At 44.4% G+C, this 72,089-nt stretch overlaps 1 protein-coding gene across 1 annotated transcript; it reads right to left on the minus strand.

Annotated features, from left to right (window-relative positions):
- Positions 1-34,126: 34,126 nt before the first annotated feature.
- LOC144827564 (uncharacterized) lies at positions 34,127-39,659 on the minus strand. The gene is made up of 2 exons (XM_078685822.1): positions 39,025-39,659; positions 34,127-35,462 (listed from the first exon to the last, which is right to left on the minus strand). Exons 1-2 carry the CDS (start codon positions 39,293-39,295, stop codon positions 34,813-34,815), a joined length of 921 nt encoding a protein of 306 aa, XP_078541948.1. The 5' UTR covers positions 39,296-39,659; the 3' UTR covers positions 34,127-34,812.
- Between the last annotated feature and the right edge of the window lie 32,430 nt (positions 39,660-72,089).

A 72,089-nucleotide genomic window follows, 5' to 3' on the forward strand; every position in this document is an offset into this window, starting at 1 on the left:
GGACCAGAATAAAAGATTCCCCTATAATTCCTAATTTCTAAAATGACCCTCGGGCCTTCTTATATTTCTTGTTACCTCTGACCCCATGGAACTACTGATGCCTTCTTATTGATAACTCTAGGGTTGGGGAGTTACCGTGGAAGATAACGTGGAACCCATAAAGTAGCCCTTTGTGTCTTAATATCTTAATTTAAAAGAAAGACATGTCTACAAAGCAAGGAAGGGATCCAGGGAAGTTCACGTGAGAACATGTAGAAGTAGCCTGAACTATACAACTATGTATATAAGAACACATAGGTACTTCTCTAGCATCAGCACAGCTTCAGAGAAATGAAGTACTCTTCATTGGGAAAAGGGGATAAAGGACAAGGTGGGACGCGGGGGAAGGGAGCATTCTGCGATTGTGTACAACAGGAAGGGAAAGAGAAGAAGGGGCGTTTGCCCGAGGCGCTGGGAGTGCTCTTATCAAAAAAGTGTGGGGTCGATTTACACACATTTTGTGCTGGTTTTGGGTCACAAAAGTGATGCAAACCAGCACAAATGTGTTTTTTTCTTGTTTTGCACTAGAAAATAGCCTAAATATAGTGCAAAGCAGTTTGAAGCACTGGTTTGCGTAACTTAGCACCAAGGGGGCAATACTTGGGTGGTGCACGGATGTTGCAACACCCTATCTACTAACAACAGGGGTTTGCACCAAAAATTAATGCCATTTGAAAGGAGGTGTTAAAAGAGGAAATGTTTTTATTTCTACTTTCTTTTCTGACTTTGTATTTGTGCTGCACTGTACAGCCAGCACACATACAAAGAAGGGAACGTTTTAAATTAAGTCTAAGTGTAGTATTTTGTACTAGATTGGTACCCTTCCTTTACAAAACCAAAACCACACACCTTTGCACTATAGCGCAAATGTGTGTGTGAGGCCCTTGGCAGTAAAATTCTGCGACGGCACTAGGGAGGAGGGAGTAGAGTGTCATATATCTCTAGCATTTATGCCTGCTGCTCTGTTTTGCTTGACAGTTTCGTAAATCTAGGCCTGTGTGTTTTGCTCCTTCCTGAATTGTAGGAGAGGGGTTGCAAGCCTGATATGTACATAGTTGTTACTTGAGATACTGCAGTGCACAGCATTGACTGAGCCCCTGCACAGACGAGCTCTAGTTTATAACCATCCAGCCTAATGAGCTAAGCGCCGATGACCATAAAACTGAAATATAATTATGGCATTAAAATGCCTATATTTGACTTTAATTATTAATTAATATAATGGGGTAGGTGTTGTAAAAGTACTAATTAAATGGACCTGTAAAAGTGCAGACGGCAGAGGATTTACCAAATGATAAATCCCACAACAGTATTTGGGTTATATCAATATTCTATTAATATACAGTGTGCCAGAGGTAGTGGCTAGCTCGCTCCTCACAATTAAGCTGATGTGGCAGGCATACAAAGTGAAGCAAAACGAAGGGCATAAAACTGCAGATGACAGCAACCTTGAACACGGAGTCCCCTCATCAGTACAAGTCATTGAAATCAGCCCATAAACCCAGAAAAGCATGAATAAATCTAACCTAATGTTCTAAATGTGAACAATTAAAGAATACCGTACTCTAATGACCTTTCTTAAAATTAATATATGGAAATATCACTTCCCTTTGATGGAAGACAGAATTAACATTGGATTGCATAATTCCGGAAAGCCACCATGCGCAGAAGTAAATATTATTACACATGTTGTGGCATATTTACAAGCCCCTTTGCGTCGCTCTTGCACCACGCAACATAGTGCAAGAGTGATGCAACTTCAAAATGAGATTTATGAAGCCACAAGGCCATCTTGTGTGGCCCAAGTGGCTTAATAAATCTTGAGTAATGCCATGCAGTGCAAATCTCTGTGCTGCATTACTGTGTGCAAGGAGGTGTTGCATGGGTGTTCCCAGTCAACTCCCATGGTTTTTGACGCATTCCCAGATTTACCAGAAGTGGTAAACATGGGAACGCGCCAAAAAGATACGCCTTCCGAGGTAGGAGACAAATATCTTTATTTCTCTTTCTTTTTCCTCTTACAATGTGTGCTGTATTCAGCAGCTCACATAAAAAGAGGAAAAAGCCTCAAGTGATTTTTTTTGTGCGGGAAGATGCCCCTCCCTGCAGAAAAGTGTAGGAAGTTGACAGGCATTAACGCTATTTGGTAGTGCTGTTGAAATGTAGTTTATTGAAAATTATCAAGAGAGAACTCTAACAACAGCACAATAAATGCAACAATAACTCATAATAAATAGTTGTGTTAGCCCAACAGACTGAATTCGAAATATGCCATGCATTTTCCCATGTCTATTTGACTGTTTGTTTATCACACTCTACAGAGAATATAGAGGGTAAGGGCCTTATGTACTAAAAATGCATTCAGTAAAACTGTTTGCAATTTGCACACAGACTTTTACTAACTTCATTTGTACTTTGCAAACTGCCCTATGTATTAATATGTCAATTTAAAAAATACAGAATCGAGGCAAGTCACCCTTAACACGCCCCTTCCAAATACTAATTCGTAATGCTTTACAAAACCCATTGATTCAGAAAAACTGTTCCAAACTGTTAAATGGGCTTTGTACATTTGAAAAAGAGGTTAAGCATTAGCTAACCATCTGGTTTACCGAATCAGAGGGTTTGCGAATGCTAAGTCGTTTAGTACATGAGGCCTTAAATTTAGTACTCTCCCCATTTGCCCTATGTTCCACAACTTTGATACATTAAAGGACAATATAACAGGCACCACTTATGTTTGGACACACTTGATAGTGTATCATGAGACACTAGACAGACAGCGACTGCTAGACTCTGTTTTATCCGCGTTACTTTCCGCAACTATGGGGCCAATTAGGATGGCGGTGAATCCGCATCCTACGGGCCGGCGGAAGCCACCGCCGGCCTGGAGGATGCGGATTCACCACCGCGGCCACAGAAAAGACCCACCGCCAGATTAGGATGGCGGTGGGTTTGCAGTGGGACCAGTGGCGGACGGCAGGTCCGTCCGCCGCTGATCCGCATGGTGTGGAGGGCTATTTGGTGGTGGTGTCTGCAAGACACCCTCAGCCAAATTACGATGTGCAGTGCAACATGCTTTTCCACGGCGGCTTTTCCGCCGTGGAAAAGCATGTGGTCTTTGGTGTTTGGGGGCCCGTTGCGGGCCCCCAGGGTGACGGGGGTGGGGGGTGCACATTGGGGTACCTATGGTACCCCCCAGCATTTACATGCACAAAGCCGTAGGCACCGCGCGGTGACTGCCGCTTTGTGCATGTAAATGTAAAACATGCATTTTTAAGCTTGTGGCGGGTGCTGCTTCAAGCAGCACCCGCCGCAAGGTTAAAGATACGGGATGTGACCGCCAGGGTGGCGGTCACATCCTAATTACACCGGAGGGACCGCCGCTGCCCCTGCGGACGGTCCCTCCACCTCGGGGGTGGCAGACGGACGCAGGTCCGTACACCATCTTAATAGGCCCCTTTGTTGGGTCCTTATCTGCCATTAAAGGGTGGAGAGGCAGAAGCGCATCAGATATGCTAAATGTGAGCACTATCTCTGAGTGCACAACAAATGTGACAAGATAAAAACAAAATGTAAAGGCCTCTTTATTGCTCATTCACCTTCTGAACTTTGGCATGGTTAATTTTGGGGTGCTGCAGCACCCCCCACTAATCTACTTCCAGTGTCTATGCTTCTGCTGCTGGAGATAGGGTGGGGTTGTGAATCTTACAGTCTGATCGCATTGTCCTCCCCCCAATGAGTTCAGTGGATATTCCCAACCTAAGAAAAAGAAAGAGAGCCAACCTATGTCTTCAGTTCAACTCAGGAGGCCACTTTGCGCAGTTTGAGGGGGGGAAAGAGGTCTGATGGGGTGAGGAGTACCACAGCAGAGCTGATCATGTTGGAAAATTCAACCATCTTTAAATACTTGCAATAGAATTTTCACAGATAGGACAGTCAACTGATTGAACCTTGAACTTGTAAGTGGAAGGATGAGGATATATACTAAAATGGGTGGTTCACACTATTGATAGAATTGTCCGCTTACCATTATAACCTTCTGTGCAGGCACGATGAGACAAGAAGATTTGAAAGACAGAAGAAGGATACGTTTTGCTGTTTGACCCTTGCCAGGAGGCCTTATGGCATGTGAACTCTTGAAGTGTACCTCTGGACTTCCTTGGACACACTTCAGCGATAGTGATACCAGATCCATGATTTTACCCTCATATATTATACCCATAGGACAGCTCTCTTGGATTGATCCTGGGAGAAATGGACACAGTGAGCTTCTATCCCTATACACTGCCACCCGAGAAGGGTTTGCAGACCTGTGTGACTGGAGAGTGCTGGCAATGAATGTAGTCTTTTATTGAGGATCTGTAGGGCACTACTGTGGAGCTTGCACCACCTCTATTTAGTCGGACACCAGGGTTCGGGAGATGGGCAGGAATCTCTGGTCCTGCCGTTCTCCCCAATACAGGAGCCCCACCGTAGGAGCTTTAGAAGCCAGGAGGAAGAAGCAGAAGAGTAGGGGCTGGGGACCTGAGGGCGAGAAACAGCAGTGCTTGCTTTGACTAAGATGAACTCCCCCTCTGTCCCTGGTACAGTGGGTCTTTAACTGTTCTCCCATGTAGGTTGGGGAGATTTTCCCCATCAAACCTTTCTAAATACTACAAAAATTATCCCAGCAGTAGCATGTATTCATGCCTCAAGCACCACTTTACCTGAGCCTTTCTCCACCAAACATGTCCCATATCTATGGACGGATCAGTGACTTAATATCTAGGGTCAAAATATCAACTTGACAAATATAGATGCCAAATTATCGAAAACAACAATATCGACCACCAATACCTAATAAACAAAACACTATCGGACCCTCTACATCGGCTACAAGAAATATTGTTTCAGACTTAATCAAACTACAAAAAATCGGAATAAAATATATTGAAAAACATTCAAAGAACTAACAGAGAGCCATTATATCGATTCTCAAAATATAGACAACAAATATTATCTTTTTTCTAATAAACTCGAATAAGTGAAAAACAATTTATTTTATATCTCTTCATATAAAACAGACCTTTTCACAATATAAACATATACAACACAATTAATAAATATAAAAATATATTTTATAAACACATTAACACCCAAATAAATGATGTTTGAAAATATCACTCGAGTCCTAAAAAAATAAATACTTTACACATATAATTCACTAAATATATAACATTTTATTCATTATAAAACACATTTCAACTACAGAATATAGTAAAACTAAAAACAGAATTACAACTTCTTAATTAGCATCTTCCATATAAGTAAACAAACTGATAAAAAAATTCAAAACTAGTACAACAACATATAGAATGCTAGCACTTTCAAAAATAACCAATCACATAAACTAACTAATTAATTAAACAGAATAAAAGCCCCCCAAAATGTGTTCATTTCCACTTCAACACTACAAAAAAAAGAAGAGGAAACTCTACCAGATTGCTTCCTTATCACAAAATGTATTTTCAAAACAAAGCTTTGAAACTACATTAAGTAAGTAAATTATCTTTTTTAATAGTCCAATACTGCTAACATTCTCTAAAATATATATCTTAATAAACTAAAATATATTTTTATTTATTTATATCTCCTCTACAGAATTTACCAGCAGCCTCTTGCTAGCCCTTATCAAGGAGGCCCATGCAGCCACACTGTTTACTCTTACTCTTACTATAGACGCTACACTACTTTATGCCCTGAAGAAACTCACTGTTATGAAAGAAACACGCTGGCTGACAATTTCCTGAATTTGGATTTTTTGCAATAAATGACTGTTTAAGGCAACTTAACAAAGGCTATAAGACTTATTTCACACAACGGGTGGTGCACCACTCCATATTTTGTGTTCAGCATTTCTCTGCCGTGCAGCTAGCACCAAACAATGGTAGGTGCTGGAGTGATTAGTGCACAACCAACCTAATTGACTATTAATCTTTACACAAAGGTAACACAGCAGGGGAGTGCGGTCATTTTGTCCGCCATTGTCTGTAACTGTACTTTGCTTTAAATCGAACATACACCTAAAACACACCAAAAACACAACTACCTAACACTAAATATACTACACACCACCTAACTACATCCAAATTAAAGTAAAAACTTAGTTTAAATAAAAAATATTACTCTTACCTGGTTCAAAGCGTCGCAGCTCCCAACAGCGATCTGATCCTCGGAGAAATTACCCAAAACGACAGGTAGCGGTTACAAAAGTAGTCCACCTGAACAAAAATGGCTGATTAAATATTATTGTTAAACTTAAATAATATAAAAACATGCTCTAAAGTTATAAATAAATAACAAATATAATTTTGTAAAAGTGTAACAAATGTTTATATACATAGAAAAAATATTGTAAGATTTTTTCAACATTATTAATTTATAATAATAAATAATATATCATATATTAATTATTATTATAAAATATTGTTTAGTATTACTGACTATACTTTAAAAATAAATGCATAATATATATGCAAATGTTAAAAATACATACCTTTTAACAAAAAACATGGAAACTAAATTTCTTTAATTATTAATATTATTAATTATGAACATTTTAATAATATGAATACAAATATCTTGTGTATATTGAAAATAATATTATGTTTTGTTAAATACAAGTATATTATAATGCAATCGTTTTTTACAACAATAATGAAAACCTAAACAATGTAATTATTAATATTATTAATTATACACATATTAATAATATTAATAAGAATATATCTTGTGTATATGTACAAAATATTCTCTAAAAATAATATGGTTTGTTAAATACAAATATATTAAAATGCAATATTCTGTTTACAACTAATTTTATTTTATATTAGAAAATGTGAAACATGGAAAAAGAAACTGATAAGTAATATACCAATATTATTTTGTATAAAACAAATCACAAACATAAAAAAAGTTATGTCACCAATTATCAATACATGTTTTATAAAACATACCAATGTATAAATGATATATGCTATAATATATATATTGCAAACATTGTAATATGTTAAAAAATATATAATGCCAAAATACTAAATGTTGTAAATATTTTCAACATCTCTTCATCAATATATCATTTACCTAAAAAATTGTTTTTAATCTAACTATATCCTAATAAAAATAAAATACTTGTTCACCCTATTTCAAAGTCTGATTATTTTGCAATATTTGTGTTTTTATTAAATCTTTATTATAAATACATTTATTTAACAAAAATACTATTGTACATCGTACCAATTTCCCAAAATATATAATAATATTTATAAAACTGGAAACAAATATTATTATAATACACACATGGAACAACTCATTACTTTTATATATAATATGCACATATATACTAATATATTTTAAAAAATAATCTACACCAAATACTATTTAAACAAATAACTTAATAAACTCAACACATCTATAATGTATTACTCCCACTACATTAATCAGGGAAGGTGCTGGATAGTAAATAAATATATAATCTCATTCATGTAGGCATTGAACATGATTAGGGTAATAGGCATCTTGTCAAGAGGGCCGCAGTGTCTTCTCTGTCCAGAGTCATGCGTATGTCATCCGTGGGGCAATGAGGGCAATTTTCGTGCCATTCTTGGCTCTTAAATGAGGATGAGTGGTGTCAAGAAGTTGGTGCTCATTGAAAAACTTGAGGATGCATCTGTTAATGATTTTCTCAAAGACCATGGCCAGGAATGGTAGCAGGAGATCGGTTTGTCATTGGGAGCCTTAAATGGGATGCAAAGAATTTCTTTAAGCAATGAGGTGACAGTTAGTGTTTCCAAGCATCTAGGATGGTCACAAAAAGGTGGCGCCATTCAGAATGGGTGCGAGCATGGTGCTAATGGGTTGTAGCCCTCTGGAGTAGGTGGGGGGGCAGGTGTTCGATGGGACTCCAGAGTGGATGGATTTCAATGGTGGAGTCATTTTTTTCTGGGAGATGATGGGCCAGGTGGTTATCATTGGTTCTTTGGAAAAGATCAGCAGGCTTTTGGTGAAGTCTGTCAGGTCCATTTATGGTCTGAAGTCGCTGTAATCGGTGTTGATTTGTTGCAAAAAATGTGTGAGCTATTTTATTTTCTGAGATTTATATAGCGTAAACATGATCCTTTTGGATATCAGAGCACTGTACAACATGGTGACAAACAGATAGGCATATACAAGTGACCCTTTTGGGACAAAAAGAACTGTACATCTGGTCAAGTAAACACATAGGAATATATAATCTTTGGAGGACAGCAAAAGTGAGTGCAAGGACGGACGTAGGTTGACGTAGGTAGAGTCTTGATTCAGATGGTCATTGTAAACTATGTAGAGTTTAATTTAACAAAAAAGTAACAAAGGGAATGTAATGCGGCCTGATAGTAATCTTCATTGAGGAAGGAATCTGATCATTACTGGTTGTTTTACTGTTTGTTTTATTAGTCAAAATCAGAACAATTGGGCTGTAGCACTCAGATCTGAGGTAACATAATTTCTTGGTCAAATAATATAGTTGAGGGTCTCAGAGAAATAATTGCTGCTGCTTATGAGTCTGCGAATGGCTGTAAAGCAATTTCCAAACAATATCAACTCTAACATTTCTCAGCGAAAAAAGTAATTTCCAAACAGATAGAGTTAGTGACAGCAACCTATCTACCAAGGAGAGGGTGTCCTTGTAAATTCACACCAACACATTTATCAATAAGGTAAATGTTACATTTCATTACTCTACCACTGCAAAACACTGAACAATGATTATTTTTGAGTAAGGGCAATCAAGATAAAACATCTTCACTCCAAAATGAACACTGCTCAGCTTATATTTGGAAAACAAACAGCATCTGAATGAACCACAAGATTTCTATAACAATGTTCCCGGGAGAGATGAGACAAAAATGGTGGCGTTTGGCTGTTATGCACAACAACATGTTTGGTGAAAGCGTCGTCTATCACCACAAAAAACTCATACCATCTATCAAGCACAGGTGTGGAAGGGTGAGGATGTGAGACTGCTTTGGACCTGCAGAACACGAACACCTCACATGCATTGAATCCATGATGAGCTCCTCTCTATACAGAACTAAAAATGTAAAAGTGCAACGTAAGATCCTACATCATGGCCTGCACTTTTTCATAGAAGACTACTGAACTCTGGCTGTGTTTTCTGCATTTAATAAATAGTGACAAAGTGGATTTTTTGTGTAATTTAACACACAAGTTTAAATGTATCCACGGTTACGATTTGGCGAGGATTAGACACATGTCAAATATATGCTAATATGTAAAATCATAGAATATTACAAGAGTTTACTTTTTTTTCATATGGCTGCACATTGCTGCACATTGCTGAGTTCCAAATGGTCAAAATAACCTGCTCCTTAAAACTGTAAATGCATCTGATCATCAACTTAAAGGGCACTACTCCTTAAATTACACAATTAGATCGCATTGCAACATGTTATGTATTTGTTATAGAGGTTCTGAAAGGGGGTGATTGAGTTGGAGATGGCTGCTGCTCATGTGAATTCCTTCACAAATGTGAACATTTATTTACTTTGATTGGTCCTGTTATTTATTTATTTTTTTTTTTTTATCAAAAACTTTTATTGAGCAATAAAATAAGAGTTACAGAGATGGGCCTACAACCACACAGGCTGGCCGCTAATAGCAACACACAACATAAGTAGCGAACGATCATTCCCGTGGCCGGGCACAAGGAAGATACCAATTATTGCTCCAAGCATAGGACAGGACATGACAATTTTTATAATAAACATAAAAACAACAAACTCTAAAACAAGGCGAATGCACAGTAATCAAGTCAGCCCTGGAGGCGGAGGGGAAGGCAACTAATCAGGAAGACAAAAGCAAAGCAATGAGACTCGGCATGGCCGGGGGGGGGGGGCCAGCGGGGAGGGCAGGAAAATCCTAAAACCATATGAAAAGTTTTCGGGAACGTCAGCCTAGGGAGATAGGGTCACATCTGGAGCGTCAACCAGGGGAGGGGCACAAATATCTCCACGATATGCATTCCACTGACCCCAAATCTTCGTCCACGCCCTGGGTCTGCCCCTAGCCACATAGACGGTCTTCTCTCGGAACATGGACCAGTCCATGTTATCCTCCCACACCGAAACGTCGGGAGGTCTGGATGCGCCCCAAAGTTGCGCAATATCCCGCTTCGCGACCATGTATCCCAAGGTCGCCCATCTGGTCTGGGCCACAGAATAGTCGGTGGGTTCCCACACGTTCAACAGGCATCGTCGGGCCTCAGGCCGCAGGGTGATACCAGTCACAACAGTCATCACCGCAAGCACATCAATCCAGTAGGCTGCTACCACCGGGCACTCCCAAAGAATATGCAGAAATGTGGCACTCATCCCACAACCACGCTTACATAAACCATCCGGGGAAAAACCCATCACAACCAGACGCGGACCAGTTACATACACCCGGTGGAGGATCTTAAGTTGAACCAAACGGAGACGGGCGGGGATGGCGACCTCTTTCGGAGAAGAGAGTGCCGATTGCCAATCCTCGTCATCCAAGTCCAATCCGTCATCGACCCAAACCTCCCGAAGTCGGACCAATAAGTCAGCGCGATTATTAATAAGTTTCTTGTAGATAAGGGAGATAGTGCTATCGGGCAGGTGTCCATCCAGTATACGATCCTCAAGGGGAGAGGACTCGGGTAGGGTCACATCAGGAGTCAGAACTGAGGCCAGGGCGTGCCGAACCTGCAAATACCGAAAAAACTCTCTATCACTCAAGTCATATTCTGCCTTAAGGGCCTGGAAAGACTTCACTCTACCCTGCACACAGACGTCACCCACTTTACATATCCCAATCATATCCCAGCGGTCAAAGCCCTTAGTAGACCAGAGACACCCCAAACGTTCAGAAGCATAAAGCGGGGTCGCCATTGTCAGTCGGTTCTCCCATCCCAAACTCACATTCGCGGCGCGGCACACATTGACTGCGATCCTGGACGGGCCCACAAGATGGCGCCCGGCCGATCTGGAATAAAGCGCGCTATTAAAATCCCCTCCCGGCAGCTGGAGTCTATCCATCTCAAAGGCCGGATCCCGACCCGTGGAATACATTACGTGGTTAATGGCAGACAGCTGGGCAGCCCAATAATATCTCCTGATATCGGGGAGCGCCATGCCCCCGTCATACCAAGGAATAGTAAGTTTTGCAAGGGCGATACGTGGACGCCCGTCCCAGATCAGTTGCCTTTGAAGACTCTCGATCTCCCGCAAATAGGTAGCGGGAATGTCGTCATAAGAATTTTGAAGCGCGTACAGGAATCGCGGCAAAGACATCATTTTAAAAAGGGCAGCCCTGCCCAGAGGAGACAGGGGTAGCTTACGCCAACGGGCCACATCCAGTCGCAGTCTACGAAGCGGGGGAAGGAGGTTACGCTCGAACCGGAGTGAGGAGTCCAGCGTGATAAAAATCCCCAAATATTGGAAGCCAGAGTGGACAACCTGGATGGGAAACCTGTCCGGTAATGGGGGCAAAACACCTGAGAGAACATATACACAGGACTTAGCCCAATTAATAACAAGACCCGAGTTAGCACCAAACGAAGTAAGAACGTCGAATAGGACATTTAAAGATTTACGCGGGGAAGTAAGATACAGAAGAATGTCATCCGCGTAAAGCGAGACGCGGTCTTCAAAATCCGGTGACCAACGGATCCCTTTGAGTGAAGGTTCCCATCGAAGCCACGCAGCCAACGGTTCCAGAGCAAGCGCGAAAAGCAACGGAGACAGGGGGCACCCCTGACGGGTCCCCCTACCAAGACAGAAGGGGACAGAAACTCGACCGTTTACTACTACCTGTGCCAAGGGTTCGGCGTATAACAACTTCACCCAACCAATAAACTCAGGCCCAAAACCGAATTTCTCAAGAGCTGCCCAAAGATAGGGCCACTCTACCGTGTCAAAGGCCATCGAGGCTTCCAGCGAAGCCAAAATGGCCGGCTCCGTCAGTAGCCCCGCCCTCGCAACAGCTCCGTGGAGACGGCGTAGATTGAGAGCCGTGTTGCGATGTGGGATAAATCCGGACTGATCCGGATGAACCAAGCCACTAATGACCGTCAAGAGGCGGGTTGCCAGGAGCTTAGCCAGGACCTTGGGTTCAACATTCAAAAGGGAAATGGGCCTGTAAGACGAACAAAGGTCCCGAGGTTTACCTTCTTTGGGAATAACAACTATCGTAGCCAAACGCTGATCATATGGGAGAATACCCCGTTCGCGGGATTCCAAAAACATGGCACGAAGATAGGGTGCCACCTTGTCAGGACGTAGCTTGTACAATTCAATTGGCAATCCATTCGGGCCCAAAGCCTTGCCCGAACGGAGTGAGCGAATGGCCGTCGCTATCTCGTCCGTAGTAAAAGGGGACTCCAAAGAGACTCGGTCTAAATCGGAGACACTGGGCAGAGCTATATCACGCAACAAAAGGCGAGAGTCATCAACATCCCGTTCAGACACAGGGGTATAAACCGCACGAAAATAATCCGCAAAACATTCAACTATTTCAACCGGGTCTGTCACTCCCACGCCACTCGAAGTCTGAATCACAGGCACCACACGATTCGCCCTCTCCGTCTTATCCAACCATGCCAGTAATTTACCCGCTTTGTCCCCCACATCATACAAACGACCCTGTTGCTCCCGAAACATCAGTTTAGCCGCATCTGTGACCAAAGACTTATAAGCAAATTGCTTCAGACCCAGGGCGTGGAGTTTATCAGATGTAACGTTCGACTCTAGGTCAGCCTCTATATCAGCAATCTCCCTCTCAAGGTCTACCACCTCCCGATTCCTCGCCTTCTTGGATTCGGCAATAAGGGCGAGGGCCTGCCCGCGAATCACTGTCTTAAAGGCCTCCCACAGGGATACAGAAGAGGAGACGGAACCCTCGTTGTCCAAAAAATAATTGTCCAAAGACTTAATCAAGAGATTGCGGGTCTCGGGGGAGGTGAGGTACCATGGGTTGATAGGAGCCACCCGGCCCGCCGCCTCCACCCCCACCTCAAAACAAAGCCAGAGCGGGGAATGATCAGAGATGCCCCGGGGAAGGTGCCTAATCTCACGAACCGCTGGGGACTGCGCCGCAGGCATCAGGAAATAATCCAGTCTAGACAGACTCCCATGGGCCCCAGAGTGGAAAGTGTATTGAAGCTGAGTAGGATGCATAAGTCTCCAGCAATCCACCAAGCCGAACGTATCTAGAAACCCACCCAGCCACTGTTGGGACAAAGGGGTGTCCCTAGGGGGTTGACGATCATGTAGACCGGAGAGCACAGAATTAAAGTCACCTGCTATGAAGAGAGTACTATCAGGGAGGTTCAACAACACACGGCCCAAATCGGAAAAGGTAGAGGTCTGTAGACCGGGGGGCACATAGACGGCAAACAAGGAAAGGGTTCGACCCTCATAGCGACCCACGAGGACGGCATATCGCCCCCGATCATCGAGGATCACATCATCAATAGCTAGGGGGAGGGAAGCCCGAACAAGGATACCCACCCCCCTGGAACCCGTGGTAAACCCCGAATGTGCGGCGAGGCGATAGCCCCACCTATTCATTGCACGACATGTATTGCCTACCAAGTGAGTCTCCTGCAGAAAAACAATATCTGGAGACAAACGTCGTATACATCGCAACACCACACCCCGCTTAATACGATCCCCCAGACCATTGACATTCCACGAAATAAACCTCAACCCGCTACCCCCCATCCCATAAAGTAACGCCGCAACCCCCCTCCAATGAGCCGGACATCAAAAACATCATTAGCAAGATAGAATCGCCTTGAGAACATAACACACAAAACATCAAACTTCCCATCCACCCACCCCCCAACAATCAAGAAAACACCCCCCACCCTGCACCCCTGAAAGAAGCTAAAAAGCCACCCCAACATGCAGTGTGCCTGTCGCCCAAGAATCCCCATTCTACAAAAAGACCCCGGAGGAGGAAAGGCTCTGACCCACCCGCCACCCCAACAAAAATTCACTTAGACAGCAGAGGCACTTGGGCATAGAACCCCAGAAGAAGTTACTTGACACAAGGACCCGGGCAGAAACAAACAGTTCAGCTCTCTACACCACCCTCAGCACCACCCGGGTGGGCGGCGGACTCAGCCGCAGGAGGTCGGTCCGGCAGGGAGTCCAGCCAGTCATTCACAGAGTCAGGCCGATCAAAGAAAAAGGTTCGTTCATTGTACTCAACTCGCAGCCTGGTCGGAAAAAGCATAGCGTAGCGCAGTCCCATGTCCCGGAGACGCTTCTTATCTCCACGAAATCCCATACGCTGTTTCTGCACCTGTTGAGAAAAGTCCGGATAAAAGTTCACCGTGGCATTCTCAAAGGCCACCGGGCCCTTCACACGTGATGCCTGCAGGATAGCATCCCGATCCCTATAGTGGAAGAGTTTCGCAACAATAGGCCTCGGCGGGGCGACAGGCTTACCCTGGCCTCCCGGAACACGATGGGCACGCTCCACTGCGAAGAACTTACTCAGCCCAGACGGAGAGAGATAGTTCTGGATCAGGTCCTCAACCAGGAGATCAACAGAGTGCGGTTCTGGATTGTCCGGAACGCCGACCACACGCACATTACAGCGACGTGCCCTGTTCTCAAAGTCCTCCAAGCGCCGGGTCATGAAATCGTTCACCCTACGGAGATTGCCAATCTCTGTCTGTATCTCAGAGACGTCTGCCGTGAGGCTGGATGACTTGAGATCCAATGACTTCACCTTCTCATTGGTTTTAGATAGGTCGGCCCGAATCAAGTTCACATCAATGGCCACGGTGTCGATTTTGTGGGCCAAAGCTTCATATTGTTGACCTATCGTTTCCTTTATGCCAGAAATGGCGCCCATAATGTCCTGCAAGGACGGCTCCGTTGACGCGTCCACGATGTGATCAACCGCACTTGGGCCAGGCAGGGCGGCTCCGGGGGACCCCTTCGCATGGGTGTAACGGTCCATAACGTTAGACTGGACCGGGCCCCCACGCAGGGGCGTCTTGGTCTTTCGTGTCTCTCTGTCCCCTCTGCCCGCCATGTCGGAAACCGCGCCACCAGGAGACTCACTCGACCCGATGGAAATGGCCACAGGAAAGTAGGGCGTCGGGATCAGAAGGCCGCTGCAAGGGTACCACTAGGAGAGGACCAGCTTGAAAGGAGAATAAGCCAGCCAAAGGCCCGACAGCCGTACCGCGTGCCGGACCCAGCCCAGGCCAGACTCCCCTGCCAGATGTCTCAGTCTGAGGCAGAATTGAAACCGAAACTTAAGAGGGGGACCCACAAGTCCAATCCCCCTGCCATTGTTGTTCAACTCCGACCCGATGGAAATGGCCACAGGAAAGTAGGGCGTCGGGATCAGAAGGCCGCTGCAAGGGTACCACTAGGAGAGGACCAGCTTGAAAGGAGAATAAGCCAGCCAAAGGCCCGACAGCCGTACCGCGTGCCGGACCCAGCCCAGGCCAGACTCCCCTGCCAGATGTCTCAGTCTGAGGCAGAATTGAAACCGAAACTTAAGAGGGGGACCCACAAGTCCAATCCCCCTGCCATTGTTGTTCAACTCCGAGTCGGCCAGAGAACCTCACCCAGTCCCGGGCACACCCCAAGGGCGGACCCCGAAAGTTCAAATCGCCATATCTTCGGCGCCCCGGGTCCAAATCAAATTCCAAAAATCACAGGAAGATCAGCCCAGCGTCCTCTACATAAATCCTCGTGAAGAATCAGGATATGTTCAGGATATCATGCCGGGAGTGGCGGGGGTCCGGAGAGCGCTGTGCTCACGCGGCCATCACGGATGCCCGCCAAGCTCCTCCCCGATTGGTCCTGTTATTGATGCAATGTGCCTGAGTGGCCTGTTTTGTAGTCTGAATGCCTTCACGAGAAGTTAGGAGTGGGCTACATATCCGATCACAAGGCTGTGGTGCCTATAACATGCTGGCTGAGAATCTGGTCATGTTCTGTTTTCACTCTGAACCAGCACACCCTTAAGGACTGTAGTGCTCTTAAAGGTGCCTTGCACATTCCATGGCTAAGATATGTCCATGAGCAGTTGATGAGGCTAGGTTGCTGGGATTTGTTCACCAATCCAAAAGCATTGTGCCTAAGTTATGTATAGGCTAATATAGACATCATTTTGGCCGGGTCAGCAGGGCGAAAGGGAAGACAGGGAGCTCAAGAAACCCACAGCGTGGCTGCACGTGGTGTTGACCAGGAGCTTGAGGGGGGAACCCTACTTGTCTTATGTTAATAATGTCCACCAACGATTTATTTTGACCAGATTTAGATTTAACACCATACACTGTTTTTCACTGTCCTGATAGCATTATCAAAGACAGGAGTCCTGAAACTTTTCCTTTGCGATTGTTTTTCAGAACAGGACATTTCGCATTTCATATTTTTCTGTGAATTTGTATTCAGCTTTGAGGCATAAATGCTGTGTTCGAGTCAGTCTCTGCTGAGAGTGGTCTTCTAGTCTTGTACACATAATTGCATTTTTTCTTGATTTTATGAAGAACCGAGTATAAAGTGGAGGTGGTCATTATGTCCTGGGTCGTATGTGATCATAGGAGTTATTTCTGTTCTACAAAACATCATTGGTTTATATTAGCTTCATTGCCAGCTTCAAGAGACTCAAACATGTGTAGTGATGATATGGAATCTCATACTGGGCAAGGTGTCTCTTTACTCTGTATGTCTCTGTATGAATGTGATACATGCATGCAGGCCTGCATGTGTGTTTTTGTGTGTGTGGGTTTTAGAGAGTGTATGTGTTAATGTGTGAGTTCATGTATTATTTTCTTCATGTTGTTTTCTCATGAGGATAGAAATGTATGAGCTTAAAGTATAAATACTATTCACTATAAATTTTAATTGATGAGTTTAGAGTTGTCTACACTGATAACATTTGTGAAGTTAACAGAAAAAAAACTGAACAGGAAAAAAACTGAAGACTTAAGAACAGAGGAAATCAAACGTTTTCATTTCCAGGCTAAAGGGAAATTATACAATTTGATACTAAATCTGAGGTACCAACATTACCACTTGGAGGATAAGGCCTCAAGAATCTACACTACAATCATTTTATTATTCCTATATGTGGCGTTAGCGTGAACTTAAAACAGCCCACCACTGGCAACGTGCACACTGTGGGATCTGCTACCAGATACAAAAAGGGTCCCTTTACTTAATGCTCTGGAATTGTATCAAGAGGGAAAAGCATGAAAAATTAACAGGGTCTTTGAATTATAGATGTGAACCTAATTAGAAATCATTTTAATGGCCACACAAAGCTCAGAATGTGTAATCAATGACTTACATTCCATGTACTATACCCTTAATAACTAGCATTGTCATTAGTTTGTGTATATTATATATGAGGGTTTCCCTGTATATGTGTGAATAGTGTTGTGAACAGGGCAGATAATGCACAGTACAAATGCAGAATAAATGGTAGCACTAAAACAGGGAATGGAATGTTGATTTTTAAAGAAAAATAATTCCATTATAAATATACGACACATTGCTACATCCTTGGCATTATGCACAATACGAAAAGCAATATGTTTCCACTAAAAATTGCAGTGCATATTGCTTGGTAACTGCTTTATTACATACTATTAGTAGAGTAAACAACTTTTACATTTCAGTAGAGGCGGTGACTTCCCTTAATCCATTACAACTCTGATAATCATCCAGGCCAGCCATTTTCGGATATTTATTGAATGACTAGGGGTAGTTTAGTCAGCTATGCTACGAGATGCAAACAGTTGGGGATATGCAGGCGGACAGCGTACTTCCACTTATTTTACAAAGAAAACCCACGACTCCCGTAGCTCGAGGCAGCTGAAGGAGTAGAGCTGTTCCTTATATTTTGAACTTAAATCTTGTGGTGTTCCCTCATTGTGCACTCCGCCGTGGTTTTTCACATGTACAAACACTTATGCTATTGCATACTAATTCAGCATGGTTTTATTGGTTCTTTTTAAATTCCAGGCAGCAACATCCTCATCATCCTTGAGAATGGTCCAGGAGAGGGTTATCTTTGAGGTTCTTAACGGAGGATGGAAATGCCAATGTGTGTCCCTATGATCCCTTAACAATGTGGCAATGCCATACTTTTATGCTTTGATGCGGGTTAAAGCACCAGCAGGAGGCAAACACATTAATACCAAACAATGAACTCTTTAAAAAACAAACACCAACCACCTAACTACCAATTACCACACACTTTATATGTGGAAAAGACCATAGATTTTTTTTAAAGTAACATTTAAATGCAAATTATTTTTGTTCATTTGTACGTGTGGTTACATTTATTTGTTGTTTTTGTAGGAGGCAACTTGAGAGCACTAATAAAAAAAAAGATAAAAAAAACGAACTGCATAAAATGCCACACTTTAATATATCACCAATAATCACCCGTGACTTCTTACATCATCCCTAATATCAACTTCATGAGTTCAAAATATAAATAATCGGGCAGATTTAAAAGCCCCTTGCGCCACTTTGGCTTCACTTTTAACATGGGAAAAGTGACGCAAAAGTGGCGCAAGGGGCTTGTAAATAAGCCCCAATATCTTTAAGGACGTGACTTATAAAGCTGTCTCTGCATTTAATAATCTTCACCTTTGTATAATTTGGTGGCAGAAATGCATCTTTCCTTACTATTTCTTAATATGCAATGATTTTTATTTTTGTAAATGCATGCATTATTCCTTAAAAGTAAGTCAGTGCATTGCCAAAATATTCTCTTGTTTTCTTTCACAGATAACAAGTAGGGGAACGTATCTGTGTAGTTAAATATGAAAGCATTCTTGTATGCATATATATATTTCCGTATATCCTGTATAGCAAAGACTATCTTAGATTTATTTGTCTGGTGGGTTTTGTTATGTTCTGTCAGGTTAAGTAATAGAGAGTTGTAGAGCGCATTAGTATGTGACAAACCTTTCTGTGACATCACCTTATGTGTTGTCATTGCATATGAAATATGCTAATTAGTCTCATTTTTTGAGGTCTGGATGACAGATTTAGCTATCAGCCCCATGTGTACACAAAAATAAATATTATTTATATATATATTATTACCTATAAATTGAGGGGATTTGGTTCATATATATTATTACCTATAAATTGAGGGGATTTGGTTCATCCTGTTACACCTGCCTGTCTTAAGCGGCATGCACATTCTTGCCCATCCCACGAGTCAGCATACATAAGATGGGTATTGGGCCCTCCTTTTTCATCAATTGGCTCACAGATAATGCTCACAGGACAGCCATTCGGTACTTGTAGTGTGAGGCATTATAACATATTGCCTGTTTGCATCAGTGTTTGCACAGGGATGGACAGCAGCATTAAGAAATATAGGGGCTTATTATCAAGAACAGTGTTAGAATTATTGCTGCTTTAGTGGCAGGAAACTGCCGCTAAAGCGGCGATAATGGGCTTGATAATATGCCCTTGTGAATTCCCATAGAAGCGCATGTTCTGGTGTGAACCTGGGCTTCTATGAGAATTCATAAGGAGATGTTATCAAGCCCATTATCGCCGCTTTAGCGGCAGTTGTTTACTGCCGCTAAAGCGGCGATAATTTTAACTACGTTCTTGATAATATGCCCTGTAGAGTGAAGTAATCTCAGCCATTGTGTTTCATTTTTCTACAGTTTTGATAAAAATGTGTATGTTTCCAGTGATCCAGTGGCAGGGATTTCAATGCACTGGTGTGAGGAGGGGATGCTCTGGTGCTGGAGACGACCCTTACAACGCGGGCGTTTCAGCGCAGTAGGTTTACCATGCGGGCTTTACAGCGAAAGTGGTTTCAGCGACTTGCGCTGGATGGCGCTGTAAGCTAAGGAATAGTATGGTTTACTATTCCAACACTTTCCCTACTGTAAGTAGACTGGTGTTGGAATAGTAAACAGTACTATCCCTAAGTGCAGCGCCCTCCAGCGCAAGTAGTTGAAATGACTTGCATTGTAAAACCTGCGTTGTAACATACCGCGCTCAACATGATCTCGTAGTAACATCATACATTCGGTGGAGGGCAGTAGGCAGCGTAAAGTACTCGGGTTCCTCCTTATATCGTAAGGACTCCATGCTCCAGTTTTTTGTCCTGGCTGCATTAGCGGCCCAACAGTGTTGTGCTGTGCTATTTTGATGGTGCAATGAAGCTTAGTTTACCACATTGCCAAAGATAGACTTTTTCGGTATGCCATGGCTTCAGGACTCCTTGAGACAAGGAGTGCCATCCAGACTTTACACTCATCACAAAAGGGTTGCAAAGTGGTTTGTAGCACTTTTTGTTCTCAAGCTGGAGAGAGATATGGTGCAACACTCTTCATCTGCATCCCTTTTCTGTGAGGAGCTTCAATCTGCTGCTGTGAAGGGGACAGCCCAGCGATGCACTGCCTGACACTGCCTGACTTACCAGCAACAGTAACATGTCCAACGTGAGTAAACACTCTGAGGACCAATGGCTACAAATCTCAGGAATGCTATGTTACCCTCACCCCCAGCCTATAGCATTCATAGCATTGCTGTCTGCTAATACTGGAGATGCAACCAGCGGGGGCAGAGATTGACACTGTGGTGAATGGCGGCTCTTGCCTTAGGCTCTGAAGGGGATCTTAAGGCCCATGCCATGATTTCTGGTGAGATTGAATGCCCCGCTGCTGCATGGGCTCACAGATGATACCCTGGCTGGAGTGACTGATGACTACGCGCATGCCCACCCTGGAAGCTATTCGATGCAACTCAGCAACGCACTGGAGAGGGAGAGGTTCAAGTTATCTCCTGGACCCTGAATGGGCCATGAGGACAACCACCAGGTCTACAGCATGCCATGGATGCGTTTCTCATTAATTCCCTGAAAGGCCGCGTGTTACTCCTCAATGTGACCAGACTCTGGGAGGCTATTTGCCTTGCATGGAGGGAAGCACCATTCACAGTGTGCGCACTATGGATACACTATACTGATCATTCCTTGAATGGATGCGTGAATAATAAAAAACGACTAAGGAATTTCTTTTGCACTAAGATTGCCTGAATTTCTAGAAAGACTATGAGGAACTCCATTGAACAGTATATAAGGTAATATCCTCTTTAATCATGGCAGACATTTTGTGTTGGGCATTACTCTCAAATCAATCTTGCCTCTTACAGCCACCATCTTGGCCTGGGATTATTTAAAAAAGCATATAACTGACCCATAAAACACGGGTGCAGTCATAGCAGTCTGGTCTGCAGTGTTTTGTCCCTTTCTAGATGCATATTTCCAGTACTAAACAGGCAGCTGAAACATACTGCTGCATAGTGCGCCGAGTGGTATGGCTTATGAAATGCTGGCATTTGCAAGGTACTGTAAGTTTAAGGTTAACCTTATGAATTGTGGCCAGAATGTTACAACATACTTTTTTCTATAAAGCAAGAGACTTATCTTAGCTATACAAGTCCATTAAAGACAGCTATGTCGCAATAAACTGTGGCAGTCTGTGGGCACATGCAGTGGGGTGTAAATTCCGGACCATCGATATGTTTTGAGTATATCAGGAAAAAAAGGTTGGTAGCTTAGGTTGGTTACATTCGATTGTGTGCAGTCACAAAACACTGGTAAATTGTAGTGAATATTGTTAGTGAATATTGTTAGAAGGGATGGTGCACTCATTTAGGAGAGTGTGTTTCTCAATTGTAGGCCTAATTAGGCCATGGAAAGCATCTCTGATTTAGTAAGGGTTTGTCTTTTCATACATTGTGCCTGGTTATTATTGCGCCTCCTACTACATGGTTGGTGAGGGGATAACAATATGTGACTCTCTACATAAATAAATGATTAATCAGTAAAATACTGTGAAATTTTCGCTTTTTGAGGTATATATATATTCAAAACCTTGTTTTATTATTCAGGAATTACTTTTAATCTGTTAATCTAAAAGGTCCTAGTGTGTTTGTAGTGGCTGTTCTCCTTGCCGTTATTAAAATGAATTATGCACTGGAAGAATATTTCTATCCACCAAATATAGGAAACCAGCAGGAGAAGGTGTGAGAGGAAAATTTGCATGCCAAATATCACACACCTCATCGTAAAATACACAATAGCTTGGTAGTCCTTGTAAAGGTGTTCTCTCTATATACAAACACCTATATTTTAGGAAGAATAACATCTGGATATACTCTAAGTTGGTGAATAGGGTGCCCTTACCTACCTTGTATAGTGACATCATTATTGGAGCCTCTATCTGACACTAAGAAAATAACAGTTTGGTGCATTTGTCTGGTCCTCCTCCCTGGCCTGCACTATGCCTTAGCTTAAGTGTGTAAAGAAATACCTAATAGCCTCTTCAGCAACTTAATATGTTCAGAATTATATTTTTCTACACTTTATTCCTACCGCCCATACAGCTGTGAGAGAAGATTTCCAAATACAAACCTCTATTTCACTTAATAAAAATCAACATTTCTGTGTTTCTTTTTCACCTAGCATGGACCCTGAACTTTCATCATAATTGTCAGTTTAAAAATGAGTCACACAGATGTCATGTTCTGTGCAGATACCTACCCCAAAAAGCCGATCAGGGTCAATGGTCTCTATCACATTTATAGTCACTTGGCCTGCCACCTCAGAAGCAGGAGTTCATCTATCTATCTTTTCTAATATAGAATTGCGATGACATCCAGTATCGGGCATGGATTTTACAAAATCTATTGTGAAGTCATATTAGTTTATTTCAAGATGGATTTCCACTTTGGCCAAGATACCAAGCATTTATATCAGCAACAGCCATGCACTTTACCACTCGTCCTCGTGCGCTCTCACTACGTTCTTCCATCTGGTGGGGTGCAACAACTGTAGACAATTGCCTCCTTATGATCTAATGTCCTGGACATAGTTACTAATGCAGTTACTGGGTACCACTCCAGTACTGTTATTATTTTTATTATTATTATTAATGTTATTATTATTAGTATTAGTAGTAATAGTAGTTGTAGTAGTAGCAGTAGTGGTAGTAGTGGTGGTAATAGCAGTGGTAGTAAGAGTAGAAAACGTTTTCATAATATGGCTTTTGTATGTTGCTCAATGCAATAAAATTGTATGTAAGTACATGAAGATATCCGGATGGTTTCATTGAAGGACTGCTGTTTTGTTTCAACTTAGTCTTTGAAACATGTTTTTGTCCACATCCCCATTAAGTCTTGAAACGTTAAATGTATAATATGTTACAAAATGTTTTGTTACATTTAAGATTGTGCAAAGGTGCTCCTATGTCCATGAAATTGATTTGTTAGGAAAAAGAGCAAGCGGCGAAGGTGGGCAACGTTTCCTGTCTTTGACCTACTTCTACCAAGGTAAAGTTAAATGCACCTCCCCCTTGCAGGTAAAAAAAATCCAGCTGTAGGATGTTCTGTGAATGGGGCATCCTCTCTCAGGAAATCAACAGGTGGGGAATGGAAAGCATAGAGTGGGAGGTACAGGGAAACACAGTTGACATAGATGGAACGGGTCAGGTGGCACATGGATGGACCTCTGAAGGGGTCACTCTAGAGAGTTTGATAGAATCTGAATTTTGTCTTGGGGAGGGACTGGAATTGGGGCTATGGGATGCCAGTCTACCCACTGACCGTTCCTGCTATGAGGATGATTTCTTGCTCCAAGGATTCGCTGCTATAACAGCCCCTCTTTTTTAAAGAAAAAAGCAACTTTGAAAGTTTTGTACTTGAAGATTCTTGTAAAATTGCAGATGAAAGTCTCCCAGCTTTGCAACTTAAAACCCCCACCTTAGTTATATTACATTATATTAGAATATTGTGGTAATGTGTAAGTGAAATGTTGGGGCATCATGGAATGCAGGAGTGTCATAAGCGTTGCATTCCACGAGCATCAGATACTCTGGTGCTCCTGTGAATACAGACGTGTTCACTTGACAACAATTAGCTATTTTGGTTTATACCTTTTAGGTTTGAAGAGTATCACTACAGATTTGGTGATGAGCGAAATTCACCATGTGGAGGTGTGCAGGGGCCAGGGAGTGATTGTCTTCACTGTGAGGATCAACAAGCCTGGTGTTTCAGGGGTATATCAATGTTCATTTAATAGAACCTTGATGATGAGAGGTGCTGCCGAATATTAAGGGCTACACGCCAATCCAGAACTTTTATAGTTTTTGTTTTGGGCTGTTCTGGCCGCTGACTGGTTGCGTGGTGGATGCAGGCCATTACTTTGATTGTCAATGGTTTATTTAATGTGGCACATGAAGATGTGAAGCGCTTGTAAGCCGCAAGCCCTCAAGCTGGTGCATGCATTCTGCATTGTTTCTACATTCAGAGGTCTGCGAGTTAAGCCATGAGGTTTTTGCAAGTCTCAAGCCCTCAAGCCAGTGCGTGCATTCTCCATTAGCCCTACAAGTACACGGCTGTAACTTCTTTTGCTTATTGTTAGACACAGCATGATGCTTTGATTTCTCCAGCCGTCTTGTTGTTTCCTTACCCACGATACTCACTGTGATTGCAGACACGCCCGGCCAGTTGGGTTCTTCCTCACGTTACAACGATTTTGGCATTGGAATGGGACTATGATTTTCCTCCAAATATCTATACTACTATTATAAAGGAAGAACTTTGAAACTTTGAGGCGGGTAAACTCGGGAACCACAGCGCCAATCCCCACACCCGATACATCGTTGTAATCATCAGGGTGTGCAGATGGACATAGGCTATATAAACGTAATAAATATAAGGTATTTCAAAAATTTACAACAAAAAAAAGTAGTCCCTTGGAAGAAGCGCCGGCCGCGACGTGCGTGCCCGACGTGAGGAGCGCGGGGAGGAGCGGCATCCAGGAGCGCGAGGAGGACCGGCGGACATGGCACGGGGAGGAGCGGTGAGGAGCGGCGGACAGGCGGTGAGGAGCGGCGGACAGGCGGTGAGGAGCGGCGGACAGGCGGGGAGGAGCAGTGATCGGCGGATGAGGTATTTATTTATTTAGGCGCGGTGAGCGGTGGAAAAATGAAGCAAAAATTAAAATCGTGAGCAAGAGGAAGCAAACGAAGCATTAACAAAGTGAGCCAAACGGTGCATTACAGGAGGAAAAAGTTACGTGTGCAGGTTACAAAAGCGTACAAAGTAAACATAGAGGTATAATACTGCAATATATGGAGGAAGGCTCCGGGGGACCCACGGACAACGTCGGGGCGGGATGGGGCCCTGAAGCCTAATTGCTCCCGGACAAGGTCGGGACGGGCTGCTAGTAAAAATATAAAAGGGAAAGTGTGAGTGGTACTTTGAATCCTGCGGTCTGAGATAGAAAGAGAACAGGGCATTTGATACTGGTTACTTTGTTTTTCAGTGATTTGCAAACTTGTTCTTCTGAGTTGTTGTGTAAATTGTTGGCAGCAATTTGCACGCTAGAAAGGAAAGGCATTGATGCAAATCAAAAGAAAAAATGTTTCAGCAATTTGAACACTACTACATTGGTGCAAATAGTTTTTCAGCACTTTTCACACTAAAGAAAAAAAGGAAAAAATGCTTGAGCATGATTACTTTTCAGCACTTTGCATGTCATCAGATAGGTGCAAATAGTTTTTTCAGTGATTTGCATGCCTAAAAATAAAACTCAGCAAAAGTACTTATGCAAATTGTTATTCCGAAATTTGCTGAATGTTTTTAAAAAGCAGGAAAACTTTACTGTGCTTAAGTGTTCCTTCGGGTTTTTAGCAGGGACTTATTCATGCTGGAACTTTCCAGTTGTTCTTTGTTTTTAACAAGTGTAATTTTGGATTTTTGAGTGGTAGAACAAACATATGGATTGCACCATCTCCTGCTCCCTTTTTTGCAGGAATTGGGTGATCCACCGTTAGAGTGGAAATTATGGTTGAGGTCTTTCAAAGCATATTTGGGCTAATTGAAGCTCAAAAGTTCAGAAAGTAAGAAAAGCCCAATATATTATTATTTAAAGGTTGAAGGACAGAGTGTGTATGATCACTTGCCTGAGTATGAGCCTACAACTGATGAGGCTCTTGATGAAATTCATGCAGCTGTGGGCCAATTGGATATATATTTGTCTGAAGTTAAACATTTTGTAGTACATATGTATACATTTTTTACAAAGTAATGATGCCTATGATACAGTAATAAAGTTTCTCGCAGCTAAATGTAAGTTCAGTGGTCTTTACTTCACAGTCAATTAGGGACCAATTGGTGGTAAATTGTAGCTCAAAGAAGATACAGGAACTATTGTAAACTTGTAAGAATCAATCTTTGGGCAAAGCTATAGGTATAGAGGGTTCTTGTGAAGATGCTATTCTTAGAAGAGTCATTCACCAAAGTCACAGTTCCAGGAGCTGCAGTTGGCAAACCAGTTCCTACTTCAGAGAACAGAAAGGTTAGAGGGTCAAGCAAACCAAGTGTATCAACATATTTGTCATGTAAAGTGAGCTGTTACAGGTGTGGCTCTCCAAATGATGTATCTTCCTTCAAAAATTATCCAGCTCATGGCCAACAATGTACAAAATGTGGGAAAATAAGTAATTTCATCAAATTATGTAGAGGTTGCAAAAGTAATAGCATTCGCTGTATACTCAGCGATGACTATGAAGACGGTGAGGAAGACAGACCTGGAAATGCAAGGAGTCAGTATTAGGAGTGAAGTGTGAGAACTCTGATGGAGATAATCGTATTGCTGATCTCGACAATGATGTTATGATAGAAGGGAAGATGATCAAATTGCCAGTCGTTACTGGAGCCCGCATTGCCATTGTGGCACAAAAGAAATTTGATCATCTTTGGTCAAGGGAGAATTTATTGCCACCAGACATTCTGTCTAGGACATTCGAGGGTAGCAGAGTAGATTTGATTGACTATTTTTGAGCTGCTATTGAGACATGATGGGGATCGATCAAAGGAAAACTGTAGTTGGCTCTTAAAGGCATAATGTGCTAGGATGGGTGCATGAGGCTGAATTTAAAATGATGTGAAGACGAGGATCAGATGAACCTGTTACCATTGAGATACATTATATTAGTTCTATTACTAATAAGGGGAATTTTTGGGAAAGGAAGTTTGGAAAGGTGTTTCAGGAAAAATTAGGGGATATATCTGATTTCCCATACACCATTAAAATCAAACAAGAGGTACCACCTGTAAAGCACAAATTAAGTAACATGACTCTGAGTGTATGAAAAGATTTGACAGAAATGTTAAAGGATATGTGTGAGCAGGGTGTTATTGAGAAAGTTGAGGCCACTCTGTGGTCATCTCCAATTGTATTATTTATGAATAAGTCAGGGGATCTCAGAATGTGTGTGGCCTTGAGGAGTGTCAATGGTGCCATCTGGGTAGATAATTTCCCTCTGCCAAGAAATGAAGATTTAATTACTAAAATTGGTCACTCTGAGTAGTTCACCAAGCTAGACTTCAGAACGGTGTCTCATCAAGTGCATTTGGGCATGGATTCATAACATCTAAGAGTTTTCATTAATCCTAAAGGCGTTCAAAGATTTTTTAAGTAGTGATATTTCAGGACAATATTTTGATATTTGTAACAAAGGTGAACATGGCCAAGTATTTAGTAATGTGTTGAGTGCACTTGAAAGTAGAGGAGCTACATTATGAAAAGATAAAAGTATCTTTAAGAAGAGATACATTGAGTATATGGGTTATGTTTTTTTCTGGTCAAGGAGTGACACCTAAACCTAGTCCTGTCAAGAGCATAAATGAAGCACCAACTCACAAAAATAAGGAACAGCTATTATCTTTTTTAGGGCTGTGTGAGTTCTATGCCAGATGTTTGAAACAGTTTGCAAATATGACTGAATGTTTTAGAGTACTTTTGAAGAAAGGTGTGATGTACGGTTGTGAAAAAAAGCATCGAGGAAGCGATCATTAATGTACCTGCTCTACAATAGTTTGTTGAGGGAGAAAGACAGTTTTTACTGTAGATGCATGTGAGTATGGGTTGGGGGCAGTTTTGTCCCACTTCAGTCATCAAAAAAGAACTGTCGGGGTGTGCTTGGAGTGTAGAAGAGTTCAAGTCTTATCTTTTGGGGAGACCTTTTGTATTGAGAACAGATCACTGTCATTTAGTGTCGGGTCTGGTGGCTCAGTGGAATGATGCATCCACTGAAGGAGCCTGTGTTCGACCTCATGGTCAGAGGTTCAAAATATGGGCATGTCCACTCAGCCTTTCATCCATCTGAGGTCGATAAAATGAGCACCATCAAGTTGGGTATCACTAAACATCTGTTATTCAGCGCCAAGATGCCTCCGGGTGAACATGCGCTTTGCAAATACTTATGTTGGTGAATATTTTATCAGGAAAGAATCTAATACGGTCTACAGCTTGAATTGCAAGGTTGGCAGCAAAGTTGTTGGAGTTTACATTTACTGTATATATTCCGGGGGGGGGAAACTTCAGGGCAGATTGTCTGTTAAGACTACTAATTGAGAAATCAGAAGATCTTGAGTGGGAATCTGAGATCAAAGGATGTTTTATTGCTCATGTTGGAGATACCAGCATTTATAGTAAGAATGAAGACTGGGTCCATAATTTTGAGGTGGATTGTATTTTGAACAAAGTAATCTTGTTAGTGGAATCCGGTTGGCCAAAAGAAAATAGCTTATATGACAAATTGCAAGACTTTTGGAAAATTTCAGAGGAATTGTTTATGGAAGACAGGAAGTTGGTGAGTGGGGAAAAATGAATTCCACCCTCAGGCGTTCTAATGTAACTAGACGAAAAGTTATAGAGGATATTCAGTGGCCAAGAATGGACAGTGAAGTTTGAATATTTTGTGAGAAAGTGTTTGAAATGCAAAATGAGTGGAAAAGTTTTGTTAACTGAGGGTACTGCTGAGTCGATCACATTGTGCCCAACCAGGCTTGGTAACATGTGGGCTTCTTAGGACCATAACATGTATTACCCAGCCACATGAGGTACTTCGTAGTAATGATCGATCACTTGTCAAGATGGGTTGAAGTAGAACCAGTTTGTGACCCTACCACAAGGAAAATTATTCATTGTTTTCAGAGAAAGATTGCTAGAGAAGGGATTCCAGGAAACATTCTGACTGATAATGGCGTTTACCAGTGTAGAAAGGGCTTCATTTTCAAATAGATGCACTATAAACATGTGAGGACACTACTATATTACCCCCAAAGTAACATGAACGTAGAATGCTTCAAAAGTGTGTTGGTGGAGGGTATGCAGTTGACGATGAGAACCAATATGGATGTTGATAAGGCAGTCAAGGAAATACTTTGGATTACCGCACTAGATCACACAGCATAACTTGGAAGACCCAGTTTGAATTGATGAATGGGAGGAAAGCTGCTATGGAACTTTGTCCTTTTTGGATAGTCCAATAATTTTCAAAAGAAGGGGGTGTTTGTGAATGATGGAAGCATGCTGAAAGGAAGTCTAACTTGACAAATTTGGAAAGAATGGACACTGAGCAGAAAAAGAATGTATGTAAATTGAAAATAAGAGATCAAGGGGTCCATTATGATATCGGGCGAATTGCCTCCGCCAGGCTGGCGGTAGCCACCGCCAGCGTTGCGGAGGCAATCCGCCCGATATCATAACCAGAAAAGACCGTCCGCTGCTTTTCTGCCCCGGTCGCCTTGCGGCCGGGGCGGAAAAGGAATAATATGGTGGCGGTGTCTAATAGACACCGCCAGACATATTATGATGTGCGGTTTACAGTGCCTATCCGTGGCGGCAATGCCGCCACGAAAAGGCATGCGGTCTTCACTCTGGGGGCCCCCTGCGGGCCACCAGAGTGAAGTACATGTGGGGGGTGCACATTGTCATTTACAAAGCGGCAGGCACCGCGCGGTGCCTGCCGCTTTGTAAATGACAATGTGAAAGTGCATTTTCAGCATTGTGGGGGGCGGTGCAGAGAGCACCGCCCGCCACAATGCTGAAAATACAGGATGTGCCTGCCACTGTGGCGGGCACATCCTAATAGCACCCCCGGGACCCCCGCCCTTATGGTGGGCGGTCCCGATTGACGATGAGATGACGGGCGTGCAAAGTCCGCCCATCATCCTAATGAGGCCCTAAGTGTTTGTTAAAAATCCAGTTTTGATGGGAAAGGGACTATCTAAATTGAAAGAATCATCTCAATTGTGTGAGTTACGGAAGAGTTCTGTGAAGTTATCAGATGGCAATTGGTGGAGGAATACCCGTATGGCACTGATTACTAATGACTATGGTAACATTACTATTAAGCGGATAAATGATGATTCAAGAATGGATAAGTTGGAGAATTATGTAAGAAGAGGTATTCATACTAGTGTGGCACCAACATAATGCCAAGATTTTGTCAGATACTGATAGAGAAAGCTGTTGTATTTTATTATACATTCTATTTCTTGTATATAGTTGCATGATTCTTTGGTTGGTGGATGGGGTAGTGTTATTAAAATTAGGAATTTGTGTTAGTAATGTTTCACAATTAGTTTGAAGATAAGAAGTTGTATTTCTTTATCAAAAAAAGGGGAGATGTTTGGTATGTGTAAATGGAGTGCTGGGGCATCACAGAATGCAGCAATCTCATAAGCATTGCCTTCCACGAGCTTCAGGTTCTCTGGGGCCCCTGCGAATTCAGAAGAATTCACTTGACTACAATAAACTACTTTGGTTTAAACCTCTTGGGTATGAAGAGTAGCACTGCAAACACTGTGCTACATTATGGTATGACGTGGTATGGAATCACATCTGCTTATGATATATGTTCATATTAAATAAGTAGTTGTTACTATACTACAAACAGTTCAAAGGTAACCGCAAAACCAATTTCTGGAGTCTAAAGCAGTAACCAAATCATCAATGCTGATGGCCAGGTGAGACTAAAATAACAGGAACTCAGTTGCAATGTAAATTTTTACTTTGATGCAGTGATGCTTCTTTTCATAGCATTTTTTCAGGTCTGATACTTTGGCTTTTCATTTGAAAATTTTATTCAAGGAAATACAGCAATGGACAATCACGTATTCAGTAAAAAGAAAAGAGCATATCACTGCTAACATAGACAGCATCTAACAATGTCTAGATCCAGTCAGTTATAAACGCCCACATTTTTACACCCAGAGCTCTTCTTTTGACCCCCTTAAGTCTATATATAGCAGATTCAATATTATACATAAATAATAATCTTTCCCTCCAACTAAGAAAAGAAGGGGGTCCGTATTGATCCATTCCCTGGTAATACATGCTCGAGCTACCGCCATACAACTGAAAAGAAAGCAAGTTAAAGGTTTAGGTCTTGGAATACCTGAATCTAGACCAATTAATACCATCTCTGCCATTACTTTAACATCAGACTTTACAACGGCAGCCAAAAAATTCTCAATTTGTTTAAAGAACTCTCCAAGCTTTGGGCAACCAAAAAACATATGTGCAGCATCGGCTGCATACAAGCCGCAGCGATTACATTTTGTCCCTGTTGTAGTGCTCCATTTAACAACTTTGCTAGGAGTATAATAGAGATTGTGTAAACACATGAAATATTGAGATTTCATCATCTTTGGCTTTTCAAATGTGTTTTTATTTTACAAATGTACTTGATATTCTTTAGATGTAATTCTTTCAATTGTGCCAAAACTAGCTCTCCATTCACTTATTATTTGTTACACTGAACTCTCTACTTCGAGGACTGATTAATATGATCTTTAACCCCTTCACTGCGGCGGCTATTCCGCCGCAGTGCTAAGGGGGCGGGGCGGAAATGTGGCGGGCGCATGCTGGTGACGGTACCGCTCCGTCACCAGCGTCAGTTGCGCTGTGCTTGTGACGTAGCAGTTCCGTCATGGCCCGCCCCGCTCAATAGAACGTTCAGCGCAGGCGCGGAATTTGCGCCGCGCATGAGCGGCGATGAGCGGCGAGCGGGCCATGACGGAACCGCTCCGTCATCAGCACAGCGCACCCGCAGCTGATGACGGAGCGGTTCCGTCATCAGCATGCAAAGGGTTAATAACTGACGGAAATAGAGAGTAAGTTACCTACGGTAAGTAGTCTGGGCAGTAATTGCCCAGTGTCTGCTCGGGTTCTACAAAGACGTAGGCACTCACAGGATGAAAGCTATTGCTGAGCAGAACGCTCACCCTTGAGCAGACCTCAGGACTGAGAAATTCGGTCTGCTAACGTGGATTGACTGAATGCATACAACTACGGGTTCTGCCACTCCCCCACATAGAAAATAGTAGATCTAAGGAATTAAAATAAAATCTCATACAAAATAATGTAAAATGAAACTAAAATATTTTACATAGTAAAAAATATGAATAAATATAGGTGATTGGTAAAATATATATAAACAATGAAAATATGTATTAGGTAATTGTAAAATGTGTTAAAATACCTTATTTTGAATTACACAATCATGCAGTAATATTTTATTAAAAGAAAGAAATTTACATTTAAATATTTCTATAAATATTTTTAATATGTATTCATAATATATATTTATTCTTTAGATGGGAACTCATGTTTTAGTTTACATTTCGGAAATATTATTTTAATTTCGTTTAATAGATTTCCATTTATTAAAGATTAAGTCAAAATTAGGTTAGTTGTCATACAGTATTTTTAATTTTATCTACATTTAAAATACATATATAAAATTAAACTACACTAATACTTAGCATGAAAATACTTTTTATATTTATTTTCGTGTTAAGTAAACTTTTTTCTTTCTCCCTGTAAAACACCATGTGCTTGGTAAAGTATAGGGACAATTAAACTCAGTTTAATTACCTTGAAAATAATTATTAAAATGTTTTTATTTTTCCCTATACTTTACCATGCAGAGATCTTTTCCGATCATCACATCTCTCTATAAAAGAAGATCCCTTATCATCAAGGTATTCATTATCGTCTGCAATTGTAATTAGTGATGTGGAATAATCAGAAATATTAAAAAGATGCAAAATAAAATCAGGTCTCGAGCTCAAGATCATGTGCTGAACTCATTCAACATTGGTTAAGAGAGCTTTGGTTGATAGTCACATGATTAGTCTCAGGACTGCTTATCATTTCATCTGAAGCAATATGCATTTCATTTCTGCACATATTTTCAATTCACACATACCTGTGACACATTTAGCACTTAGAGGTGCAGCAGACTTGAAACAGACGTGTAATAGTGTCAGCACTGCTCGTATAAAAGGAAATCTTTTTAATCCAGCCTCCTTCAGTAACAGCTTTTCGTTTTTCTGTCACATTATGATTTCCTAGTCCTCAAATTGTACCGCTAAAAAAGAGGAATTTCTCAACTCACCCAGTTACTAAGTACCTCAGAAAACAAATAGTTCACTGGATAAATTGGGTCACAGAAAATTTGCATTCGGATGCACTGATAAAAGCAAATTTGGGCAGTCCTAAACTGAGTCAAATTGCAAGATAGATATCAGTGAGTCCAGAATGAGGCAGACATGCCGGTAATGATTAGTCCAGACACGGCCATTATAATGCCTCCATTCGAGCACTCTACTGGTTTCCTGTTAGCCTCAGAATGTTCTTTAAGTCCATGGTGATTAGCCGTATAGCCATTTACCAGTCTGCTCTCTAATATATTGCAGCTAGGTTATTTAACCTGTAGTTGTGGTATTTATTTGCCCTGGCTCATGGGCTATTTTATTAAATTCTGCACAGCTGTTGTGGACTTTTTGAGCGCCAAGATGCATGTGATTATGCGCTCTGTAAATAAATGTAAAATAATATAAGATTTAGTATGAAAATATACTCGGGCAGATTTAATTTGCTCCCGGCTTGATATCTCCTGCCATTAATTCATTACTTCATCAATTGTTTGAAGGAGAGCTGTTGCCTTGCTCGGTTGAGCAGTAGTGAACAGAGGTTGACTGTGAACAGCAACAGCAATTCGCGCAAGAAAACATTGTCCACACCTTCTTTTAGGAGCAAGAAAGGCCACTTTTATTTTAGGACAGGTGCATCATCAATATCATAAACATATTCATTATTTATTTATTATTTACATAATTCAACTCTACAGTGAGCCTACGAAACCTAAATCCCAAAACCCCGAACAAACTCCTGCCTACTAACCCTAGCCTACCCAACGCTACCCTTCAGGATGGCCAACCCGCTCCAGGCTGCCCACCCCCACTAACAAAAACCCGCCTACAAAAGAACAAAGGCACCCATCCTAACAGTGGCAAACCTACCTAAACTAAAACAGTGCCTAGAGCACCGCAAAAGAACAAACCCAGAAATAAAGAAAGAAAAAGAAAAAAGAGGGAGGGTGGGTGGGGCAAAACAACCTCCCTACACGCCTCCCGCCACGCAGTTGCTAATCCCCGCCTGACTTCCCCTTTTCAACCCTCTGCTAATCAGCCCCCCACCTGTTGATGTTCCTCGCGCGAACCTGCCCAGGGAGAGACCGGCTCGCGCCTGGCTCTCCCTGGGTCCCCCCTCGCGCAAGAAAACATTGTCCACACCTTCTTTTAGGAGCAAGAAAGGCCACTTTTATTTTAGGACAGGTGCATCATCAATATCATAAACATATTCATTATTTATTTATTATTTACATAATTCAACTCTACAGTGAGCCTACGAAACCTAAATCCCAAAACCCCGAACAAACTCCTGCCTACTAACCCTAGCCTACCCAACGCTACCCTTCAGGATGGCCAACCCGCTCCAGGCTGCCCACCCCCACTAACAAAAACCCGCCACCCAGGAAAACCTTTAGCGTTTTCCTGCCCCACCTAAAGGAAAGGAAGGAGCACACCACAACTGTACTTGAAGAACCTTGCTAATCAAGTCCCTGAGTTCAAGGAGGTAAAAAGAGAGGCCCAAAGCTGAGAGATGCACACCGTCCTCACAAAATAAATGATGTTCAGATACTTGTAAATGATAATGGTTCAAACTGTATATCCCCCAATGTTGACAAAAAAGGCGCATTGTCCTGTTCACTTTCCGTCTAGCCTTTTCCAGGGCAGAATGGGTCCGTGCCCCACGCCAGTGCAAACGGGGCACAAACTCAGTCCATATGAGCATGGTGCTCTCCCATGTGGTTCGGATGATTTCCAGGTCCTGCTTCATTAATTTTAACAAGGTCAGCCCAGAGAGAGAAACCAAGTCATTCTCTCCCAAATGTAGCACCAGGAGATCCGGAGGGCCCCCCAAACACTGCGAAACCAAAGCAGCCAAGGCGGGAAAAAGCCCACCCCAGCGCATTCCCCCTGTTCCATGCCATGAGACTTCATGTGTCATACTGTTCAGGCCAAGTGATCTCCCACAAAGCTGGCTGGCAGCGGCTAAAGCTGCTCGTTTAATAAAAGAGTGCCCCAGTATCCACACCCTTCTTTTGCATCCGGCGACTGATAGCCAGGGACCTAGGAGAGAAAGAAATGTTAGACCAGCCAAAAATGCACTATTTCCTCACATACTTTTCACAACACTTGGAACGCCAACGACCAATGCGTCGGATCTGGGACCAGTCCCACCCCAGGCGGGCGGCCTCCGTCGCCGCACCAATTCTGAAGGAATGGGTACCAAACTGAACAGGGTCCTTCCCCAAACGCAACAAGACCTTACGTAATACAGCCAACAATTGAGATGCCACTATGGGACTACCATCCGCATGACAAAATATGGACCCCTGTAGAAAATGCGGAGAGGACACAAACCCTTCCCATTCCCCAACCGGGCAACATGCAGAGACCCCACTCCTACCAAGGAACACCCACTTACCCCTCCCCATCTGGTCGGTTTTGGATGCCCGCAGCCAAAGTCGCACTCTGTCACTTTCCAACACCACCTCACCGCTGGTCATGCCTACCCTGCCCCGCAACCCCAGCAACTCTGATGCCCGAAATGCCCCAAAGAACAACCACACAAAACACAAACGAAATTTGGCACACTCAAAAGCATCATGACAACACACCTCCAGTTCCGGCAACATCAACTGGAGCAATTCAAACGTCACGGGCTGCCGGAGCTGCTGACCCCCAGCCCGGAGCCTGGCCAAACCTTTCAACAATTTACGAACCAACACCCCCCCAACCGGATCCCTCCCCCACCAAAGCTGTCCATAAAAAGAAACCCCAGCCAATTTACCCGAAATGGTAGTGGGCGCCAGGCCTTTGTCCGCCAGATGTAAAACAAACTGCAAGATGCATTGTTCATCAGACCAACCAGCCCTGAACGGCCCCATCGAAACCTTGCAAAACTGCAGAAACTCAGACCAGGCTTTCACATAACCCCGCCTGGTGGATTCAGCCACAGAATTTTCCACCAAGTGGTGAACCCTCAATCCCCCAGGTCCCATACGTACTGTGGGATCGGTGTTGGTGCCAGGTCCGCCCCAGGAGCTAACTTGCGGAACTCGGACCACTGAAAGCGAGACAAAGAGTCAGCGATGCAATTAGAAGTACCAGGAACATGCCGCGCTTTAAAGACAATATTCAGTTGCAGACACCGCAGCATGAATGCGCGCAGGAGCCGCAAAACCCGCAAATCGCGAGCCTTTTGGTGATTGACAAGGTGTACTACAGCCAAATTGTCCACGTGAAACAAGACGGAACGATTCTGAAACTCATCCCCCCATAGGTGCAAAGCAACCAGCAGCGGGAAGAGCTCCAGAAACGCAATGCTGCGACCCTGATCCTTCCAGTGCGCCGGCCAGCCGGCCGCGCACCATCGACCTTCCCAAAATATTCCGAATCCGTGAGCCCCTGACGCATCAGTGAACAACTGTACTTGCCACACCATGTCCTCATCCGCAAAAAACAAGGACACGCCATTAAAGTCTTGCAGAAAACGAAGCCAGACAGTCAAATCGGCACGCACAGCGGTGGTAATGCGCACCCTATGATGGGGAAGGCTTGCTCCGGACATGGACAGACCCAGACGTCTGCAGAACGTCCTGCCCGCCCGAACAACCCGGCAAGCAAAATTGAGATAACCCAACAACTTCTGAACAGTTTTCAAAACCACTTTCCGCTCCCCCAACACCAGATGTATGAAAGCAGACATTTCCTTCACTTTAGCCACAGGCAGTCTCGCCACCATAGACAGAGTATCAATTTCGATCCCCAAAAAAGTCAGGGACGTACAGGGACCCTCTGTCTTGTCCGGCGCCAAGGGGACACCCAATTCCTCCGCTAGAGCCTGAAAGATGTTCAAAGCCGACTGACACTGCCCAGAGCAACCCTCCCCAATGAAAAGAAAATCATCAAGGTAATGACAGACCAACGCGTGGCCACTGACAAAAGTGAATCGCCACTGCAGGAAGGTACTGAAGGTTTCAAACAGGGAGCATGACACTGAACAGCCCATGGGCAACACCCGATCCACGTAGAAACTACCATCAAAATGCATTCCTAACAGACTGAAATCCCAAGGATGAATGGGCAATAGCCGGAAAGCCGACTGAATGTCGCTCTTCGCCAGCAAAGCCCCAACACCAGCCGTGCGCACGAGCCGTAAGGCATCGTCCACCGAAGCATAAGTGACAGTTGAGTCAGCTGGATCAATAAAGTCATTGATTGAGGAACCCTCGGGCCAGGACAGGTGATGAATAAGACGAAACTCCCCTTCCGCCTTCTTGGGCACCACGCCCAGGGGTGATACAATCAAGTCAGGCAGGGGACAATGCACAAAAGGACCAGCAATCCTACCAGCCGCAAGCTCTGCATCCAGTTTCTTCCGCACCACATGTGGACTCTCCTTCGCAGACTTCAAATTATCCGACCACCTGCCCACCCTGGGTCCCTGATACCCAATCCGAAACCCAATTTTGAAGCCCCAAGACAAAATCTTAGCTGCCTCAAAATCCGGATAATCCACCAGCCAGAGGTCGAGAACCTCCTGCCTAATAGGAGTAGGGGCCCTTGTAAACAGACTGATGGTGCTGCCCCCTGCCCCCAGAACCCCGTCCCTGATCACCCCATCTCTGGCCGGGAAAACACTGGGTGAGGGCGTGCTTCCCTCCACACTGTGAACACTCATGTTTATACCTGCAAGCGGGTCTGTTACAGGAACCTCTGTTAAAATGCCAGCAAGTGCCAGAAGCGGCTGATTGACCTCTGCCCCAAACCCCCGCCCCAGACTGAGCGGGGCGAGCTGAAAAGGGCCGATAAAACACAGGTTGCCCGCTAGCTGTGTGGGTCGTAGCAGGAGGGTTTGCCGATGCCATCCATTGCAACCATAACTCAGAGTCAACCGCACCCCACGAACGCTCAGGAAAAGCGGCCATGCGCGCCCTAAATTCGTCATCGTAGGACAACCAAGCAAAGCCTCCAAAATAACTGTGAGCCTTGCGGATGACATCTGCATATTTAAACATGTCTATCGCTTTCTCAGGATGACGTTGACAATAAACGCTGGCATAAATGAGAAAGGCCGAAGTCCAATTCTCTATGGACTTCGGAACGCGAGGCCTCCGAGCCAATTCTAATTCCTCCTCTTTCGACCCTTCTTTTGCCTGGACATCCCTGTGGAGAAGACGAAAAACATCTACAAAAGCCCCAGACCAGATCAGATTCTTTGTTTTTTCAGATAAATGGGACCCCAAGGGCATCCCCACCCCAGAATAAGGCAACTTTTTCGGTAGGATACTATCCTCCGTTACCCGAGTGGCATCCACCCCGCCATCCCCCGATATAGAAACTTCTTTTGCAACTTGCACAGTAGAAACATTTGAAATTACGGGCCGCTCAAGCCTCGGTGCCAGAGCGACTCGCTCAACCACAACCCCATCACCCGTACCACAGGATCTTGTACTCTTAACCGGGAGACTCTCCCTAGGTTGCACATTTGAAATTACGGGCCGCTCAAGCCTCGGTGCCAGAGCGACTCGCTCAACCACAACCCCATCACCCATACCAACAGATCTTGTACACTTAACCGGGAGACTCTCCCTAGGTTGCCACACTGACCACCACCCATCCTTACCTCTTGGTAACTGCTCCGACTGCTGGGCGACGGCCCCACGATCCCGCTGAGAAGGTCCAGACCACACTGCCCCTCGTACACCTGCAGGGTCCGCTCTAGACTCCTGCAAAACACGAGAAACAGTGGGTTGCCCCAACCCACCCCCCTGGGCCCGTGCTGCCAAAAGCCCAACATCTTTGTCCCTCAATTCCCCCTCTTCCAACTCATCATCATGAAAACTCCCACCGAAAGCTGCATCAGAAAATTCAACTTGATTACTTCCACTGGGCATAGCCCCATCACCAATACCCCCATCATAAAACTGCCAATCAATGGTCTGAAAGCTTTGTGGACAGAAAACTGTAGAAGAGGTATCCGCTCCAGATAGCCCCCCTGAAAGCCCACCACTGGAAACAGCCGTGGGGACAGTTCCCGGGCCCGTAGAAACTGCCAACAGCCGCCCAGCCGAAGGCGCAGATTGAAAACTGCTGCCGCTCAAGCCAGACGATGAAGGGTGCGCGACAACATGGTCCCTGAAAGCTGAACCGCAATTTTCCCCCAAGGGACGGCCCACCGACGCCAGACCATGGACACCTCCCGACCCAGTCGATTGACCCCCCAAGTGGCCACTTGGCCGCCCCCTGGGGACCGGGAACAAGGCTTGCCCCGGGTACTGGGGCGCCCCCTCGTTGAACAAACCCCTCATACCAGGAGCCGGGGGCGTGGGGATGGCAGCCCGAGGGCCAGGCAAACCGGCTGCCACAGCCGCAGTGGCCGGGGGGGGCAGCAATCTAGAGACAGTGCCCACTGGAACCACAGCAGGGGCAGGAGTGGGGACCACAGGAGGGGTTGGAGCCGGCAATGCAGCAGTGAGTGGCCCAGCACCGGCGTCACCCGTGTGCGGGGAGCCAACATCGCGGGGGGGGGCAGGGCCAGGCCCCAGCATGGCAGGAGAGAGCATAAAACACTGGCCATTAAGCCACAGGAGTGGGGAAACCCCCCCCGGAGAATTGGGCACCGTAACGGCAGGGACTACAGGCATACCGGCAGGGGGAGGGGTCGGCGCGTGCCCAAGGGAGTCCAGGCTCCGCCCCCGCTTTGGTTTAGGGCCCGCCTGCAGCCTCCCCGTCTTCCCCGAGACCAAGCCGCCTGAACGCGGAGCTTGACGGCCCGCAGAACGCCCCCGCCTCCCCCCGGGCGCCCCGCGGGAACCAGCACCAAGTAACTGGAATGCACATACCTGCTGGGGGGCGCCCGGGTCACCCGGCGGGGGCTCCACTGCAGCGACCGGCAAAACGAGCATGTGCCCGTCCGCAGGCGTGGCCGCCTCGCCGTCTTCCTCCTCCTCCGGGCCCGGGGTTAAACAAGCGTCCACGGCCCTGGAAACGCCCTCGGAAGCCTTGCGAGGTGGGCGGGCCAGTCCGACCCACGCCTCCGCTGGGACACCCGGCCGCAGCAGGTCCTCGCGCCCGGCATCGCAGAGGAACCGCACGGCCCTCCTGACCTCCTCCACGTCCTCCATGTGGTCAGAGAAAACCCAGGTACGACAAATACACGCCGCAAAACAACCTCCCTACACGCCTCCCGCCACGCAGTTGCTAATCCCCGCCTGACTTCCCCTTTTCAACCCTCTGCTAATCAGCCCCCCACCTGTTGATGTTCCTCGCGCGAACCTGCCCAGGGAGAGACCGGCTCGCGCCTGGCTCTCCCTGGGTCCCCCCTTGTTTTATTTTGCCTGCATAATCTCCTGCAGTTTGCGTTACATTTTTTATGTGAAATTCAGTGAAATTACATCATTACGCCGCATGGTGCTCAAGTAAAAAATCCTACTGTAGGTAAGCACTAGAGCAACGCGCAAGGACAGAATATAAGCAGATCTAGGTTTACATCACTTGTGGTTTTGGCGCTTTTTTAGTTTTTGAGTGTGTAGTGCGCCCTCGTGTCAGTTAGATGTGAGGATGCACTTTGCACACAAAAATTGGCGCAAGATCCTAAATGTACATATTGGTAATTGTGTGTAATTTTCTGAAATTTAGCAAAATCACACAGTAGAAAATACCTGAATTTGGCACAGCCTTACCATTTACCTGTTCAGTAGGCTTCTTGCACTTCACTTGATAAAACTACACCTAGGAGAATATTAATAGTTGCTGGCATCAACTCTGGTAATATACTTACATGGAAAAAATAGATGCTATTCCATAATACACTGTCTTTATTATTAGTACGTTTAACTCATCTAGAACAGGATCTCATTACAGCTATCTCAATATAATCACTGCTGACTCCTTTTTAGCTGATGAGAACTAAAGTTTATGCAATCTCTGCAGATGGTGTCCAAACTGGCAGTCATCTGCTGATTATAAACAGTGCTGTTAGTAATGTGTTTTAAACTATAGCATCATGGTTTTTTATGACTATGTGCTGACATTAAAATAATAATATACACACAAATAAAATATATGAAGTACACCCAATAACTTCCAGCTTCAGATGGGGATATCCAGGATCGAGAAAAAAAACAGAGCTTGTGGTTCCACACATTCCTCTGAGCGCCAACATCACATATATTGGTGGCTTATTTTATTGCAACCAATCAAACACCTACTATCTTTGAAGGGAATCATAACTGCAAAGCTGTCAGTAAACTCGTAGAAAAACAATATCACTTAAGGTGAGATAGCAAGAAAGGTGTAGAAAGCCTACCCTTTTTTTCATTTATGAGTTCAGAGCTGTGGGGATGTGAGTGTTAAAGGATATGTGTGAAAATTGTCAATCTACGCACTAGTCAAGGAATTTAGCATCTGATGACGTGTCCTCAACCTGCGGGCAAGTAACAGGAGTAAAGGAAGGGTTCTCTGTCTAGCAGTTGTGGCAGTAGATTTGACGCTACTTGAGGGTGGATTAAGGTCTCATTTCAAAGCTGGTGTACAAGGATTTTTTTTAAATATTGCAGAATGCCATGTAAAAAGATGGTTGTGGAAGCGTGGTCTGAAGTGACCCAGGTAATGACTTTCTTTCCTCATCACATTACACTTCTCGGTATCGCTCATACTGACTTAAGGAGCCCTACAAGTCAGATCCCGCTAATAGTGACGTATTTTAAATCAGACTGCTCACTATGGAATGTTACGTTTCAATGAAGAATGAGAAATGAAGCATAGTATAGCTCCTTTGCACCAGAGTGCGCTACCTATAAAGGGTGAAACATGACTAAACTGGGCATCTAAGCATCCCCACCCTTCGCCAAACAGGGATGACCAATTTTTCAGGTTCCATCTTTTACATTAGTACAATTTGCCATTGAGTCCCTCCACCTCCTGTTAATCTTCTTTGCCCCCAAAAGTAATGCTGTGGTATTCTGGGGCTAGGAATGTAGCATGGGAGCAGGGCACCTAGTAAGTACATGATATAGTAGTGACATTTGGTGCCCTCCTTTTTTAGAACCATTATGCTAAATGTATACAGTCGTTGTCCTTGTTGTGAATAAATAGCGAATTTCAAACCCCTCACTCGGTCCATGAACGTTCCCCGCATTTTTCGGATTATCATAAAGACCTGGCCAAGCAGACAGCTATGAAAGCACAAGGTCTGTGTGAGATAAAGGCTACCATAAGCTCAGATCAGCAGATTCGTCATGCCTTTAACGCTCCACTTAAAACAACACATTGCGGCCTTGCCCTTTGGTTTGAAACCACATGCAGGCAACGATTTCAACAAAAGAGCGCAAAAGAGAGTCTGCTCAAAATTAGACACATGCAGTTATACTAATAAAAAGTCACACAAGGAGTGCAGACATGGCAGAACAAATGTCATTCGGATTCACAAGGCCTCAGCATATGAGTGTCAGAACCCACCACCTTCCTCCACCTGCACAAACTAAGCACCAAGAGGAAGGACTCTATTGATGGCGCAGAAAGATACTAAAATAGTCAATTTTAAATCAAGTAATTCAGGGCCATATTGTCAAGAAAGGGCGATACATTATCGCCGCTTTTATCGGCAGGAAACTGCCGCTAAAGCGGCGATAATGGGCTTGGTAATATGTCCTTTTCAAATTCCCTTAGAAGCCCATGTTTACACCAGAACCTGGGCTTCAGAACCTAGGCTTCTATGGGAATTCAGAAGGGCATATTATCAAGCCCATTATCGCCGCTTTAGCTGTAGTTTCCTGTCGATAAAAGTAGCAATAATGTATCGCCCTTTCTTGATAATATGGCCCTCAGAGATTTCACTGGTAAGAAGTAATTATTTATTATACATACTATTTGTGGCACTGCACATTTGCATTGAACATAATAAGTTGCGCAGAGGCCAACAAGCAAGATTATGGATATGCAGGGAACTCAAATGAATTGTAAAAAGATTGCTATGGAGGCGCGAAAACTAGGAACTATAGGGCAGATTTACAAGCCCCTTGCGCCACTTCACGTCACATTTAACATTGGAAAAGTGACACAAAAGTGGCGCAAGGGGCTTGTAAACGTGCCCCTATGTGAACAAGGGGACAGAACCGGTGCGTCTATTATGCATACATAAGTGTCATGGAACGGTGAATTGAGAGAGCAATACCATTAACCAACAAACAAACTAACATCAACAGGATACACGACCTGGTTAAACGTACAGCAATGCCAGCTTGAGATTCAAGAGAAACACACACCGAATGTGTTCTACCACGCATATTGTTATTTATGTATTTTTGTTTTATATTTTCTCGGCTAATGCATTTCCGGGTATTAGAGAGCCAGGAAAAATAGATATAAGGGTCCAAGAGCTGTGAAGATTTTGACTTTTTTTTAGAAAAAAGAAAGTTAATTGAATTAAAATGTAAAACATAACAGCAGTAACATTTTGACTTTTAAGTTTAAAACCAGCCTTAGCTTGTTTTTGCTGTTGCAATTTTATATAGCGAAGTTATCAGAGTGCTTTACATGAGCACCCGTGGCATTACAGACGGACACATTCCCTTATTAGGCATGGGTAAATTAAGTGATTTTTGAGCATCCCACCAGACTCGAACCTGGTTCCCCAACTTCAAATTTAGCAGCTATGGCCGTTACGCCACATCCTCTCTCATTATTATGAATACACATGGCTGACAGTCGACAAAAACCGTATTTAAATAATAAAACATTGCTAGAATAATGTAATGGAGATTATCGAAGATTCAATAATTCCACGATTTAAATGTTGTGGTGGATTGCAAAAACATTAGGCTTGCGGTATACTCTTTAAAGTGGGGTAATTTAAGTGTTTAAAAAGGTGGCAAGCTTTCAAAAGGCATGTGATTTTTGTTAGGAAGCGGGTTTTTCTGGATTAGAACAAAGCGTTCTATCTATTTGCATTGTGACCTGAGAAAGTCTGTAATCCCACAGATTTTTTTTTTAAACCGAGTAATTTCAGGTCAGTGTTGTTTTACTTGTTGTGTCATTTGTATCCCACATTGAAGATCAGTTTGTACCACTAGTATTGTGGCGTGCTTGAGAGCAGGGCCTTGTTCATTAGGCATGTATTTGGCAGTTCGGGCTGGACTGGACTGGACTGGACTAAAAAAGGATGATGGATTAAACCCAGATCAGTTGATTGGGGGTGAGTGTTTGCAACGTTCAACACTTCGTCCATCATCCCCTTTGATTTTGCTTTGTACGCCCTAAGTTGGCAGGGTATGCCCATATGTGGGTCCCTTGCTCACTTTGCCACTGGATTCAAGCTAGCCTGGCTGATGATAGCTGATTAGCCAGAAACCGGTCCCAGGATGCTTGTTGCCGGTCCAGGGAAGACATGGCTTGGCAGTTTGGGCTGGACTGTTCCCTTGAGCCACAGGGGCAGACTGATTTTCATATGGCCATGTCTGAAGTGGAGTGGCGAAGTGAGCTAAAGAATGATGATGGATTAAACCCAGATTAGTTGACTGGGGGGCTAGACTGTTCCCTTGAGGCACAGGGGCAGACTGATTTTCATATGGCCATGTCTGAACTAGGTGGCGGAGTGAGCTAAAGAATGATGATGGATTTAATCCAGATCAGTTGACTGGGGGTGAGTGTTTGCAATGTTCAACACTCAGTCCATCATCCCCTTTAGTTTTGCTTTGTTCACAAGAAAGTTTCAAGGGTACAATTAAGTACACTACAGCTGGGAACTTCACAAGGGGGCTTAGCTTTACCACATATACGAACATATTATATGGCCGCAATAATGGATCTTGCAGCTCGCTTACTGGCGCCTAACAGACAGCTTGACATGTGTCAGACCTGTCAGCCCTAGGGTGGTCTTTCCCTATTTTTTTTCGCCCTTGCCTCATTTTTCCCACCTTCTTTTTTTTGTTGGCCTTAGGTCTCCGGGCACCTTCCCATTGCCAATCAATGCTAAGGTGCAGGTGCTCTCTACTTCAAACATGGCTGCCACTGGCCCCTGCTACTGCAGCGTGGTCTTCTAGTGTAGCACCCTAGTTGCCAGGAGCTGGCTGGGACCCCAAACATTGTTGCAATGCCAGCCTTCCATCGCCTGCCCTTAGTTAGAGTGGGGAAGCTCCTGGAACCTTCCAGAACAGAGGCGGAGCCTATTTTTGCCGCCTTAGAGAGTGGTCACCTGACATGGGCCTATATAAGGAAGGGAGGGAAACTTTTTAGTCAGTTGGGGCATCACTGACCTGGGGGACCAACGCAGGAGACTTAGGCGGTAGGGCCTAGTCAGGGACCTATGCCACTGGGAGTGACAGGGCTTAGGTGCTGCCTTCCAAGTACAGTGAGGAACCCTGAACTAGCCCACAGATCTGGCCCGGCGGGAGGGGAACCCAAGGACCACCTGAAGTGACCTGCTGACAAGCCTTCAACTCACCCCCCTCAAGAAACCAAGAGTTCACCTCAACCAAAGGGCGCCAGGACCAACAGGTGCTGAGAAGAAGCTCCCTTGTGCTAACCAGGACTACTGGGGGATCAACCAGGTACTGGACTGTGCTGCCCCTGCGCCCCCCTGCCTTCACCTGGGCCTGCGCTGTCCTGCCTAACTCCCCCTGACTGAACTGTCTGAATGGCTGTCCTGCCAAATCTGCCCTACCTACCCAGCGCTCTCTTACCGTGCCCCTGAGAAGCACTGCACTTGCCCCCCAGGCAATGTGGCCAGCTGTCCTGCTAACTGCTTCTAAGCGCTACCTCAGAGCTGTGAGGCCATCAAACCGCTGTGCCATTGGCCTCGAGCGCTAACTCTGCTGAGCGCTGCATTCCTCAGGCCTGCGGAGAGCCCCGAGGCACTATCCTCGCCAAGCATCTCCCGGCCTGTCAACGCACAGTCTCCTCGAAGCGCTGCTATCCCTGTGAGCCCCCGTCAAGGAACTCACCGTTGCGGGCCGGCGCCACGTCAACGGAGGGCCGCTGTCATCCCAGGGGCCTCTGCGCTTCCCCCCAAGAGTGTCTGGCTGCTGGTTGTCCCTCCCAGCGGCCCCCTCCTGTATCACGAGAGGGCCGCCGCATCGGGAATTCCTGTCAGGCCACGAGTGTCGGAAGGGCCGCACTGGGCCTGAAGCCTCTCTGCCTTGCTCACGTGACGGGGGTGTCGGAAGAGACTCCGCCCCCGCTGCGCATCCATTGGCCCACAGCTGCAGCGCCCCCGCAGGCCTCACTGCAATTGGCGGCTGCGGGCGCGCCTTCCCTGAGACCGTGTTGGATTGGTCCCTGGGCCCCGGTGTCAGTGCGAGGCCTGTCACCGCCTCCTTCCCGACGTGGGGGCTCCCCAGAGATCGCAAGCCCCCACCTGCCAGCGCAGGCCCCCAAAGGACCTAGAATTAACCGGCGGGCCGCGTGGGGCCTGCCAGAGGGCCGGAGCCCTCCCTACGAGCAAGAGACCATCGCAAGGGGCCGGAGCGGGCCCGAAAACTAAGGTAATACCCCGAGTGGGCGGGCGAAAGGCCTGTGACCGCCCCACCTCCGGGGAAGACTGTGTTTAGGGCCCCATTGGCCCCCCCTGTTAACTGATAAGGGCCCGAGTGCAAAGAACATGGGCAAAGGCCGCTAGTGATTGCTGGGCCATAGAAGTTAGCCCCTGGCTGGGGGAATTAGTACATTACAGGCTACTATTAGGCCCTGATCAATAACCAGCTTGTTCGGGCCGGATGCAATGGTTATAACTGATGAAAGGTTTATATCTGATGAGCGGGTTATTTTTGAATAAGGAAATCCTGTTGGAAAGAGTTAATACTACCCAGGTTAAATGAAATGTTTATGCCTGCCTGACCTTTTGATGAAATGTCTTTTACTCCTTGTTTCCTGAAGCAGTGTTTATTCCTACAGGAATGGTGATGCATAATTAATGAGATGTTTGGTCCTGATACTGAGAGGTTCACTGCTAACCAATGAAACGTTTTACACTTACCTGATGCACTGGTTGTTGATACATGCGTTACTGAAATGCTCTAATGAAATGTACCCATGAGTTCTGGTAGCCCTGAATAATGAATTGCTCCCTTTGCTTCCCCTCAATGAAATATTCCAAAGAGTTATTGCTACTGTGAACATTGATTGCCCTGATTTTATGCCTATATAAAAACTTATTGATTTGAATCAAGCGTAACTGGTGTGGTCTAAGTCCTTGCGTGCACTTATTGTCTCAGTGGATGTGTGTGCTGTGTAGTCACCTAACACCTGAGCTTTCGGGTGCCTACCTGCTCGTGCCAAGCTACCCCCGGGTAACTGGTGGTCCCAGTTCCTACAACATGTTTTTTTATGACAAAATGGTGCATGAGGCAGGCTCGCAAGTTCCGATATTTCTAAAAACAGCAAAATTACCAAAGAAGACTAGATATAAGACCATCTGAGATATTACATATAGATTACAGTCTTTTTTTAAACAGGAAGTGGGTGGTGGCTTGCGCTATTTGAGAATAGAGGAGTGTAAGAGCCTGGGGCTTCAAATCCATTCAAGTAAACTTCAAAAATGGATGGATGCAGGCTTTGGGGATTTAGGGTCCTTCTTTGTTTCAGGGAGGCGTATTACTTGGCAAGAGATTCTGGCTAGGTCCGATAACAAATTAAAAACGGGTTTCTGGAATTCTTTTAAATTATACATATTATACATAAATATAACGTGTCGGCAAATGTAAAATTAACAGGACTAGGATATTCCTTAGGAAGGGTGACGCTTCTCCTTTAGTCGATGGAATCTTGGCCAAAATATCTCAGGAAACCAAATGTTCCTTCTCGAGGCAGGAGTGGGAGCGGATCACTGAAGTGGATAGTAAGTCTCTCAGAGTGGCCAATTTTAAAAGAATGTCGTTTTTATTCCGTTGGCTGGCTTACCTCACTCCTAAAGCATTAAGTAAACGCTTTTTGGGAGTAGAAAACAAATGCTTTAGATGTCAGCTACATGAGGGGGGTGATTGGCTGCATATTTTTTATACACGCCAGAAGCTGGTGGATTTTTGGTGTAAGATCTTTTCTTCAATAAGCCAGGCCACAAATAAAGTAATTGAACCTGAAGCCGAAATTGCCTTGTTTGGCATCTCAACAAAGAAAAAGGATTTGCCTAGTGCAGAAGTAACTTAAATTGGAGGTCAGAGGAGGTATCATCTTATTTTAAATGGGTAAACAAAATGAGAAGGACGAGAAAGTTTGAAAAGGCTTATGCTAAAAGAGTAGGGTCAACGAGAAAATGTATAAACATTTGGAAATATTTTTCTATTAGTGAATCAACCACTACCACATAGCATTTTACAAGGGAATATACTAAGAATACAAGAGGTCTGAGGTATAGAGATTAATACTATTTAGCGAAAAAGCAGCACTTTAGCAAAAATTACAAGGCACTAGTGCACTTTAAAAAGTTGGCAGGGTATGTCCAGACGTGGGTCCCTTGCTCACTTTGCCACTGGATTCAAACTAGCTTGGCTGATGACGGCTGATTAGCCAGAAACCAGTCCCAGGATGCTTGTTTCCAGTCCAGGGAAGACATGGCTTAGCAGTTCGGGCTGGACTGTTCCCATGAGGCACAGGGTCAGACTGATTTGCATATGGCCATGTCTGAACTGGGGTGGCGGAGTGAGCTAAAGAAGGATGATGGATCAAACCCAGATCAGTTGACTGTTTGCAATGCTCAACAATCCGTCCACCATCCCTTTTGGTTTTGCTATATACTTTTGCAGGAACATGTTGTTTCGATAAGAAGACATTTTAGGGAGGACAGGGTTGGGATGATGTGGCCATGCTTGCGTATGTTGAAGAACAATCTTAAGAAAGATGACACTTGATGGAGCGCGATAGTGCTCTAAAGGTTGTAGGGGCGCATCATAATCGTGAATAGTCTGCACCCCCATATGTTCTTGTGTTGTATTATTTTGATTAGCATCAATGTGTTGTAATAACAAAAATGTGCAAGTGTATGAATAGAAAAGTATTTTGTGCCATGCAGAAGAGAAATGAAATGGTGTTTGCATTTGAAACTGTAACCCTTTTTATGTTTATTACACTTGCTTAACAAAAAGCTCATGTGTAGTGAAGTGCATTAGATTTAACATTCACCATGTTGAAGACTGCACGAAGAATTAATGAGTTATACTTAAAATGTAATGAAATGTAGTTGCTTGCAGATGCAATGTTATTAACATGAATGTATAATTGATGTGTAAAGGCCTAAATGAAATGTTCACGAAAGGCCTGTTGATTTATTCTTATGTTGGCCGAATTGTGTAGGCCTGGAAATGTAATTTCCCTTGTAAGCTCTCGCATTTGGAGGTAGTCAGCAAATTTCATGTGTATGCAGGGATGTTCTGTTCTCAGGTTTCAGTTGCAGTTGGAAGAAGCTGTCTTTGTTAGTTAGAACTAACGCCTTTTGTTTTAGGAGTTAGGCATGGAAGTGAAGAGAAACATTATAAACAGAAGGATAATAATAAGGAGACGGTGTTCTTTCCCGTTGCGGAGGCCCGGGAACCAAGTGCCTCAGACTACATCTGGAGAGGACGGTGGAAAACTACGTAGCAGAGGTGTCCTTTAGCATGAGGTTTTACATCTTTGCATTTTTGAATTAGGGAAAGATCCCCTAAGGAGGAGAGGCAGAAGGAGACAGGATGAGTTAGGAGAAGTGGGACAGAAGATCGATCTGGAAAGGAGCATATTAGAACGAGCTCTGTAGCTTTGGCTACCTGATGTACTTTGTGAATGTGCTTATTAGGAAGGGACAGCTTCATGTCATCTATTCCTGATACAGATGAAGTCTGACTTGAATGCAGGAGCAATTCTGGCTTGCGTACTTTTCCTGGAACTTTTTATCCTATTCATGATTCATCGGGTTAGAATTTTGCGTAGACACGGATTTGTATTAGTTCCCATGTACTTTTACCACCTCTTCTTGAGGTGCTTGTATATTCAGTTGTTTTTGGCTTTGTAATAAATCCCCTAAATTGAAATCTGGAATCTGTGATTTTTCTGAGTTACAGATATTGGGTTTGATAAATTGTTGTCATGAATGATACTCCCCTTTACACTTCTCAGCAGGTAATAGAAGCTCTGTCGACCAGGGGTTCGTGGTTAGTTTTGATGGTGGAAACCGGACGTAATCAGTTGGTAGGGAGAGGAGGTTACCTCTGTAGTGAGGGGAGTAGCTAGGGAAAGGTTAGTTAAAACCCCATGGAGCCCAAGAGATCGTTGTCCTGAGGATCGAGAGCGGAGGACGACGGCGCTTGGTGATGATCGACGGAGAGTGATGGTGGGCGGAAATGGCAGTTCGCAGAGCAGTGTGTATGAATAGGGAGTTTGTTAGATTGCAGTGATGATTGATTGTGTGATGCATTGCAGAGTTGGAATGAGAGTTGAGTGACTGTTGTTTCGGACTGTGAGCGCGCGCGGTCCATGTGATTTCTTGATGTCAGGCACAACAAGTAGCCTAAGATCCCGGGATAGCTAGATTGTGGTGTAGAAGACTCCTAGAGCCGTAATTGTCAGCCATTGATTGCGGAAGTCGTGAGACGTCATTGACAAACCCACCCGAGACGGGGAATGAGAGAGTGAGTGTTTGAGTAACCAACGCAGGTCGTGGGTTACGGTGCATGCAAAATTGAGTGATTGGATCCTGTCAATTATTTATATGACAGTCTGGCTGTTTGTGGGCAGTTGGTCTAGGGGAGTTGTCCGGTCGTTTCAGGGACAGACAATTGTCAGATTGAAGTAGACAATTATGAGTGACTGTCTGGTCATTGGTGCACAGACAGTCGACTGAGTGACTGTCTGGTCGTATGGTGGACAGACAGTTACTTTGCAGTGTGAATGAGATGTGTGAGTGTGAGAGATGAATTGTGAATGAGGGGAACTGCTGAACGCGGAGGATGAGTGACGTCAAAGTGTGCCAGGCTGTGATAGGTCGGTTGGTTTAAAGACATAATGGTATTGGTGGATTGACATCAGGAAGTAAAAAGACAACATAGACGGGCAAAAGAGTTTATTTCATCATGAAATGTTTTAAGGTATTGCAAGATCTTTGTAGGGGAGATAGAGGAGTGGTAACTTGAGTGCGGGAAGAAGCACTGCCGAGGATACCCCGGCTCATTACATGGCTATAAATGTAGGGGTCCATACTATATTTTGGCTTGAGAATTGGCAAAACATTTCTGAAAAGGAGGAAGATTTGGCTTTCCCACGTTGTGGTTCATTTAGATTTGATGCATTGTGCCATATGAGGTCAGTGATGGCTGAATTGCAACCTTTACCCAAACCAACTCAGTTTGAGGCACTTGATGCATGGATAAGAGCAGCACATGCAAGAAAAAGAGACAAAGTTGAAGAAGTCGATCAGGGCATTCCAAGATTCACAATGGGACGCATTGGCAAAGAGATGGAGGGTGAATACCATTGAGGGAGATAGATTGTTTCAGCAAGAACAGAGGCAATGGGAACACAACCACTGAGTAGTGCAGAGATGGGTGGAAACAATCCAACTGTCAGACTACCGGAAGCTCCTACAGTGCTGGTCACCATTGGTCCCATAGTGTCAGTTTACGATCCAGATCAGGCAGGAAATGGGAGTCTGGTACGATCGGTAATGCGGGAGAGTACTGATTCTGGGGGGAATAGGACAGCGGGTGGAAGTGGTCACTCTGTGAGGTCCATAGAATCGGGTACACCTTTGCCAGCCACTGCGGATTCTTCTAGAGGTCAGGTAGAGCAGAGAACAGCAAGAACAGGGTTCTTAGCTGATTCACGCTCTGACTTGAGGATGTAGGAACCCCCCCAGTGAGAGGTCCTAGTGGAAGGATGATAGAAGTGACAAATGTCAGGGAGTTTTGGGGAGTCAATTTGTCTCACGGAACATAATGGAAGGAGATCGGCGGGAAGATCAGAGTAGTAGAGTGGAGAGTCTAGTAGCGCGACGAGTAGAGGAACAATTAAAGCTATTATGAGGGTTAAAGTGCTGGATGTAGTGAGATTAAAGGCAGAAGTAGAGGAGATAATCAATGGAAATTTGCCTTTAGAAAGGATTGAACTCTATGAACCACATGAATTGCTGTTTGTGGCGAAGGATGTAACTCGAAAGGCGAGAAAAGCACATGAGAAATTGTAAGAATTGGCACAGAGGTATGATGTGGATTTTTCCAAAACGAAAAAGTTGCAAGGTAATCACAGGCTAAATTACAGTGATCAGGATCTAGAAGAGAAGAGGGTCAAAGGTTTAAAACTAGCTTATTCGTGGATTGATTGTATGGATACATGCATGGAGCATGCTTGACAAATGGGAGGAAAGGTGGTTGAAGAAGGGCGCTAGGAAGAGCATAGGAGAAACACCACCTCTAGGAGGAGGGGCAGTAAGAGCTGAGGCCTTTCTGTTACGAGAGGTATCAAGTGGAGCGTACGATCAGGTGCCCTGGAGTAGAGGTGATTTGGTGGCGTTTACCAATGATTTTCGTCAGCTGAGGGAAAAACCCATTGAGTGGTACAAACAAGTTGATCGATTTGTCAAAATTTGAAATGTTGTTTGATATTCTGGTATCAAGTGATCTGTGATCGGCTTGTAAAATTGCTGTTGATTGGCCGTCTTCAGAACCTGAGCGAGGTTCTGTCACACATGGTCCTTCACCTGTGGTTATGAAAGAGTATGAGCAGGTAGTCATGTGGTTGCAATCTAAGATTTCACCCCAAGATATTGATTGGGTTAAGATAGACAGAATTATTCAGGAGCCAAAGGAGATGTTGCATGCCTATTATGAGAGGCTCTTGCAGGCATTTAAGTAGTCCAGCGGGTTGGACACTCTCGACCCAAAGGATATGGGACCGTTCGTCTCCAAATTTGTTTTGGGACTGAGACCACAAGTTGGCCTCATGATACAACAGCATTTGATTTACTGGCAGAATAAATCCATGGATGAGATTCTACGGTATGCCAGATACTGTAGTGACGAAGTGGACTTGAAACATAAGAAGCTTAAGGATAAGCTGATGCTGGTCCAAATGCAGAATGCAGAGAAGGAAGATCAGACACAGTCACGTGGAGGAACACTAGGAAGAAGACAGAGGAACAATCAAGGAGGAACCCAGAATGTATTGGGTCAGGGAAGGGGGAGATCCGTAGACCCTAAGACAGGAGTAGATGTTGCCACACTAAAGAAGACCATGGCATGTCATAATTGTCACAAGATTGGGCATTGGAAGCGTGAGTGAAGGGCAAATCTAGCTAATCAGATGCAAGGGGAGGAAGTGGTTCAGACCACTGAGTTGTCAAAACTGTGACGAGACCCAGATCTGTACAAGGGGGGACGAGAGGTCCACAGGTACAAGTTCCCCAGCCACCAAGAATCCCACAGGGAAATAGAACTTAACAACAGATGCCCCTTATTGAGATCTTCAATGAGTCCGATTCAGATCTATTACAGCAATGGTGTCTGAGGGGGGAAGAAGACTGTACCCTTGGAGAAGTCTTGGAGGTAGACCAGAGAGGACCGTATGTAGAGGTGTGTGTAGACTGTCATCCAACTACCTTTTTGGTTGATACTGGTGCTACTTGTTCTACTCTGAGATCTGCAATAGTTCCCAACGAACCCCTTTCGGGACAATCGATTCAAGCTGTAGGAGTAGCAAATAAGAAAATAACTAATCCACTGACTGAGGCAATACCTGTGAGAATGGGGACTTCTAGTGATCGACACCAATTTGTGGTATGCGACTCAAGTCCGGTCTGTGTGTTGGGTCGTGATCTCTTGTGCAAATTGAACTGCACCATCTATTGCATGCCCAAGGGAGTGGAACTACAGACTAATGATGATGATGCTGCATTTAAGGTGGTAAATCAGAGTCTGGGAGCAGAGGTATTTCCTATGTTAACAGTAGAGGAACTCCCACCCGACCGGAGGGATTCTGTCTCTTTAGACGTATGGGATTTCACAGGAGAAGAGATAGCACTGATCAAAGGAGTTGAGCCAGTTAGGGTTCAAGTCAAACCAGATGCAGAGTTTCCAAGAATACCTCAGTACAACCTGTCACCGGAAACAATTGCAGGAATCAAGCCTGTGATTGGGTCTGTGATCGAACAGGGAATCCTGAAGGAAATAATGGAAAGTCCATGCAACTCACCAATCATGGGACTGCAGATACCGAGTGGGAAGTATAGGATTGTACAGGACCTGCGAAAGGTCAATACGATTGTGGTTCCATGTTGTCCTGTGGCACCGAATCCATCAGTGATACTGTTCCAAATCCCATGTGAAGCTGAGTGGTTTACAGTGGTTGATCTGTGTCAGGCATTGTTTTCAATGGATCACTGACATAATATCAAATTCACAAATCTAGAATTACCAAAATATCGAAGAAAAAATATAGAATGCAAAAATATCTAATTCCTATCTACAAACAGGTAAGTACAAAAATATTGAATCAAAAATATAGTTTTAAAAAATATAGTTAGTCAAAATATCGAATTTTTTTAAATGTCATAAAAGTAATTTAAAATTAATGAAATAATAAATATAACATTTACTATTACCACTCCAGAGAGTGCAACAGTAGGGAAAGTGTTGGATAGCGTAGGGGTAAAATTACTATTCCCACTCTAGAGAGTGCAAAATTAGGGAAAGCGTTGGATAGCTTAGGGGTAAAAATTACTATTCCCACTCCAGAGAGTGCAACAGTAGGGAAAGCGTTGGATAGTGTAGGGGTAAAAATTACTATTCGATATTAAATAACTTACCTTTAATTCGATATTTTTCACCACTATATTCTGTCCATTCGATATTTTGTCCATTCTATATTTTGACTTCAATATTTTGGTAATTCTATATTTTGAATTTGATATTTTGTCTTGTTACCGTTTTCAATACCTTTGCATGAGGAAAACCAGTTTTTGTTTGCTTTCCAGCTGGAAAATCATGTGTTAAAGTGGTGTCGTATCCCTCAAGGGTATACAGAGAGCCCATCGATCTTCAACCAGCTTCTGAAGAAGAATCTTGAGAGTCTCATACTGCCACAGAATTCAGTCCTCATGCAGTGCATTGACAATCTCCTTATTGAGTCCGAAATGGAGGATGCTTGCAGGATCAATACTATTGCCTTATTGAATCACCTAGCAGAGAATGGACACAAGGTGTCCCCAAGCAAGTTACAGTACTGTTTGACTGAATTTCAGTATTTGGGTCATCAAATTGAGAAAGGCAAGAGGAAGGTGTCACCAGACCGAATTGAGGTGATAATGAAAATGACCGTACATACCACTCAGAAGGAAGTCAGGATGTTTCTGGGAATAGTTGGGTACTGCTGACAGTGGATCCCAAACCTTTCCCTGACGGAAAAGCCTTTGCAGAGGCTGACGCACATGACAGTCTGCTTGCGTTCTTGGAGTTGAGAGAGGACCTTTGTCGTGCTCTGACTCTGGGAATGCCAGACTATAACAAGTTCTTTTCATTTTTCTGTTACGAGCGAGAAGGTTGTGCTTTGTCAGCCCTAACTCAAAATCATGGAGGAGTCCGTAGACCAGTTGCCTACTTTTCAGCTACTTTAGATCCAGTAGCTTCAGCGTTGCCCAGATGTCTTAAGTCCATTGCTGCAACCGGTCTAAGCATTGAGAGATGTGAGAATATTGTCATGGGTCATCCACTTACTGTTTTTGTTCCACATTCAGTTGAGCTCCTGATGATGAGAACTAAGACACAAAATATGACAAATAATAGACTTACACGGCATAAGCAAGTTATACTTGCTTCAGAGAATGTGACTTTGGAACGTTGTTCTGTTATGAACCCTGCTACATTGATGCCTTTGCCAAATGTTGATGATGAAGATTGTGAGGACCATGACTGTCTCGATGTGACTGAACTGTGCAACATACCGAGACCTGACATTGTGGATGAACCTCTACCTGAGTCTGATGAAATCTTCTTTGTAGATGGTTCATGCTAACCTGAGAGCAACATTTGCTTTATGTACCATTTCTGGAGTTGTAGAGGCTGCTTATTTACAGGGAGTATACTCCACACAGGTAGCTGAAATCATTGCTTTGACTCGTGCATGTTTGGTTGCTGATCAAATTCGGGTCACTGTTTACACCGACAGTCAGTATGGGTTTGGTGTGGTTCATGAATTTGGACAGCTATGGTCACAGAGAGGTTTCCTAACGTCATCAGGATCTCCTATTAGGAATGGGGAATATGTGAGACAATTGTTAGAAGCCTTGCAACGTTCGAAAGAAATAGCTGTGGTAAAATGTACTGCCCTTGGGAAGGGAAATTACTTTGTCTCTCTGGGTAAGAGATATGCTGATGAAGTTGGACGTTTTTGCGCTGAACAAGGATGCATTTTTACTGGAAATTACACAGGAGAGAGCCCATAAAACACCTAACTCAGCATGATGTTTGCCATGGCATAAACCTGGGATGAGCTCAAGCGTCCGTAGGGAGGGGTTTCAGAAGAGGCAAAAACTGTGTGGGCCAGAGCAGGTTGGGAGAAAGGAGATGAAGGGATTTGGATTTTAAATGATAATTGAGCAGTATTACCAGATGATCTATTAAGTCCTATGGCAAGACAGATTCATGGAGCAGTGCACCTTGGGAGGGATGCTATGATACGAGTGTTCAGACAGACGTGGTACAATCCACCGTTTTGTGCATTTGCTGAAGCGGTGTGTCACAGATGTGTTACGTGTCAACAAATTAATGCTGGGAAGAAAACTGTGGATGCATTGAGCCATATTGGAAGTTCTGGAGGACCTTTCAACAGGATACAGCTTGATTTTATCGAGATGCCTTTGTGCAACGGTTTAAGGTATGTTCTGGTTGTGGTGTGTTTTCTCATGGTGGGTGGAAGCATACCCAACGAGAAGCTGTGATAGCCTCACCGTAGCAAAGCTGTTGCTTAGGGAGTTGATTCCTCAGTTCGGTTTTCCAACTTCATTGGAGTCGGATAGAGGAATGCACTTCTACAGTGAAATCATGAAGTTACTTTGTGCTGCCTTGAATGTTGATCAAAGGCTGCATTGTAGCTATCGACCAGAGGCTTCTGGTATCGTGGAGCAGAGTAATGGGACTTTAAAGATGAGGATGGTGAAAGTGTGTTCATCTTTTGGAAAAGGTGAAGGACAGAGTTTCTGAATGATGCAGAATACTCTTACCAAGTCAATAGATCATGGTTTTAATCCATCACTGTTTTTTAGCTCACTGCACCATCCCAGCTAAGAACCTGGCTATAAGCAAATTAGTCTGTTCCTGTCCCAGTGCATGATGGGAACAGGGCAAACCAAACTACCAAGCCAATTCTTATACTGGGAAGGAAACAAGCTTCCGGGGACCGGTTTCTGGCATCACAGCCTTCTTCGGCCCGGCTTGCTTGAATCCTGATGGTGCAATGAGCAAGGGACTCACGTCTGAGTATACCCTCCCACACATAGTGTGGATAAATTCAATTTTGGAAAAGGTGATGGACAGAGTTTCTGAATGATGCATAATACTCTTACCAAGTCAATAGATCATGGTTTTAATCCATCACTGTTTTTTAGCTCACTGCACCATCCCAGCTAAGAACCTGGCTATAAGCAAATTAGTCTGTTCCTGTCCCAGTGCATGATGGGAACAGGGCAAACCAAACTACCAAGCCAATTCTTATACTGGGAAGGAAACAAGCTTCCGGGGACCGGTTTCTGGCATCACAGCCTTCTTCGGCCCGGCTTGCTTGAATCCTGATGGTGCAATGAGCAAGGGACTCACGTCTGAGTATACCCTCCCACACATAGTGTGGATAAATTCAATTTTGGAAAAGGTGATGGACAGAGTTTCTGAATGATGCATAATACTCTTACCAAGTCAATAGATCATGGTTTTAATCCATCACTGTTTTTTAGCTCACTGCACCATCCCAGCTAAGAACCTGGCTATAAGCAAATTAGTCTGTTCCTGTCCCAGTGCATGATGGGAACAGGGCAAACCAAACTACCAAGCCAATTCTTATACTGGGAAGGAAACAAGCTTCCGGGGACCGGTTTCTGGCATCACAGCCTTCTTCGGCCCGGCTTGCTTGAATCCTGATGGTGCAATGAGCAAGGGACTCACGTCTGAGTATACCCTCCCACACATAGTGTGGATAAATTCAATTTTGGAAAAGGTGATGGACAGAGTTTCTGAATGATGCAGAATACTCTTACCAAGTCAATAGATCATGGTTTTAATCCATCACTGTTTTTTAGCTCACTGCACCATCCCAGCTAAGAACCTGGCTATAAGCAAATTAGTCTGTTCCTGTCCCAGTGCATGATGGGAACAGGGCAAACCAAACTACCAAGCCAATTCTTATACTGGGAAGGAAACAAGCTTCCGGGGACCGGTTTCTGGCATCACAGCCTTCTTCGGCCCGGCTTGCTTGAATCCTGATGGTGCAATGAGCAAGGGACTCACGTCTGAGTATACCCTCCCACACATAGTGTGGATAAATTCAATTTTGGAAAAGGTGATGGACAGAGTTTCTGAATGATGCAGAATACTCTTACCAAGTCAATAGATCATGGTTTTAATCCATCACTGTTTTTTAGCTCACTGCACCATCCCAGCTAAGAACCTGGCTATAAGCAAATTAGTCTGTTCCTGTCCCAGTGCATGATGGGAACAGGGCAAACCAAACTACCAAGCCAATTCTTATACTGGGAAGGAAACAAGCTTCCGGGGACCGGTTTCTGGCATCACAGCCTTCTTCGGCCCGGCTTGCTTGAATCCTGATGGTGCAATGAGCAAGGGACTCACGTCTGAGTATACCCTCCCACACATAGTGTGGATAAATTCAATTTTGGAAAAGGTGATGGACAGAGTTTCTGAACGATGCAGAATACTCTTACCAAGTCAATAGATCATGGTTTTAATCCATCACTGTTTTTTAGCTCACTGCACCATCCCAGCTAAGAACCTGGCTATAAGCAAATTAGTCTGTTCCTGTCCCAGTGCATGATGGGAACAGGGCAAACCAAACTACCAAGCCAATTCTTATACTGGGAAGGAAACAAGCTTCCGGGGACCGGTTTCTGGCATCACAGCCTTCTTCGGCCCGGCTTGCTTGAATCCTGATGGTGCAATGAGCAAGGGACTCACGTCTGAGTATACCCTCCCACACATAGTGTGGATAAATTCAATTTTGGAAAAGGTGATGGACAGAGTTTCTGAATGATGCAGAATACTCTTACCAAGTCAATAGATCATGGTTTTAATCCATCACTGTTTTTTAGCTCACTGCACCATCCCAGCTAAGAACCTGGCTATAAGCAAATTAGTCTGTTCCTGTCCCAGTGCATGATGGGAACAGGGCAAACCAAACTACCAAGCCAATTCTTATACTGGGAAGGAAACAAGCTTCCGGGGACCGGTTTCTGGCATCACAGCCTTCTTCGGCCCGGCTTGCTTGAATCCTGATGGTGCAATGAGCAAGGGACTCACGTCTGAGTATACCCTCCCACACATAGTGTGGATAAATTCAATTTTGGAAAAGGTGATGGACAGAGTTTCTGAATGATGCAGAATACTCTTACCAAGTCAATAGATCATGGTTTTAATCCATCACTGTTTTTTAGCTCACTGCACCATCCCAGCTAAGAACCTGGCTATAAGCAAATTAGTCTGTTCCTGTCCCAGTGCATGATGGGAACAGGGCAAACCAAACTACCAAGCCAATTCTTATACTGGGAAGGAAACAAGCTTCCGGGGACCGGTTTCTGGCATCACAGCCTTCTTCGGCCCGGCTTGCTTGAATCCTGATGGTGCAATGAGCAAGGGACTCACGTCTGAGTATACCCTCCCACACATAGTGTGGATAAATTCAATTTTGGAAAAGGTGATGGACAGAGTTTCTGAATGATGCAGAATACTCTTACCAAGTCAATAGATCATGGTTTTAATCCATCACTGTTTTTTAGCTCACTGCACCATCCCAGCTAAGAACCTGGCTATAAGCAAATTAGTCTGTTCCTGTCCCAGTGCATGATGGGAACAGGGCAAACCAAACTACCAAGCCAATTCTTATACTGGGAAGGAAACAAGCTTCCGGGGACCGGTTTCTGGCATCACAGCCTTCTTCGGCCCGGCTTGCTTGAATCCTGATGGTGCAATGAGCAAGGGACTCACGTCTGAGTATACCCTCCCACACATAGTGTGGATAGATTCAATTTTGGAAAAGGTGATGGACAGAGTTTCTGAATGATGCAGAATACTCTTACCAAGTCAATAGATCATGGTTTTAATCCATCACTGTTTTTTAGCTCACTGCACCATCCCAGCTAAGAACCTGGCTATAAGCAAATTAGTCTGTTCCTGTCCCAGTGCATGATGGGAACAGGGCAAACCAAACTACCAAGCCAATTCTTATACTGGGAAGGAAACAAGCTTCCGGGGACCGGTTTCTGGCATCACAGCCTTCTTCGGCCCGGCTTGCTTGAATCCTGATGGTGCAATGAGCAAGGGACTCACGTCTGAGTATACCCTCCCACACATAGTGTGGATAGATTCAATTTTGGAAAAGGTGATGGACAGAGTTTCTGAATGATGCAGAATACTCTTACCAAGTCAATAGATCATGGTTTTAATCCATCACTGTTTTTTAGCTCACTGCACCATCCCAGCTAAGAACCTGGCTATAAGCAAATTAGTCTGTTCCTGTCCCAGTGCATGATGGGAACAGGGCAAACCAAACTACCAAGCCAATTCTTATACTGGGAAGGAAACAAGCTTCCGGGGACCGGTTTCTGGCATCACAGCCTTCTTCGGCCCGGCTTGCTTGAATCCTGATGGTGCAATGAGCAAGGGACTCACGTCTGAGTATACCCTCCCACACATAGTGTGGATAAATTAAATTTTGGAAAAGGTGATGGACAGAGTTTCTGAATGATGCAGAATACTCTTACCAAGTCAATAGATCATGGTTTTAATCCATCACTGTTTTTTAGCTCACTGCACCATCCCAGCTAAGAACCTGGCTATAAGCAAATTAGTCTGTTCCTGTCCCAGTGCATGATGGGAACAGGGCAAACCAAACTACCAAGCCAATTCTTATACTGGGAAGGAAACAAGCTTCCGGGGACCGGTTTCTGGCATCACAGCCTTCTTCGGCCCGGCTTGCTTGAATCCTGATGGTGCAATGAGCAAGGGACTCACGTCTGAGTATACCCTCCCACACATAGTGTGGATAAATTCAATTTTGGAAAAGGTGATGGACAGAGTTTCTGAATGATGCAGAATACTCTTACCAAGTCAATAGATCATGGTTTTAATCCATCACTGTTTTTTAGCTCACTGCACCATCCCAGCTAAGAACCTGGCTATAAGCAAATTAGTCTGTTCCTGTCCCAGTGCATGATGGGAACAGGGCAAACCAAACTACCAAGCCAATTCTTATACTGGGAAGGAAACAAGCTTCCGGGGACCGGTTTCTGGCATCACAGCCTTCTTCGGCCCGGCTTGCTTGAATCCTGATGGTGCAATGAGCAAGGGACTCACGTCTGAGTATACCCTCCCACACATAGTGTGGATAAATTCAATTTTGGAAAAGGTGATGGACAGAGTTTCTGAATGATGCAGAATACTCTTACCAAGTCAATAGATCATGGTTTTAATCCATCACTGTTTTTTAGCTCACTGCACCATCCCAGCTAAGAACCTGGCTATAAGCAAATTAGTCTGTTCCTGTCCCAGTGCATGATGGGAACAGGGCAAACCAAACTACCAAGCCAATTCTTATACTGGGAAGGAAACAAGCTTCCGGGGACCGGTTTCTGGCATCACAGCCTTCTTCGGCCCGGCTTGCTTGAATCCTGATGGTGCAATGAGCAAGGGACTCACGTCTGAGTATACCCTCCCACACATAGTGTGGATAAATTCAATTTTGGAAAAGGTGATGGACAGAGTTTCTGAATGATGCAGAATACTCTTACCAAGTCAATAGATCATGGTTTTAATCCATCACTGTTTTTTAGCTCACTGCACCATCCCAGCTAAGAACCTGGCTATAAGCAAATTAGTCTGTTCCTGTCCCAGTGCATGATGGGAACAGGGCAAACCAAACTACCAAGCCAATTCTTATACTGGGAAGGAAACAAGCTTCCGGGGACCGGTTTCTGGCATCACAGCCTTCTTCGGCCCGGCTTGCTTGAATCCTGATGGTGCAATGAGCAAGGGACTCACGTCTGAGTATACCCTCCCACACATAGTGTGGATAAATTCAATTTTGGAAAAGGTGATGGACAGAGTTTCTGAATGATGCAGAATACTCTTACCAAGTCAATAGATCATGGTTTTAATCCATCACTGTTTTTTAGCTCACTGCACCATCCCAGCTAAGAACCTGGCTATAAGCAAATTAGTCTGTTCCTGTCCCAGTGCATGATGGGAACAGGGCAAACCAAACTACCAAGCCAATTCTTATACTGGGAAGGAAACAAGCTTCCGGGGACCGGTTTCTGGCATCACAGCCTTCTTCGGCCCGGCTTGCTTGAATCCTGATGGTGCAATGAGCAAGGGACTCACGTCTGAGTATACCCTCCCACACATAGTGTGGATAAATTCAATTTTGGAAAAGGTGATGGACAGAGTTTCTGAATGATGCAGAATACTCTTACCAAGTCAATAGATCATGGTTTTAATCCATCACTGTTTTTTAGCTCACTGCACCATCCCAGCTAAGAGCCTGGCTATAAGCAAATTAGTCTGTTCCTGTCCCAGTGCCTGATGGGAACAGGGCAAACCAAACTACCAAGCCAATTCTTATACTGGGAAGGAAACAAGCTTCCGGGGACCGGTTTCTGGCATCACAGCCTTCTTCGGCCCGGCTTGCTTGAATCCTGATGGTGCAATGAGCAAGGGACTAACGTCTGAGTATACCCTCCCACACATAGTGTGGATAAATTCAATTTTGGAAAAGGTGATGGACAGAGTTTCTGAATGATGCAGAATACTCTTACCAAGTCAATAGATCATGGTTTTAATCCATCACTGTTTTTTAGCTCACTGCACCATCCCAGCTAAGAACCTGGCTATAAGCAAATTAGTCTGTTCCTGTCCCAGTGCATGATGGGAACAGGGCAAACCAAACTACCAAGCCAATTCTTATACTGGGAAGGAAACAAGCTTCCGGGGAAAATCGGTTTTATCCACACTATGTGTGGGAGGGTATGCTCAGACGTGAGTCCCTTGCTCATTGCACCATCAGGATTCAAGCAAGCCGGGCCGAAGAAGGCTGTGATGCCAGAAACCGGTCCCCGGAAGCTTGTTTCCTTCCCAGTATAAGAATTGGCTTGGTAGTTTGGTTTGCCCTGTTCCCATCATGCACTGGGACAGGAACAGACTAATTGGCATATAGCCAGGTTCTGAGCTGGGATGGTGCATTGAGCTAAAAAACGGTGATGGATTTAAACCATGATCTCTTGACTTGGTAAGAGTATTCTGCATCATTCAGAAACTCTGTCCATCACCACCCCCCTTTTCCAAAATCGGTTTTATCCACACTATGTGTGGGAGGGTATGCTCAGACGTGAGTCCCTTGCTCATTGCACCATCAGGATTCAAGCAAGCCGGGCCGAAGAAGGCTGTGATGCCAGAAACCGGTCCCCGGAAGCTTGTTTCCTTCCCAGTATAAGAATTGGCTTGGTAGTTTGGTTTGCCCTGTTCCCATCATGCACTGGGACAGGAACAGACTAATTTGCATATAGCCAGGTTCTGAGCTGGGATGGTGCATTGAGCTAAAAAACGGTGATGGATTAAAACCATGATCTCTTGACTTGGTAAGAGTATTCTGCATCATTCAGAAACTCTGTCCATCACCACCCCCCTTTTCCAAAATCGGTTTTATCCACACTATGTGTGGGAGGGTATGCTCAGACGTGAGTCCCTTGCTCATTGCACCATCAGGATTCAAGCAAGCCGGGCCGAAGAAGGCTGTGATGCCAGAAACCGGTCCCCGGAAGCTTGTTTCCTTCCCAGTATAAGAATTGGCTTGGTAGTTTGGTTTGCCCTGTTCCCATCATGCACTGGGACAGGAACAGACTAATTTGCATATAGCCAGGTTCTGAGCTGGGATGGTGCATTGAGCTAAAAAACGGTGATGGATAAAAACCATGATCTCTTGACTTGGTAAGAGTATTCTGCATCATTCAGAAACTCTGTCCATCACCACCCCCCTTTTCCAAAATCGGTTTTATCCACACTATGTGTGGGAGGGTATGCTCAGACGTGAGTCCCTTGCTCATTGCACCATCAGGATTCAAGCAAGCCGGGCCGAAGAAGGCTGTGATGCCAGAAACCGGTCCCCGGAAGCTTGTTTCCTTCCCAGTATAAGAATTGGCTTGGTAGTTTGGTTTGCCCTGTTCCCATCATGCACTGGGACAGGAACAGACTAATTTGCATATAGCCAGGTTCTGAGCTGGGATGGTGCATTGAGCTAAAAAACGGTGATGGATTAAAACCATGATCTCTTGACTTGGTAAGAGTATTCTGCATCATTCAGAAACTCTGTCCATCACCACCCCCCTTTTCCAAAATCGGTTTTATCCACACTATGTGTGGGAGGGTATGCTCAGACGTGAGTCCCTTGCTCATTGCACCATCAGGATTCAAGCAAGCCGGGCCGAAGAAGGCTGTGATGCCAGAAACCGGTCCCCGGAAGCTTGTTTCCTTCCCAGTATAAGAATTGGCTTGGTAGTTTGGTTTGCCCTGTTCCCATCATGCACTGGGACAGGAACAGACTAATTTGCATATAGCCAGGTTCTGAGCTGGGATGGTGCATTGAGCTAAAAAACGGTGATGGATTAAAACCATGATCTCTTGACTTGGTAAGAGTATTCTGCATCATTCAGAAACTCTGTCCATCACCACCCCCCTTTTCCAAAATCGGTTTTATCCACACTATGTGTGGGAGGGTATGCTCAGACGTGAGTCCCTTGCTCATTGCACCATCAGGATTCAAGCAAGCCGGGCCGAAGAAGGCTGTGATGCCAGAAACCGGTCCCCGGAAGCTTGTTTCCTTCCCAGTATAAGAATTGGCTTGGTAGTTTGGTTTGCCCTGTTCCCATCATGCACTGGGACAGGAACAGACTAATTTGCATATAGCCAGGTTCTGAGCTGGGATGGTGCATTGAGCTAAAAAACGGTGATGGATTAAAACCATGATCTCTTGACTTGGTAAGAGTATTCTGCATCATTCAGAAACTCTGTCCATCACCACCCCCCTTTTCCAAAATCGGTTTTATCCACACTATGTGTGGGAGGGTATGCTCAGACGTGAGTCCCTTGCTCATTGCACCATCAGGATTCAAGCAAGCCGGGCCGAAGAAGGCTGTGATGCCAGAAACCGGTCCCCGGAAGCTTGTTTCCTTCCCAGTATAAGAATTGGCTTGGTAGTTTGGTTTGCCCTGTTCCCATCATGCACTGGGACAGGAACAGACTAATTTGCATATAGCCAGGTTCTGAGCTGGGATGGTGCATTGAGCTAAAAAACGGTGATGGATTAAAACCATGATCTCTTGACTTGGTAAGAGTATTCTGCATCATTCAGAAACTCTGTCCATCACCACCCCCCTTTTCCAAAATCGAAAGTGTGTTCATCTACGTCTTTGAAATGGCTATATACATTGCCATTGGTGTTGATGAGTGTTCGTGGTACCCCTGATAGGAGGACCAGCCTTTCACCACATGAGATCCTGATGGAGAGGGCTATGAGGTTACCAGCAGTGCCATCCACAGCCTTGATAAACATCACAGATGATCTAATTCTTGACTATTGCAAAGGACTGGCTGATGTTGTCTGTTCTGTGTCTCACCAGGTGGAAGCTGCAACTGCCCCGATCTCGAGAGACTTCTGACATTACCTGTGTCCTTGTGATTGGGTGCTAGTTTGCAAGCATGTGAGGAAAAGTTGCCTTGATGCCCGTTGGAGAGGTCTTTACCAGGTGATCTTGGTGATGAATACAACGGTGAAGTGTGGAGGTTTGCCAAACTGGATAAATGTTAACTGTGTTTGTGTAGCGCTCGGCTGCCCCAGCAAAGGGGCGTCCCAGCGCTTTCACTCACATAGACCAATCCAGAAAGCCACGGCGAGGAGCTCCAAAAAAAACAGCAGCGGGAACTATTGTTATGGAAAGAGGTAAGTTTTAATAGCTCTCCTGAAATCCAGCAGGCCCTCCAAACCACGAATCTGAGGTGGCAAATAGTTCCATAATTTGGCCGCTAGGCAGCGGAAGGAACGTCCATGCATTCCACACTTGCAGAGTTTCAGAACCCCTGGAAGAAACAGCTCCCCTCGTAGAAGAAAATCCAGCCGTGGCATTAAGGCCACTGGAGAGGACAAGCCAAGGTGTGGGGGTTGCTGACGAAGCTGGTCCACCAGAACACAAGACCCAGGTATTGACTCTGAGGGAGAAGGTAAAGTTGCGAATGATAGCCTGACGTAACTGGTGTTGCAAAGTGGTCAGGGACAGAGGAGAAAAGCTGACACTACAGAGGAATCGTGGCCTGGGAGACAAAGGAGGCTAAATTTGAGACTAGCTTCTGAAATATGTTTATTTTTGATACCTGCACGTAACGTTTGTTCTTGTGCCTGAGGGCCCTACATATATTGCAGTATTATACCTCTATGTTTACTTTGTACGCTTTTGTAACCTGCACACGTCACTCTTTCCTCCGGTATTGCACCGTTTGATACCTCTTGTATTTTGTTGGTTCACGATTGTCACTTTTGTAATGCACCGTTTGCTACCTCTAGTATTTGGTTGGTTCACGATTGTCACTTTTGTAATGCACCGTTTGCTACCTCTAGCATTATGTTGGCTCACGATTGTCATTACTGCCTCATTTAATGTACCGTTTGCTTTTGTATTTTGTTCACTTGTAATGTTCTCATGTATCAGCTCTGTTTCCTATTGTGAAGCGCTCTGACACCTTCGGGTAAAGTCCGCGCTATATAAAAACGCACAAATAAATAAATAAATAAATAAAAAAGAGATCTTGCTCCTGTGAAAGAGACATCTGAATTGGAACTGAGCGAAGTAGGGCAAGCTTAAGAACGTCCAAGAAGGTCGACAAGGGTAAGAGTGCCTTGTCAAAGATGCACTGCTCCTGAGGTCTGACAGGTCTGATAGTTGGTGAGACGCTGGGGATCTGTGCAGCCGCATAGAGGAGATACTTACTCTTTCTAGGAGACGCTGGGAGCTGAAACTGCTGCCGCCGGTAAAAACGCCACCGGTAAAAACGCCTGGACTGTAAACCATCCAACGCGGAGCTTGATCTGGGTAAACCGAGCGGCAGCAGCTGCGACTTGTCTTGTCTTCTGCTTCTTGTCTTCTGCTGCCGAATTAAAAAGGAATCCAAAGGGAGGCCGGCGGCAGGCAGTAGGGGGTTGCTGACGGCGACTCTACCCAGTACCTACAACAGCGAACAGCTACAGGCGAGTTAACCACAAGGTGAGGTTGACACTACTCCTGACCCCCGGGCCCCTGGCCCTCGGCCTCGAGCGGACTGTGAGAGTGAGAGAGGCAGAGGGGTAGAGAGGGGTTGACTGAGGCACGAGCGCAGCGGCCGTTAGAGGCTGCTGCTGAGTAAGAGCCCGGGGGACTGTCAAGGCAGAAACCGACTAGGTCTGTTCTTGCTCGTGACAACCCCTGTGTGCTCCGCTTGTGTTCTGCCCCTGGTCCCCCTCCCCCCGCTCCCTTGAGTGCTTTGGGAGCCTGGGTGCATATTATTAGCTAAATTTAGCCACCAATAAGTCTTGGCGTGCTGGAGTGCTGGAGCTTTGAGAGGAGTGGAGTCACAGAGCTGCTGAGCCACATCTGCTGCAGCAGTCATAGTGGTGAAAGAGCGCTGCCAGAGAAAGCTGCTGCGGTGGCAGGGTACACCTGAATGAAGATTGTGGGGACGACAGGTGGCAGATGAACAGGTGAAACGCAACCTTGTCCCCAAAAGGTCCCTAAAGGGTCTAGGGTAAACGACAAGACAAAGATAAAGTTATTGATAAAGTTACTGATAAGCCAGGCAATACAAGGCTTAGTAACGTTGGGTTTTATCATGAGGTCTGGCAAAGTGAGGAAGACACCGGGGGACAAGATTTCAGCCTCTCGAAGTGCTCTTAAACGGAAAAGATTGGAAAAGTTGAACTCGACCAAAGCAAATAGTTCTAAACAGAATCCACTTATCTCACCAATTGCCTCCCTCTTTGAAAAGACTATTCAAAACAAAAACTCGCCTAGTACGCGATTCCAGTTTTTGAAAGATCCAGGGGGTGTTTTGTTCTCATCAACGGAAGGAGTCCTGGGCCTATCAACACCTATAGTTCCAACAATGGAGATTAGCCCAGGGGGGCCAGCGGCGGCTATGTCAAACAAAGTGGTTTTGACACAAGACACAATAACCAACCTTGGTGATACGGATGAACCCTTTAAAAATTTTAGTCTAACGCAGAGTCCAGGGCAGACTGAAAAAACTAAAAACCTCTGTGGGAGAAACCGTGAAGTCCTAACAGCAGCATTGGTACATACAACCCCATTGCCATCACTAAATCTGCAGTCTCCGAAACTGTCAATAACAACTTATCCAAGCCAAGTATTACCAGCCACAAAAGAGTCTGCAAATATGGTGGAATTAAAAAACTCTGATCTGATGGAGTTGGCAGGCGACAAAAGCAAATGTGAGAATGAGTCGGCCAAACGCCCCTCGGAGAAAGGGGAGAAAGGGGAGTTAGAGGAGGTTGGAGTGATTGAGAGAGACAATGTTAATAAGCACTTGTCCAGTGATTATCCTACTGAACACTTACAGAAATTAATGGGACATGGGGGGCCCCCATTGACAATAATCAATACCAATAATAAGGACCCAATAAAAGAGGAATCCATGACTAAAACACAATTGGATATGGCCTTTGTGAATCTGGTTGCCCCGCTTCTAAAAGCCTTGCAAACATCGGCAAAAACAATGATAATGCAATCTGATAAGTTGGATATCCAAATCGACTTAATGAATATTATAGCATCAAATATAGCAGGTATAAATACAAAGTTGGACAACCTGAATAACCTGATTAAAAGAGCACAAGCCCATACATATCAGTCACAACCCTCTTGCCCCTGTGGCCCTGTTTTGGACAAATTGAGCTCTCTCCCTATTATCCTCGAACAGATTTTAACCTTAAACCAAAGCTTGATTAATGCAGATCAGACGCTGGACAGTGCAAGCAGCTCTAAACTTGATGAAAACTTATCGATTGATGAAAAACCCTCAAATATGATGAGCCCCAACGTGGACAAAAAGGCCATGGTCAGGATCAAAATTAACGAGGTAGCAAATAAAACGGTTTTGTTAGACTCTAGTAGTAACGAGATCACAAAGCCAAGGTTATCCAAGAGACAAAGGAAAAAAGAGAGGAAAGCTCGAAACAAGAAAAGTGAGGTGGCTTCAAATAAGAGATATGGAGTATATCCTATTTTTGCGAACTTGAACCAAGGTCTATCAAAAATTGTTGACAAAAGTGGAAGTAACACGGATACTTCAGTAAATGAAGATATGAATACTAAAGGTAACTTAGTGTCCGAAAAAGCGTGTAAAAACTTTGAGAAAACAGTCACTGTTACCAAATCTCTGCAAGTTAAAAAAATACAGCATAATAAGATGGTTGGTACAAATCAATCAATCAATCAATCGCGCACCGCAGATCCAGCCATACAGTGTAACATTATGGGTACTAAGTGTATGGAGCCTGAAGTAAAGTATAAGAATAAGCCCATTGAAGCCATTGCCCACGGCACAGATAAGGGAGAAGAGGAAGGATGCCAACAACTTAATGGCAATTCTGTGAAATTTATACCAGCTAAGTTACAGGTTGATGGTCACTCAACAGACAAAATTACTCCTCTAGAAGGTTCAAATAAACTCGCACAAATGTCAGTGGATAGCGACGAATGTCAAAGGGCAATTTCAGCTTCCTCCATACAATCAATAGAGCTTGCAACCGTAACTAGAGAGGATCGATTGATCCATGAGCGTCAAAGACTAGATGCGGAGCATAGTACCCTGGCCGAGAAAACATGGAAATTCTGTGTAAAGAATCCAGAGAGTACTCAGGTAAATATGGAATCAGGTATCCCTAAGCAGTCAGTCAATCACAAAGCTGGATTGGAGCTGCACAAAATAATCTGGTCACCAGAGTACAAGTCTCAGGGGGCACATGACATATTAAATAGGAGCAACATTTTGAAGTTATTGACGGAATTTGAAGACCTAAAGGTTATTAGTACAGACGATCTTGAGCGGGTTCAATTTCTTAAGGGAACGACTGATGCTGCAGCAAAACAAACCTTGACAACTTGGAAATCAACACAAATAGCAGAAGCAATTATGGGGAAAGTCGATATCTTTCAATCATGGGGCATCCAGTTATCGCATCAAATTTCCCCACGCTACCCTGCTCCATTGAAGAGGCAGGGTGGAGTTCAACATTCCCTGAAAATGGACGATGTATCTTTAAATAATATTAAAAAAACAGTATACTCAATATTATTTAATGCTAAGGGTAGAAGTGAACCTATGCCAGAACATGAAGAAATAAAACGGGGAAATGGGGAATCAGACAATTCCACAGATAATTGGAAATGGCTCCCTGGTATGTTGAATGAAAAAAGAAAGGTCTGACCAATTGAATGGAAAACGAAACAAGACACCAAAAAGGATATACATGTGGTATCCTGGAATATTGCTGGTGCAAAGCGTTTACTGGAGGGAGGCTTTCCATTGGACGAATGGCAAGGTTGTGATATAATTGCTCTACAAGAAACCTGGCTACGAGAAGAAATTGCCCTTGCCGGGTTCATACACCATAGTGTAGCAGCAGAAAAATGTAAGATCTATGGCCGGGCCATAGGTGGACTTTCAGTATACGTGTCTTCATCCCTAAAGATTAATTCAGAACAATTACAGTCACCAGATTCAAGTATTCAGCTAATCAAACTAACAGATTACAATAATACCAATCCAATAGTCCTTGTAAATTATTACACACAACCAAAAATTAAGAAAAAAAAGTTAAAGAACGAGATATTGTGCAAAGTCATCACGAACTTACGCTCGATTGAACCACTAGCTGATATTATAATCACTGGTGACTTTAATTCCAACCTGATCCTAACTCTGGAAGAGGATGATAAACTAACAATTGATAATGCATACTGGGGTGTTCCCGAACAGATACAAAGTAGTGTAGGAACACAAAAGGACAAACAGGCAATCCAATTAGTGACCGAGTTAGAGTTCCTTGGGCTGCGTGTACTGAACGGGAGATTCCCGGAAGATCAACCCCCCAGTAAAACATATGTTGGTCCTTTCTCACAATCCACCTTGGACTTTACAATGGTTAGTCTTTCAATCTTTCCCTTGGTAACTAGCTTTCAAATCGAGTTTACAGTGCTGAGTGACCATGCAATGCAACACATCATATTTAACCTTAACAAGGAAAGATTGCAATCGTCATATATATTGAAAGGTCAGTTGAACTCTGTTAACTTGAAACGTATAAATTGGACCAACACAAACGAACAAGAGTGGGATACAACAATGAAGGAAACATTGTCAAAGATTGGGAATGTCCCAAATGCGATCCAAGGATGGTCTCTTTTTCTGTCAAAATTAA

Source organism: Lissotriton helveticus, chromosome 4_1, assembly GCF_964261635.1.
Source record: "Lissotriton helveticus chromosome 4_1, aLisHel1.1, whole genome shotgun sequence".
Lineage (NCBI taxonomy): Eukaryota > Metazoa > Chordata > Amphibia > Caudata > Salamandridae > Lissotriton > Lissotriton helveticus.

What these genes read in the sequence shown, in the direction of transcription:
- LOC144827564 (XM_078685822.1), bottom strand. Translation starts at nt 39,295, where the DNA reads ATGCCCAGTGGAAGTAATCAAGTTGAATTTTCTGATGCAGCTTTCGGT. An exon ending in GTCGGAGCAGTTACCAAGAG is followed by an intron (nt 35,463 to 39,024) that starts GTAAGGATGGGT and finishes TTTCTCTCCTAG; the next exon opens with GTCCCTGGCTATCAGTCGCC.